Below are 72089 nucleotides of genomic sequence, written 5' to 3'. Positions count from 1 at the left end.
TACTATACTCGAGCCAATTCTGCAAGAGTTATGGATCAGCTAGAACAAGAGAACAGAGAACTGAACGAAGAGGTCGCCAGACTTGGCGCTCTGATGGAGCAACTTCTTGCTGCCCAGAATCAGCCTGCTCAACCGCTTGCTACTCCTGTTCAGAGGACAGTTATTTCTGAGATTGTGGTTCCGACTGTGCCAGCCGCCAGTGCTCATTTCGCGTCTCACGCCATGCCAGCCGGATTCCCTTGGGGTATGCCTCCGGGTTTCATGCCGGATATTCCTGCTCCAACCTTTGCTCACATGCTGGCATCTAGCCCGGTCCCTGTTGCTGCTCCTCCTGTCGTGCATACCATGCCAAGGGTAGACGACACCATCTATCATTCCGAGCTGTCTGAGGGCCCGGACGTTAATGAGAAGATGGACGCTATGAATGACCAATTCCTTGAGCTGAGGAAGGAATTGAAGACCCTCAGAGGTAAAGATCTTTTCGGCAAGTCTGCTGCCGAGTTATGTCTTGTTCCTGGTGTCAAGATACCAATCAAATTCAAAGTACCTGACTTTGAAAAATATAAGGGGAACACCTGTCCACTTGCTCACCTGGTCATGTACGCCAGGAAGATGTCAACCCAAACTGATAATGATCAGCTTCTGATCCACTATTTTCAGGACAACCTGTCCGGTGCTGCGCTCAGATGGTACATGAGTTTGGACAGTGCTAATATCCGATCCTTCAACGATCTTGGCGAAGCCTTCGTCAAGCAGTATAAGTACAACGTTGATATGGCTCCTGACCGTGATCAGCTCAGGGCCATGTCCCAGAAGGAAAAGGAAACATTCATGGAGTACGCCCAGAGGTGGCGAGAGCTGGCTGCTCAAATTACTCCACCGCTAGAGGAGAAAGAGATGACTAAGATCTTCTTAAAGACTCTTAGCTCATTCTATTACGAGCGGATGGTAGCAAGCGCTCCCTCTGATTTCACCGAGATGGTGAACATGGGGATGCGTCTTGAAGAAGGTGTCCGTGAAGGACGATTGGCAAAAGATGAGAGCTCTTCTTCTAAACGGTATGGGGCGTTTAAGAAGAAGGATGGGGAGGCACATGCTGTGCAATCCCATGCCAAATCCAAGAGACCCTCTGTTCAGAGGAAGTCAGCACGGCATAACAACAATCAGCACCAGGTGGCTCATATAGCACCTGTATTCAGAAATAGTGCTCCATATCAGCAACCTCAGCAATATCAACAGCAGCAACACAATCAACAACAGTCTTCTCAACAGTATCGTCAACAACAATCTCGTCCGCAGCAACAGGCTTACCAGCCTCGTGGTAGTACCAGTAATCAAGCCAACATGAACTACGATAGGAAAAAGATCAGTTTCGATCCAATTCCTATGTCGTATGCAGAGTTGTATCCCTCTCTAATAGAGCGGAAGCTGATTACTCCAAGAGATCCTCCGGCTATACCGGTCAACCCTCAGTGGTGGTATAAGCCTGACCTGCACTGTGTCTATCATTCTGGCGCTCCGGGCCATGATGTAGAGAACTGTTTTCAGCTGAAGACCAAAGTGCAAGACCTGATGCGATGTGGCATTCTGAGTTTTGAAGACTCAAGCCCAAATGTCACCAAGAACCCATTGCCCGCGCATGGGAAATCTGTCAATATGGTCCAGGGGTGCCCTGGGAAGTACAAGTTCAAATATGTCAGCCATATTAGACAGTCGCTGGTCGAATTACATCGGTTGCTGTGTCAGTACAGCCACATGGAGCATGACCACGACAAATGCCGCATCTGCTCGGTCAACCGTTCGGGTTGCAATCAGGTACGAAGAGAACTCCAAGAACTGCTAGATGAGGGAACCATTGAGATCCTTCAGAATTGCAACGTTGATGAGGATGAGCCGGAGGTGAACGTTATTTCACCGGTGTTCATATTGCCCGAGCCTGTTGTTATTCGCTATGATAGCAGCAAGCCGAAGGTCTCTCCGTCTTTGGTGATCAAGCCTGCAGGCCCGATGCCTTATGTTTCAGACAAAGTTGTGCCATTCAGATATAACCCTGTTGATGTGCAGGATGGGGTAGAAGTGCCTTTGCCTTCAACGTCTGTAACCAACATCACTGATGTGAGCGGGTTGACCCGTAGTGGTCGCGTGTTTTCTGCACCTCCCAAGGCTCATGTTGCTTCTGATGCTGCTAAGCGTCCGGTAGGAACGGCTGTTAATATTCAGAATCCGGCACTTGATGTTGCTAGACAACCCTCATCCTCTGTACAAAAGGCTCCTACTTCTTCAGTTGGCCCTAGTGGCACTTTGAATGAAGAATCTGATGAGATGCTGAAGCTCATCAAAAAGAGTGAGTACAATGTTGTAGACCAGCTTCTATAAACGCCATCCAAGATTTCTGTGTTATCTCTGCTGTTGAATTCAGAACCCCATAGGGAGGCTCTGTAGAAGGTATTGGATTTGGCGTATGTTGATCACGACGTCACGATCGAGCAGTTTGATAGTATAGTTGCAAACATCACTGCTTGCAACACGTTGAGTTTTTGTGACGCTGATCTCCCTGAGGAGGGAAGAGACCACAACATGGCTTTACACATCTCCCTGAATTGCAAATCTGATGCCATGTCCAGCGTGCTAGTGGACACTGGATCATCCTTGAATGTATTGCCAAAAACCACACTCTCCAAGTTGTCATATCAAGGTCCTCCTATGAGGCAGAGTGGTGTTGTTATGAAGGCATTTGATGGGTCACGCAAGACCGTGATTGGGGAAGTTGATCTCCCAATCAAAATTGGACCAAGTGATTTCCAAGTTACCTTCCAGGTAATGGATATCCACCCATCGTATAGCTGTCTCTTACGCAGACCATGGATTCACGAGGTTGGCGCCGTGACATCCACCCTACACCAGAAGCTGAAATTTGTGAAGAACAAGAAACTGGTTGTGGTAGGGGGAGAAAAGGCTTTCCTAGTTAGCCATCTGTCTTCTTTCTCATATATTGATGCTGAGGATGAAGTTGGAACGTCGTTCCAAGCTTTATCTATTGATGAACCTATTGAGAAGAAGTCTCCTTCATTTTCTTCCTATAAAGATGTGAAGCTGGCCATTGAATGCGGTGCAGTTGCTGGTTTGGGGAAGGTGATTGAGCTTGAAGACAATAGATCCCGGGCTGGCATTGGCTACTGTTCTGGGGCGTATAATGAGCAAGGTTTGTTCACGAGTGGAGGATTCATCCATGCTGATCAACCTGAAGAAGCTGCTGCTATCTTGGAAGAGGATGCAGAGGATTTGAACAATTTCGTCATTCCTGGTGGTGTCTGCCACAATTGGGTCGCTGTAGATGTTCCTACAGTCATCCATAGATCAGAGTAATTGTTCACTTTGTTTAAAACCCTTCTCCCATGCCAAAAGGAGAAGTGATGACATTGTTGGCAACATTTAATACAATGATGTTTCATTCAATTAATGCATTGTTCAACATTTGTTTTTCCATTTGTTTTCACTTTTTGCTTTTTGCATGAAATCATTGATCACAAAAAACCCATAAAAACAAGAATAAAAGCAAACATTTTTCATCTGCATAATGATTTGCTTGTTTAAATTCTAAAGTTTGTCATTAACCAAAATCATTATGCAGGTTGATTCTAAAACCCATTGAACATAATGATCCAACGCCATCTCCCAATTTTGAATTCCCTGTATTCGAGGCAGAGGAAGATGATGTTGAAGGAATTCCTGATGAGATTACCCGTCTCCTTGAGCACGAGAAGAAGATCATTCAGCCGCACCTTGAAGATCTGGAAACAGTCAACTTGGGGTCTGAGGATTGTATTCGTCTGGTGAAGATTGGGGCACTTCTTGAAGAGTCTGTCAAGAAGGGGTTGATCGAATTGCTACGAGAATATTCCGATATCTTCGCTTGGTCGTATGAAGACATGCCGGGTCTAGATACAGATATTGTGCAACATTTCCTGCCTTTGAAGCCTGAGTGCGTGCCAGTGAAGCAGAAGCTCAGAAGAACTCATCCAGATATGGCAGTGAAGATCAAAGAGGAAGTTCAGAAGCAAATTGATGTGGGGTTTCTGTTGACTTCTACATATCCTCAATGGGTGGCCAATATTGTGCCTGTTCCTAAGAAGGACGGAAAAGTCCGTATGTGCGTTGATTACAGAGATTTGAATAAGGCTAGTCCTAAAGATGATTTTCCTCTACCACACATTGATATGTTGGTAGACAATACAGCTAAATTCAAAGTCTTTTCCTTTATGGACGGATTTTCCAGATATAATCAAATCAAAATGGCACCCGAAGATATGGAGAAGACAACATTCATCACACCTTAGGGAACATTCTGTTATCGAGTGATGCCCTTCGGTTTGAAGAACGCCGAAGCCACATATCAACGAGCTATGACTACCTTGTTTCATGATATGATGCACAAGGAGATAGAGGTCTATGTTGATGATATGATTGCTAAGTCCCGAACGGAAGTTGAACATGTTGAGCATTTGTTGAAGCTTTTTCAGCGTCTGAGGAAGTTCAAGCTTCGTCTGAATCCGAACAAATGTACATTTAGAGTCCGTTCCGGCAAGTTGTTGGGTTTTGTGGTAAGCGAAAGAGGTATTGAGGTTGATCCTGCAAAGGTCAAAGCAATACAAGAGATGCCTGCACCCAAAACTGAGAAGCAAGTCTGAGGTTTTCTTGGCCGCTTGAACTATATTTCCAGATTTATATCCCACATGACTGCCACATGTGCGCCGATATTCAAGCTCCTTCGGAAAGATCAGTCTCATGATTGGACCGAGGATTGCCAGAAAGCTTTCGACAGTATCAAAGAGTATCTGTCCGAACCTCCGATCTTGTCTCCGCCTGTGGAAGGAAGACCTCTGATTATGTATTTGACTGTTCTTGAAGACTCGATGGGTTGTGTCCTCGGTCAGCAAGATGAATCAGGGAAGAAAGAATCTGCTATCTACTACCTCAGTAAGAAGTTTACTGATTGTGAGTCCCGGTACTCTATGCTTGAGAAGACGTGATGTGCTTTAGCTTGGGCTGTTAAGCGTTTGCGCCAGTACATGATAAATCATACAACTTGGTTGATATCCCGAATGGATCCAATCAAGTATATTTTCGAGAAGCCTGCTTTAACCGGGAGGATTGCACGTTGGCAGATGTTGTTGTCTGAGTATGATATTGAGTATCGAGCTCAGAAAGCTATCAAAGGTAGTATCTTGGCTGACCATTTAGCGCATCAGCCGATTGAAGATCATCAGTCTGTTCAGTATGACTTCCCGGACGAGGAGATTCTGTATTTGAAAATGAAAGATTGTGATGAGCCTACACTTGATGAAGGTCCGGAACCTGGTTCCAGATGGACGATGGTGTTCGATGGCGCTGTAAATCAGTACGGAAATGGTATTGGGGCAGTAATCATTACTCCTCATGGCACGCATATTCCGCTTACAGCAAGGCTAACTTTCAAATGCACGAATAATATGGCTGAGTATGAGGCCTGTATTATGGGACTTGAAGAATGTATTGATTTGAGAATCAAACATCTTGATGTTTATGGTGATTCGGCCCTGGTTGTCAATCAGATCATGGGTGAATGAAAGACGAATCAACCAAGTCTCATTCCGTATAGAGATTATGCGAGAAGGATTTCAACATTCTTTACAGAAGTTGACTTTCATCATATTCCTCGAGAGGATAATCGGATGGCAGATGCTCTTGCTACACTTGCTTCCATGATGGTTGTCAAGTATTGGAATGAAGTTCCTAATATTGCTGTGATGCGCTTGGACAGACCAGCTCACGTATTTGCAGTCGAAGAAGTGAATGATGACAAGCCTTGGTATTTTGATATCAAGAATTTCCTCCAGAACCAGGTCTACCCGTCTGGGGCATCTGTGAAAGATAGGAAAACTTTGAGAAGGTTGTCAGGCAGTTTCTACCTCAGCGGTGAAGTGCTGTATAAAAGAAATTTTGACATGGTTTTGCTCAGATGCGTGGATAGACACGAAGCAAACCTGTTGATGATTGAGGTCCATGAGGGTTCATTTGGTACTCATTCCAATGGACATGCCATGGCTAGAAAGATGCTGAGAGCAGGCTACTATTGGCTGACAATGGAGTCTGACTGCTGCAAATATGTGAAGAAATGCCACAAGTGTCAGATTTATGCGGATAAGATTCATATTCTTCCGACACTTCTGAATGTGATTTCATCACCATGGCCTTTCTCTATGTGGGGAATCGACATGATCGGCATGATTGAACCGAAGGCGTCCAACGGACACAGGTTTATTCTCGTAGCAATTGACTACTTCACCAAATGGGTTGAGGCCGCTTCGTATGCGAACGTGACCAGACAGGTGGTTGTGAAGTTTATCAAGAACCAGCTGATTTGCCGTTATGGTGTGCCAGATAAGATCATTATTGATAATGGATCTAATCTGAATAACAAGATGATGGATGAGTTGTGCGCTGAATTCAAAATTTCACACCATAATTCCTCTCCTTACAGACCTAAGATGAATGGGGCTGTTGAAGCTGCTAATAAGAATATCAAGAAGATCATCCAGAAGATGACAGTTACATACAAAGATTGGCACGAGATGCTGCCATTTGCTTTGCATGGTTATCGTACATCGGTACGCACTTCAACAGGGGCAACCCCTTTTTCTCTTGTTTACGGCATGGAAGTTATGCTCCCAGTAGAGGTGGAGATCCCATCAATGCGAGTCTTGATGGAAGCCAAGTTGACTGATGCTGAATGGATTCAGAGTCGTTATGACCAGCTGAATTTGATTGAAGAGAAGCGATTAACTGCCATGTGTCATGGTCAGTTATATCAGCAGAGAATGAAGAAATCATTCGATAAAAAGGTCAAGCCTCGTGTGTTCCGAGAAGGTGACCTCGTGCTCAAGAAAGTCTTGTCTTTCGTGCCCGATTCCAGGGGCAAGTGGACTCCAAACTACGAGGGTCCATATGTTGTTAAGAGAGCCTTTTCAGGCGGTGCTTTGATGCTTACAACAATGGATGGGGAGGATTTCACTCGTCCTGTGAATTCAGATGCAGTCAAGAAATACTTTGCCTAAAAAAAAAGTATATGCAAATGAAAAACAGAATGGCTCGCTAAGTTGAAAACCCGAAAGGGCGGCTTAGGCAAAAATGAGCGTCTCGGTGGAGAACCCTCAAGGGTAATCCAGGCAAAAATTAGAGACTTGAAAAAAAATGATATTTGCATCCCGCTAGATTGAGTACCTCACCCTGGGGCAATCTAGGCAAAAATTAGGGATTTGGCAAGTAACTGCATCCTGACAAGATTTTCTGTTACACTGTTGTCTGTTCGTCAGAGATTCTCGATTCGTCGTCAACTGAAGCTTCGAATACATCGAGATTCAAATTGGTAGAGAAAGGATCATTATGTTCAATGTAGCCCTCTTCCAATATATATCACTGATTTCAAATTTGTACAGATCTATGGAGTCTTGCCATTTGCAGGCTACCATTCCATCAAATCAATCTGAGCTTTTATCCAATTATTTGCACTCTTATTTGTTTCAATTCAACAAATGTTTTGCATGTTTTAATTGATAAAATGTCATTGTTTTATACAAATAAATTTTTCAAATTGTTGTTTTAAACAAAGTGAACATTCACAATGATGAAAGGATACTTAAGAATCTCTCAGTGCTCTCCCGAGGGTGGCATGATTTCCAACAGGTAAGACATTGGTTCATATTCCTGGCATCGGTTGTATCCTTTTTATCCTGCTTTTTGTTGGGGTTGTTCCCCAAGCAGAGCTTTTGTTAGGGTTGTTCCCTAAGCAGAGTGTTGTTGAAGACTTCGTTTTCTTCTCCAGCAAGTATTCCCCCCCAGCATGGGTGTTCCCCATTTGGAAGTTTCGGTAGTGGGTGGTTTGAGACCCCGGTACCCTGTCACTCTCCCTAGTGCAATCGCCAGCGGAGTTGTGGTTTTCTATCCTCAGCATGGATGCTTTCCCTTTGAAGATTCAATGGTTGGTGGATTGATATCCCGGTACTTTACCACTTTCCCAGCATTGTCGTAAGCAGGATTGTTGCTATCTTTCCTCAGCACAGCCGATAGCGGGATCTGTGATGTATCCCCAGAGCAGAGTGTTGTGGAAGATTTTGTTTGCTCCAGTAGTACTCTCTTCCCCGGCCACGTCGCCAGCGGAGTTGCTATATCTCCCCGTCAGTGCGCTTATTCCTGCAGCAGGGCAGTGATTGTGTTCCTCCTCAGCAGTTGTGGATTTTCTCCTCAAAAGAGTCAGCATCTGGTGGTTGATCCCCAGCTCTCTTCCATATATTCCTCAGTGGAATTATTGGTAGTTATCCCCCTCAGCATCTCCGCCGGAGTTGAAACCGCTATTCTCCCCTAGTAGGGTTGGTTGGTAACCTATCATCCAGAGATTTGGGTTGGTTCCCTGATTGCTTTTGATCCCCAGTAGAGTGGCTTGTCGCAGAATCTACTTGTGTGATCTTTTCTTCCTCCTCAGTGGGTTGTTCCCCAATGGAATGGATATTTGCATTATCCCCAGGTAGAGTTGCTTGTGCAGCCAGATTCTACGTGGATGATCTGTTCTCCCTTTGTGGGTTATTCCCCAGTGGAGTTATTGCGGAGTTGCCTTCGTGGTAGTTTTCGCCCGTGCAGTGAGTTCTTGTTCCCCTGCAGATATTTTGGGATTTATCCCATTCCCCAACAGATTTGTCTTTGTGGCCGTTATTGCCTGTTGTGACTTTCTGTACTCCAGTTGGGTTGATTGCTGATCCATCACTCAGAGGATTGGTGTTTCCTGATATCTCTGATCTTCTGCTTCCCCGCAGATCTTTGCTTTCCAGCTTGAAGATCTCCAGCAGATTGGCTTTCCAGTTGGATCTTTCCCTGGAAGTATAGTACCGGATGTTTGATTCCTGGTCCTGTTTGTGTTAGAATTGTCTGTTTTGTCAGCATTCATCAAACATAAATCACGCATATTCATGCATACTCATAAACATTCAGATATTCATGTTGCATATTTTGCCATATATCTTTTGTTTGTTGTTTCCTGCTATGGTGATACAGATCTCTTTATAGATCTCCCAAAGCAGATGTCGGGTGTTAATCTCTCAAGATAGAGTCAGCCCTTAAGCAGAAAGTGTATATCCTTTCTTGCCATTTCCCCACTGAGATACATCCTCGTGGATGACGGTTATTTCCGTTCCCTCCCAACACACCTTGGGACGGGTTTACCCTTTTGAGTTATATCCTCATCAGGACGAGTCTTGATTCAGTCCGCCTTTTTGGTTTGATCCTAAATTGGCCCCCCTTTTTCAATTGTCTCTCGCGCTTCCCTGTGGTATAAATGAATAGTTGCTTACAAACCGGCGCTCATTCATCTTATCCTCAGTGGAATGTTTGGCCTCTGCCTACAAACCAGCAGTTGTAAGTCCTATCTTTGCGGTTTTTCTGCCTACTACCCGGTAGTTATAAACCCCGTTTTCTCCCCTAACGGAGTCAACTTTGTTGTTCATCCCAACCGATGACAATTCCCCTTCTATGGTTTTCTATCCAACTTTTGGTAGATGTAATCCCCTCTTTGTGGTTATCTTCATCTAATACTCGATGTTGATTTTTCTTCGCTTGGATGAGTCGCTTGAATAAGCACTTATATCCCCAGCAAGCCTTTTGCGGATAATTGCCGTACGCTAGCAATTTTATCCCCAGCGGGTCCCTTCACCGTGTGGCAGTGATTGTGTTCCCCGGATCATTGATTTTTCATCATTTGTATCCCAGCGAGTCTTCTTTCATTTACCCTCTTGTTGGTAATTGTAAGAACAAAAATTGTGATACAACAGATTCCTTGATTTTGATGATAACAAAGGATGAAACCAAAAATGGCACCCTAACGAAAAGTTTCTAAGTGTGCAGGACTCTGATGACATCATCAGATAGAGTATCAGATCAGAAGCATATTATCAAATGATCAGAAGCTCTGAAGTAGAAACAAGCTCAAGAAAGTCTAACTCTGAACTAAACAACAAGTATCAGAAGCATCTGAACAAGAAGTAAGTCCTAGAACCTCTGACTCTGAACAACGCTATCTGAAGAATCTATTTAGATCAAAATCAGAAGCAAGATTCCAAGGTTCTCCAGAAACACAAATACTCTGATTATGGATTTGCTAATCATGAAAGAGTAACGTTGAAGACAAGTAAAGATTTTCAAATGGATTTCCTAATTGAGAAAGAGACGTTAATCTCCAATCTCAATAAAGAAAATACTACTTGTGGTAAGTAGTCATTTCAAGAAGAAAAAGTCATCCTGCATTAGCTAATTATGTGATGGCGTAACTTCATCTCAATATCCACCAGTTTCAACTACTACTTCAACTGATCTATATAAAGGATTGCAAATCAACTTTCAGCAACACACGAGAGAACAATCAGTAAGCCAACAAGCCAAAATTATACTGAAACACCAAGTCAAGAAAAACACTCTTTCTCTCTAAGATATTCACGAAGCTTTTGCTTATAACGTGAAAAACTCTTGTTCTTAACACTGTAATATTTGCTTTCTTAGAAGCACTCTAGATTACAATTTATCTTTCATCTTTTGTTTGTTGATTTCCTCAAGTGACTTAGTGTAGTCTGTAAACTTGAGAGGACTAAGAGATTTTTCTCTTAGGCGTTGTTTGTAATCTTTCAAGATTAGTGGATTAAGTCCTTGTTGAAGGCGAAATCACCTTGGCCGGGTGGACTGGAGTAGCTTTGTGTTATAAGCGAACCAGTATAAAATCCTTGTGTGATTTTCATTTTGAAAAGCGCTTATTTTCCAAACAATTCAAACCCCCCCTTTCTTGTTTTTCTCACCTTCAATTGGTATCAGAGCTCCGGCTCTGTTATTGATTTTCTAATCAAACACTTAACCGTGTAGAGAGATCCAGTACGAGAAAAACAATGGCCCACTCAAATGAAAGAGATTCTTACAATGCCAAGCCTCCTGTTTTTGATGGAGAGAAATTTGACTACTGGAAAGATAGAATCGAAAGTTTCTTTCTGGGTTATGATGCTGACCTCTGGGACATTGTCACAGATGGATACACACCTCCAGTCTTAAATGGAGCTGAAGTTCCCAGAAGTAAGATGTCAGAAGATCAGAAACGTGTCTTCAAAAATCACCACAAGGCCAGAACAATACTTCTAAATGCTATATCATACAACGAATATGAAAAGATCACCAACAGAGAGACAGCCAAAGATATACTTGACTCTCTGAAGATGACCCATGAAGGAAACTCCCAAGTCAAGGAGACGAAGGCTCTGGCGCTTATCCAGAAATATGAAGCCTTCAAAATGGAAGATGACGAAGCTATAGAGGCTATGTTTTCTAGATTTCAAACTCTTATTGCAGGTCTTAAAGTGCTAGACAAAGGATACACGACTGCAGATCATGTTAAGAAGATAGTCAGAAGTCTGCCAAAGAAATGGAGACCTATGGTTACTGCTCTGAAGCTGTCAAAGGATCTAAACAATATCAGCCTTGAAGAACTTGTTAGTTCTCTCAGAAGTCATGAGATAGAACTAGAGGAGGATGAACCTCAGAAAAGGAACAAGTCCGTAGCGCTAAAGTCCAGATCTGAAAGACGGAAACCTGACAGAACCAAAGCTCTCCAGGCAGAAACTGAAGATACTGACGATTCTGAACTAGAAGACTCTGATGATGAAGAAGAGTTGTCCCTACTAACCAGAAGAGTCAAGCAACTCTGGAAAAAGAGGAACAACAACTTCAGAAGACCAAGACCCAGAGGGGATCGATCAGAGTCAACTTCAAAAGGTAAAGCTAACAAAGATATTACCTGTTATGAATGTAAAGAAACAGGTCATTACAGAAATGAATGCCCCAAGTTGAAGAAAGACAACCCTAGAAAAGAAAGCTTCAAGAAAAACACTTTCAGAACAAAGAAAGGACTGATGGCTACCTGGGATGATAGTGAATCTGGATCATCAGAATTTGACTCTGATGAACAGGCCAACGTAGCACTTATGGCTACCACATCCAGCAGCTCAGATGAAGAATCTGAAGAGGTATTTTCTGAACTTTCTCGATCTGACTTAGAATCATGCTTGTCAGAAACTCTTACCTCTTACCAGAAACTAAAACAAAAGTTTAAAAATATTAAAGGCTGTCTTAAAGCAAAATTTGAAGAGTGTAGTGAACTTGAGATAACAATTCTATCACAAGAAGATACAATCAAATCTTTAATGTTAGAAAGAGATGAGGCAAAAACAAAAAGCTCAGAATTAGAAGAAGCGTTGTCTCAAGCACCACAAACTTCAAATAAAATTATTTATAAATATGAAGAAGCCTTTCAAGAATTTCTGAAGAATGGGATAGATAGGAGTATTATGGCATCCATGATTTATGGAGTAAGTCAGAACAATAAAAGGGGAATTGGGTATGATCCTAAGGAAGATAAAACTTCTACAAGTGATCAAATTAAATCTCCTTTTTCATATCACTACACACACACACAAGAACACAAATTTAAAAATGCTAGAAGACCCAAAGTTATAAGAAACTCTGGGAAAACTAATCTAAAAGGACCCAAGAGATTCTGGGTACCGAAAGATAAGATTATCTATGTTGCAGATATCCTATGCAGCAAAGTTCAGACACCAATCATGGTACCTGGACTCTGGATGCTCGCGACACATGACGGGAAGAAAGTCTATGTTCCAAAGTCTGGAACTTTAAGACGCTGGATTTGTAGGCTTCGGAGGAGATCAGAAAGGAAGGATCAGAGGCTCCGGAACTATTGGTAATGGTACTCTTCCCTCTATATCTGATGTTCTTTATGTAGAAGGATTAATGCATAACTTGTTATCCATAAGTCAATTAAGTGATAACGGTTATGATGTAATCTTCAATCAAAAAACATGTAAAGCCATTAATCAGAACGATGGCTCTGTCCTTTTCACAGGCAAGAGGAAAAACAACATTTACAAAATAAATCTTTCTGATTTAAAAGATCAAAATGTTAAATGTCTAATGTCAGTTCACGAAGAGCAATGGGTATGGCATAGACGCTTAGGCCACATTAGCATGAGGAAACTTTCTCAGCAAACTAAACTCGAGTTAGTCAGAGGCCTACCTAAACTGAAGTTTTCTTCAGATGCTCTGTGTGAAGCTTGTCAGAAAGGAAAATTTTCAAAAACATCTTTTAAAAAGAAAATTGTTGTTTCTACCTCTAAGCCTCTGGAACTTCTTCACATTGACTTATTTGGTCCTGTGAAAACAGCATCAGTTAATGGAAAGAAGTATGGACTAGTCATTGTTGATGATTACAGTCGCTGGACATGGGTAAAATTCCTAAAGCACAAGAGTGAGTCTCACTCTGTATTCACCAGTTTCTGTTCCAAAGTGCAAAAAGAATTTGACTCCAAAATTGTTAGAGTCAGAAGTGATCATGGTGGAGAATTTGAAAATAAAGATTTTGAAGAATTATTTGATTCTAATGGAATATCCCATGATTTCTCCTGCCCTAGAACTCCACAACAAAATGGAGTTGTAGAGAGGAAGAATAGGACACTCCAAGAGATGGCCAGAACCATGATCAATGAAACAAATGTAGCAAAGCACTTTTGGGCAGAAGCTGTAAATACAGCGTGTTATATTCAGAATAGAATCTCTATAAGACCTATTCTAGAAAAGACTCCCTATGAATTGTGTAAAGGAAGAAAACCCAACATCTCATATTTTCATCCTTTTGGATGCTCTTGTTTTATATTAAATACTAAAGAACATCTGAACAAGTTTGATTCCAAAGCACAGAAAGGTATTATGTTAGGATACTCAGAACGCTCTAAAGGCTATAGAGTATACAACACAGAAACCAAAATTGTGGAGGAATCAATTCATGTCAGATTTGATGATAAGCTTGACCCTGAAAAGTCAAAGCTAGTTGAAAAGTTTGCAGATTTGGAAATCACTCTTGTAGAATCTGAGAAAACTCCAGAAGCAACTGTCACTCAAGACTCTGAAGAAATTAAATCTCCAGAAATTCCAAGGAAAGTTAAAAGTCGTATTAACGTATCTGAAGATTTGATTTTGGGAAACAAAGATGAACCTGTTAGAACCAGATCTACCTTCAGAACTTCTGAAGATATTCCTCTGGGACTAGTGTCTCTGATTGAGCCTACGTCCTGTGATGAAGCTCTTCAAGATAACGATTGGGTGGCAGCTATGCAAGAAGAATTAGATCAATTCTCAAAGAATGATGTCTGGGATCTCGTTCCTAAACCCAGAGGCACTCATGTCATTGGAACCAGATGGGTTTTCAGAAACAAGCTGAACGAGAAAGGAGAAGTTGTCAGAAACAAAGCACGACTGGTAGCTCAAGGTTATAGTCAACAAGAAGGTATTGATTATAATGAAACTTTTGCTCCAGTCGCGAGGTTAGAATCTATTCGTCTTCTTGTATCTTTTGCTATTAATCATTCTATCAAATTATACCAAATGGATGTCAAAAGTGCATTTCTTAATGGTTATATTTTAGAAGAAGTGTATGTCAATCAACCTCCAGGTTTTGAAAATTCAAACTTTCCAGAACATGTTTTTAAACTTAAGAAATCCTTATATGGACTTAAACAAGCTCCCAGAGCTTGGTATGAACGCTTAAGCAATTTTCTTTTGGAACAAAATTTTATCAGAGGGAAAGTTGATTCTACACTCTTCTGTAAAAACCTTAATAATGATCTCATGATATGCCAGATTTATGTTGATGATATTATTTTTGGTTCTGCTAATATCTCTGTTTGCCAAGAATTTTCTAAGTTAATGCAGGCAGAATTTGAAATGAGTTTAATGCAAGAACTAAAGTTCTTTTTGGGAATTAAAATCAATCAAACTCCAGAAGTCACGTACATTCATCAAAGCAAGTACATTAAAGACGTTCTGAAGAAGTTTGATATGACTGAATGCAACTCTGCAAAAACTCCTATGCACCCAACTTGCATTCTGGAAAGGGAAGAGGTAAGCAACAAGGTTTGTCAGAAGCTCTATCGAGGTATGATAGGCTCTCTTCTCTATCTGACTGCTACTCGTCCTGATATTCTCTTTAGCGTCTGTCTTTGTGCCAGATTCCAATCAGATCCTAGAGAATCTCATTTAACAGCTGTTAAGAGAATTCTTAAGTATCTGAAAGGAACTCCTAACCTGGGCCTGATGTATGAGAAAACATCAGAGTATAGACTCTCGGGTTATTGTGATGCAGATTATGCAGGAGATAAAATAGAACGAAAAAGCACATCTGGGAATTGCCAGCTTCTGGGAAACAATCTAATCTCCTGGGCTAGCAAAAGACAGTCAACTATTGCTCTATCAACTGCAGAAGCAGAATACATCTCAGCATCACTGTGCACAACTCAGATACTCTGGATGAAGCATCAGCTAGAAGATCTACAAATCTTTGAGAGTAACATTCCTATCTTTTGTGATAATACTGCTGCTATTTGTTTAAGTAAGAATCCCATTCTACATTCCAGAGCCAAACACATAGAAATAAAACATCATTTTATCAGAGACTATGTTCAGAAAGGAATAGTAACATTGAAGTTCATTGATACAGAACATCAATGGGCAGATATCTTTACTAAGCCTCTAGCTGAAGATAGATTTCTTTTTATATTAGAACATCTGAACATTAAAAATTGCCCTGAGTGAAATATGGCTCTGAAAATGTAAAATGTGACTCTGATGTAAACAAATGTACTTCTGCCTCTGACTCTGATACTTCTACCAAGTTAAGAAGATATCTGAGTTAGAAATCTTCAGAAACCAATCCTTTGGTATTCCTGAAGATCAGATACATCAACACGTGGAGCTCTAAACGTCTAACCCTAGAACTTCTAGACAGCTGTCAAAAGAAATCAAAGGTCAGAATGTTTGAAATCTCCTAGAGCAGTGTGCGTACTGTTGGGATTAGACATTCATTTATTAGCTGTAATCATTTTTCCCCCCAAACGTGCTATTTTGATTTTTGTGCTAACGCTGGGATGTGTGTCGTTTTGCATGTGTTTACTTAGAGTATATAAACACTTTCTCTCACTTTTCACACTTATCACTCTCACTCACTCTAAAACCCTAAACCCTCTCTCAAAGCATTCTCTGCAAGTTCTTCATCAATCTTCTTCTTCTTCTTCATGGATGCTCAACAACAAGAAGTTTTTAACTTCTCTCAACAGATGGAATCAAGTTCTAATCCCCAAACCTCAAACACTCAAACTCCAACCGTTACCGGCGTCACCGTCACCCCTGTCTACAAAGAACCTCACGTTCTTGACCGTGAACGCCATATCAACCTTTCAACTCCTTTTGAAGGTTTGGACGTGTTGTGTGAATCGTTGGTTGATTTCGACAATCTAAGAAGAAATGGCGTTGATTTAACTGGAGAACTTCGTCAACAAGGGTGGGAAAACTATTTCCAAAGACTTTATGGTCCTATTTACCCACTTCTTGTCAAGGAGTTCTGGAGACATGCTGATGCAGATGACAACTTCATCGTCTCATATGTTCTGGGGGTGAAGATTGTTATTACTGAAGCGTCTATTGCTTCCTTGTTGAACATGGAGCAAAGTGGAGGAAAAAGGATTTACAACATTCCTCCTAGGTCAAAACGCATCACTGAAGTCATCAACCCAACAATCTTCAAACCCAACGTTGAAGGAAACCCCTCTAAGAACAAGGAGCTGCATCAGAACCTCAGAGTGTGGCTGAAGATTATTCTGGGAACTATCCACCACCGTCCAGCCTCCAACTCTTCTGATTAAATTAATGCAGACCAGAAATGCATTTTGTACTGCATCCAGAAAGGTGTGAAGATCAACCTCCCTGCTCTCCTCTTCAGATATCTGAGAGATTCAGTCAGAGAAACCAGGAATAACATGAAGCCCAGATCCTACATTCCTCTGGGAAGATTGCTATCTGACGTCTTCATTGAGCATGGACTGGTAGATGAGCTGGAAAAGACCAAGTTGATGGATGATCTGGCAATTGATGTGGGGAAGCCTCTGAATGCCAGAAACCTCAAGAGTATGGGGATAATCAAGAAAATTCAAGTCAGGCCAACTCTGGATACAACCTGGGATAGTTTGAAAGATCAGAGGAAGATGCCTCATGGCCTTGCCAGATTCTTCAAGAACGAACCCAGAGACGCTGTTGCTATCTATCTTCAGCGTCTGCTGGATGATGGTGTTGACATCTCTGATTTCAGCCTCGATGACTGTCTGGACTCTGAAGAAGATTTAGTCAGATACAAGAGAGGTATTTCTGAAAAGAAGATAGCACCACCAGCAAAGAAGGCCAGACTTGAAGGAGCTTCTGGAAGCGGATCTTCAGCTCCTCTGCAATTTTCTACTGGTAAGTCTGTTCCTCCTGCTACCTCTGAATTCATGATGGCTTCCTCTAACCCTCTCTCCTCACAACCCATTTATACCACCTCTGACATTACACCCTCAATCACCAGAACCTCCCAACCTACACCAGTTCTAAACATAGCAAGAACTTTCATACCTCCCTCTATACCTGCACAAACTCACCAAAGCACCTCATCTTCATCATCCTCAGCACCAGAATCACCCCCATATGTTTCCCTTTCATCTGACCCTGAATTTTCTGATCCTGAATCACCAACCATAGCCACACTTTACGCTCATAGACTTGCTTCACAACAAACACAAACCACAGAACCTGAAATAACTTCACCACTACAACAAACAACCACCATCCCCTCTGAAACTCAACCCTCTGAAATTCAACCATCTGATCCCCACACCTCTGATATCACCCCACCAAAAATTCCCGCTGCACCTGAAGCAGAATCTGAACCCTTAGACTTAAACCCTCTTTACACTTCATCCCAATCTTCTGAACCTCAACCTGAACCAGAAATTGAACCAGAACCTCTCACTTTAAATCTCAGCCCTCCAAATTCTCCACCTCACACCTCTGAACCAGAACCTGAACCTGGGCTTTCTAAACCTACCCTTAAGGAAGTCATCTTTATGATTGCAGAGGCTTCAGCTCAAAAGGTTGATTCTCTGGTCACTAACTCTGAAATCAGTGATGATCCTGAATCTGTAAGGACACACTGGAACAGAGTCATTGGCTGGATGACATCTGAGTCCTTTAGGCTGAAGAGCATATCTGAACAAGTCAGAAATGACTACATCAGAAATGCTGAGGCAAGACTCCAGGAGAGACTTGCCAGAGAGGCTGAAGCCAGAAGGCTGGAAGAAGAGAGGTTGGCCAAGGAAGCTGAAGAAGAAGCAAAAAGGCTAGAAGAAGAAAGACTTGCTAAGGAAGCTGAACTCCTAAGGCAAAAGGAAGCTGAAGCCAAGGCTCTGGCAGATGCAGAAGCTAAAGCTGCTGCTGAAGCTGAAGCTCAGCAAGCTCTGACTCTGGGAGAGTCATCTTCTGTGATTCCTACGGTTCTTCAGACTCTGAAAGAACTCAAGCAAGATCAGAATGAACTCCGGGCAAGAATGGACAAGCAAGATACTGTCAATGAAAACATCCAGAACATGCTTGCTATGCTGCTTCAGAGAATGCCTCCGCCTCCGAACCCTTAGGCACTTAGGATTTACTTTGCTTGCCTATTGTTTTTGCTTCTGTCTTCTTTTGACTCTGATGTTTTTCTTGTTCTTTTGAACCTGATGTTTTGTTTGTTGCCTTTGTGCTTCTATCTATGAATTTTAAGTTTTTCTCTTTATCTATATTTTTTTTTCTCTTTACTTATTTTTACTATGTCTTTTTGATTCTGACAAAAAGGGGGAGAAAGTAATTATTAGCTCTGATGAAAATATTGTCTAAAACCATCAAGCATTCTGCAACATCTTTTTTATATAAACAAAATTATCTAACTTGGACTTAAGAAATTGCAGAAAATCTCAGAAACCTCTTTACTTAAGAAACTCTGGTAAGAACTTCAGAACCTCTGAACTCCCTAGTACTATCTCAGGGGGAGCTTCTGTCTGTCTGATCTATTTTTATTCATGTTTCATCTGCTAATTAAAGTTGTTTTGTCATCATCAAAAAGGGGGAGATTGTAAGAACAAAAATCGTGATACAACAGATTCCTTGATTTTGATGATAACAAAGGATGAAACCAAAAATGGCACCCTAACGAAAAGTTTCTAAGTGTGCAGGACTCTGATGACATCATCAGATAGAGTATCAGATCAGAAGCATATTATCAAATGATCAGAAGCTCTGAAGTAGAAACAAGCTCAAGAAAGTCTAACTCTGAACTAAACAACAAGTATCAGAAGCATCTGAACAAGAAGTAAGTCCTAGAACCTCTGACTCTGAACAACGCTATCTGAAGAATCTATTTAGATCAAAATCAGAAGCAAGATTCCAAGGTTCTCCAGAAACACAAATACTCTGATTATGGATTTGCTAATCATGAAAGAGTAACGTTGAAGACAAGTAAAGATTTTCAAATGGATTTCCTAATTGAGAAAGAGACGTTAATCTCCAATCTCAATAAAGAAAATACTACTTGTGGTAAGTAGTCATTTCAAGAAGAAAAAGTCATCCTGCATTAGCTAATTATGTGATGGCGTAACTTCATCTCAATATCCACCAGTTTCAACTACTACTTCAACTGATCTATATAAAGGATTGCAAATCAACTTTCAGCAACACACGAGAGAACAATCAGTAAGCCAACAAGCCAAAATTATACTGAAACACCAAGTCAAGAAAAACACTCTTTCTCTCTAAGATATTCACGAAGCTTTTGCTTATAACGTGAAAAACTCTTGTTCTTAACACTGTAATATTTGCTTTCTTAGAAGCACTCTAGATTACAATTTATCTTTCATCTTTTGTTTGTTGATTTCCTCAAGTGACTTAGTGTAGTCTGTAAACTTGAGAGGACTAAGAGATTTTTCTCTTAGGCGTTGTTTGTAATCTTTCAAGATTAGTGGATTAAGTCCTTGTTGAAGGCGAAATCACCTTGGCCGGGTGGACTGGAGTAGCTTTGTGTTATAAGCGAACCAGTATAAAATCCTTGTGTGATTTTCATTTTGAAAAGCGCTTATTTTCCAAACAATTCAAACCCCCCCCCCTTTCTTGTTTTTCTCACCTTCAGTAATGTCCGTTGCTCCCTTTGATTGGCCATCTTTATATACCTAGTTTGGTATCCCGATGCCTTTCTTTTCGGATTTTTATCCTACAAACAACCTACAACCCGGTTCAGGATAATCTTCCGCTCGAGGTTATTATTCACGTTTTGACGGCAATGAATAATATATCTCATTCACTCTTCAGTTGAAACCTTTTGTGTTTCCCTAGTCGAGTAAGATTCGTTATTTCCCTTTTGCGGAATCGAATATTTGTTATCGGATAATTGCCGGATGCTTGCAATTTATCCCTTTGAGTTGTCTTTCGTTTACCCGGATGCTTGGTATCGATTGTCTCTCTTTTTTGGTTAGTCACCTAGTATATACTTCGGTATCTCTGGTGTCTTTTCCTTTCGAGTATATTGTTCACGGTCTGCCGGTAATGAATAATATGTCTCATGCGCTCTTTGGTTGGAATCCTTTGTTGATCTTCCCCCAATAGAGTAAGATTCGTATTCTTTGTAGAATCGAATATCCATCCTATAAACAAGTTTGCTTTCGCTTTCTTCAGGATGATGAGTGTCTGGGAACACAAACCAATTCACATTTTCGGATTTTTATCCTATAAACAACCTACAACCCGGTTCAGGATAATCTTCCATGTGAGTATTCTATCCACGTTCTGACGGTAATGGATATTATGTCTCTTTCGATTGTTTTCTCCACAGAGTAAGATTCGTGTTCCTTGTGGAATCGAATGTCCATCCTATAAACAAGTCTGCTTTTCTAGCTTTCTTCAGGATGATGAGTGTCTTGGAACACAAACCAATTCACGTTTCCGGATCTTTATCCTATAAACAACCTACAACCCGGTTCAGGATAATTTTCCGTGCGAGTATATTATCTACGTTTTGACGGCTATAGATAATATGTCTCATGCGCTCTTTTGTCGGATCCTTTGTTTGTTTCCCCAACTGAGTAAGATTTACATTCTTTACAGAATCAAATGTCCATCCTATAAACAAGTCTGCTTTTCTAGCTGTCTTCAGGATGATGAGTGTTTTGGAACACACACCAATTCACGCCTTGGTCGGTCACCTATTACATACCTACAACCCGGTTATCCTTGGTGTTCCTTCCTGTCTGCTCCCTATTATGACCTTGGTCCCCTGAGGAGTCAGATTTCCCTGAGTTTATGTACCTTTTTCAGGTCTTTCTCAGATGATTGGTTGATTGATATCTCTCACCCGTATACCGGTCTTAGATATTCATTCCTCCTGAGTTTGTTACTCACTAACCGGTAACATCTCATCCTTTGGTTTCCCCTGGAAAGTCTTTTCTAGATTTCCCCAGCGGATTTGTATTGCTATTTGTGTTGCGGTATTGGTGTTATCCCCAGTACATGCATATTGTGAGTCAGCTCAAGTCTTTCCAAGGGAAGTGTTTTCCTTTGGAATTTCTTTCTCTCCCCAGTTCGAGTCCTTTACTTCCCCAGTAAAGTCTCCAGTCCGATGTTTCGTTATCCCCTAAATCAGAGTCGTGACCTGCTCACGCTTTCTTTTTCTTTTTCTTATCCTCAATAAGAATCCCCATGAGAGTCTTGTTAATGTCTCTGTTCCTGGCGAGGGTATTACTCCGATGGATCATCTTTTCTTCTGTGTGAACATATCCCCACAGAATTTGTGTCTTTTACATGCATACATCCGCATCATGAGGTCTCTTAGGGACCAAAATTTGTCTCATTACTGTTATTTAAGCCCATTCTACCGCGCCAAGATGAAGATTTCTAAACTTCACTCCTCCGGCTAGAATGACCTTAAATAGGGGCATCTGTAAGACCCCAATTTTTGCCCTAAGGTCCCTCATGGCATCATATCATATCATAACATTGCCTCAAGGATCTTTGTGCACCTTGCCTCCCTCCTAGTGGGTGGGTTATCATTGTGAGTGTGGTTCTTGATCACCAAGCATGTCTAGCATTTGTATATCATTGCTTTTCATTTGTTTACTAACCAAAAGTACAAAAATATTGTCATCTAACCATGTTACTTGCAGATGAAGCAAACTAGGTCAAAACAGTCAAATCCTTCATGAAGCCATGGATGGTGGCCATGCTTGAAGAATTTGCGCACCATGATCATTCATAAGAGGTTCATATGAGTTGTGACACCATTTGGTATCAAGATTTCAAGTGGTAGAGGCTTGAAATTCATCAAAGCATGGCTCAGTCAACCAAAACCCTAGCAAAGTCAACTATAGTCAACTGTGCATTTAATCAAGGATTTGAAGGTGTGAAATGGTTTGAGAGGTCTCAGTCATGTCCATACAAGCCTCATATAATATGTCAAACATCATCATTGAGGAATTGGAGGTCAGACAAAAAGTTTCCCAAAATAGCAAGGACCTGTAATTTTCAACTGCCAAAAATGGAAAGTCCTTCTCCTCAAATTTACATGTCCAAGAAAGCTTCAAATCAAAATTTGTCCAACATGAAAGTTGAAGATCTTGCTCTTGCCTTTCCAAAAAGTCAAAGAACACTCATTTCTCATTTATGGTTGGCAAGTTATGATCAAATCATTTTCAAGAATTTTGGAATTTCAAGGAGGCATAACTTTCAAACCATTTGGCCAATTTGGGTGATTCTTTTTTGAGCAAATCCCATTTGACATGTACTATCATAATGCATCATCACATTTCATCAAAAATCATCACATAAAAAGGTCATTTTTCAAGTGAACCATTTTGCATTTTTGGTGGGAAAAATAGTGAATTTGAAAAATACACATGATTTTCATGCCAAATCAATTCCAATAGCTTTTAAACAGAAAATTGGGTTTGCTTAAACTGGTTGTGCACTGTTCCATTGGTTCTAATTGAGAAAGGGCAATTTTGCCAAATTGCATAGCAAGCTTCATCCACTAATCCATTTGCATTTGTTGCTAATCATGTTTAACAGGTGATTAACAAGGACTATATAGTCCTAATCATAACAGAAAATTGGAATCCACAATCACAATCTCAGATCCAAATCACAAATCACCAAAATTCTCTCAAATTCTTCCAAACTTTTTTTCACTTTTTCTATCGAAATTCATCACTCTTCTTGCTTGTTCTTGGATTGTTCATCACTTGCAGGTACTATTGAACATCTGTTGAAGAGGCATTGAGGAAGAAGCTTGAAGAATTGGAACTGTTGGAACCTTGCTCATCCATGGCATTTTCGAATTTCTTCACCATCGAGCATTGTTGAGCTGCATACCTGACTTCATTCACCTCCTGCATCATCATAGGAGATCTGTTTGCACGATCCAAGCCTCGAAACACACGAATTAGCTGCTGCATCATCATTAAGGTTGGAATTCGACCACTCCATTTCTTGCAATTATCATGTGGCTTGTGTAGATCTTGGCGTGTAGATTATTCTGCAACTTGAATCGTGCATTTTCATTAGAAATTAAGGAAGTTATACTGATTTGAACATTTGGATGTTAGAACTTCTTTTGCTCGATCCGGTTGATATGGTTAGAATTAGAACAAATGCTTGCTGAATTGTTGTTGTACGTGATGAGACGAGTTGAACGGTATATCATTTGTTGATTTTGGTAACAACTTGTTCATCATCTGGAAATCCTGAAGAACATGATGGAGAACTTTTGAAATCCATTCCAGATCCGTGTTTGATTTGTTTCTTGTGGCTTTGCATGTGTTTTCGGTGTTTTTGCGCCATGAAGCGAATCACGGCGCGCCACGCATGCTAAGTGAAACGCGGCGTTTCACTTAGTGATTCCATAATTACGGATTTGCCATTGCGCTATATTATTTCATGATAGTTGTTAAATGTTTATTTCATTTTATCATGAAACTTCAAAAAATCATAAATAATTCATGGAGCATCCAAACTGGTTGGGAATTTTTGCATTCATCTCCATTTTTCATCTAGTTTTTTATAGGCATGATAACAAAAGTTGTGCACGGCTAGTTTTTATTTTGGTCTAATGTCTTTGTTCATGTATGCTTTTTGCCTATGTTTTGCCATTTCATTCATGAAATCTTGATGCTTGCTCCAAAATGCTTGAAATTTTATATGCATGATCTAGACTTACTCCTGGTCATTTTGGTATATGGTTTGCTAATTTTGCATTTCTGGATTAGGAGATATGATATGATCTTTAGAGGTGTGCCAATGTATGTCACACCATGTCTTATTCATGTTCCTGATTTTATTTTCCATGCTTATGGTATGCTAATTGCCCTGGATTTTTGCATGATAATACTTATGGATGTCTAGTTTGCTGGTGATTTTTCCTGGGATTTTTGAATGCATTTTCTATTTGTTTGAGAATTTTCCCTCTGTTTGGTCAATTGTGAATATTTTGAGAGTCATGATATCATATGTGTTGTGAAATTCTCATGCATTATTGGATGGATTTGAAATTTGGCATGTGCATTATAGACATCTTAAAGTTTGCCATGGCTTTGATTGCATTCATTTATCATGTTTGGTCTCTGTTTTATGATTGCTTGAAGTTAATGCATGATTTGGTGCTTTGTATGAGCTTGCTTGAATATGATTTGACTTAGGGATTTTAATTTCCTTACTTCCACTTGTCCAAATGACATGAAATTTGATGTGCTGCTCATTCCATGTGTTCTGGTTAAGCATGATTTTTCCTGGAATTTATTGAGCCATTTCGGTATGGATATGCTGGTGTTCATTCTGTTTACACCATTGAGTTATCATCTTGCCTAGTTTGACATGTTTTGCTTATGAAATGCAATTGATGAATGCTTTTGACATGAGACCAACTGGAATTTGTTCTTATTTGATTAATCTTGATTTTGATCAAGTTTCATGTTCTGTTTTAAATATTTTCTCCTCCTTTGACCCTAGGCTTTGGCCTAAGGGTTCACTTCTCATGTTTGAGTTGTTTTTCAGGTTAAGGAGCAATTGCTTTAAGGAGATTAATTCAAGTTGATTGAGTTTGGTTTGCTTGATTGTGATGAACTAACTTGGTTTGTTTTGTAGGATGCTAACTCATTTGATTTGAGTTTGTGCTTTGCACATGTGATTGATTGTGTTGACTGTTGGTTCATAACTTGTCTGTTTTGACTTTGTGATTGGTATACTGATTATATTTGATTGATTTCAGGTACCATAGTTGCTTTAGTTCCTTTGAGAAATTGCTATTGCTTTGCTTTGCTTAAGCATTGAGGTAGACTCTCTTATCTCCATGTAGTCTGGAAGACCTGGCTTGTTATTTAGCCAGGCAACTGTCTGAAGTCCTCCTTAAGAGGCAATGTTTGTGATCGTTTAACTTTGTCCCCAAGCAGGAAAAGACCTCATGTGAGGCAATTGGTAGACAAAAGAAATATGCAGCCTATCTCCTACTATTCTGTGAGTCACTCACCTTGCTCACACCACATGTGTTGATGCATAGTGAGTAAAAATCCAAGATCTATCGAGTCTAACTTGTGGAGAGAGTTCCATCTTTCTGAACTCCCACACCTTCTGATATTCAATGCTCTCCCTGACCAGGGATAAGAGTGATGAGGCACACCCCTCATATCCTTTCATCTGCTTCACCTTGGCTCTCAATGTCAAGGTTAAGAGCACCATTTACCCTATTCCAGTTGACTTTTAAGTCTAACCCTTTGATTGAGCCTAATTGTTTGGTTATAGTGTGTGCTAAATGACTTTGTCTGATTGATTGCTTGTTGTATTTGTACATGTTTGCTTGCATGCCTTTATGCACTTATCATCATAAATTGTTCATTATTGCATGATCATCATTTCACATCCTTGTAGTTTGTTTGGTTTACCCATTGAGGACAACTGTAAGTCCACTCATTGGGCATTGTTCCTATGATTTGGAAGGGATAGAGTGTAAGACCATCTCACTTGGCTACTCATGTCTGTTGCTTAAATGCTTGTTTGTTTGTTGTATGTAAGGATGCAAGTGTAAGACCATGTTGTTGGCGTTTGTTATTCCTATGATCATCCTTTGGAGGTTGGTATAAGTCCAGACAGATTGGCATCTAACATCCAAGTTTTGTTTTACCTTAGGAGATTGGAGTAAGTCCATTTATTGGCATCTGATATCCGCTTTTGCTTCGAGAGATTGGTATAAGTCCATTGATGGCATCCGGTATCATTGTTTTGTTTTAGGAGATTGGTGTAAACCCATTTATTGGTATCCGGTATCCGCTTTTGTTTGTGAGATTGGTATAAGTCCATTGATGGCATCCGGTATCACCTTGCTTTTATTTGCTTGCTTGTTTGTTGCTCATTCCTAAGGACACACTTGAATCATCTTCTATATGATCTCAAGAGGTGAACCTTTCTAAGAAGTTTTACATTCCACTATCCATACCCTCATTGTCCTAAACTTTTTCACACTTTGCTCTCAAAAACTTTTGACTTGTTGTGCAAACATCTTCATGTCTTTTCAAATTAGAAACCTGGACCATAAGTCCTTGACTTTTCAAACTCCATTTCATAACACTTCTTTGAATCAATCTTAATCATACCTTGACCATATTTTGTGAATACTCATAATCAATTAACTTCACACATTCAATTGTTTTGTGGCTTTGTCCATTGTTAATATGTTTTCATACATTAGCCATAGGTTTCAATTACCATAGCGGTTGATGTAAATCTTACCTTGTCCTTAGTGAGTCGATTGTAAGACTTCCGTACTGAAAACAGAGTTAACCCCTCTAGTACGTCGAAGCCGTCCTCGCATGGTGGATTGTTGATTCGGGTTGAGTTTTCTCCCATTGGTAATGAAAAGCCTTAATGCTTGTGTTTTAAAATGAACTCACTAATTTTTGGAAATCTTTTAGCCGAACTACGGCGTTTTGATCCTTACCTTTGATGGAAGGTACGTAGGCAACGGGTTCATCCATTCAAACACAAAAATAACTAAAATTGTACATTCTTTTCTCATCATCCCATTCATGTTTGCACAATATGTCAAAACAAATAAATATTTTTATACAACAAGTGTGAAAAGGGCTCCCTAGGAGTACCTAGGACGTGATGGGTGCCTAACACCTTCCCATTGCGTAATTTACCCCTTACCCAGATTCTCTGATCTTTTATTGGTTTTCCACGTGTAAAACTTCTTAGGTTTTTGTTCGCTTTTTAACCAGTCCTTAGGATAAATAAAAGTGTGGTGGCGACTCGATTCATTGTATGCTTTGCTTATGGTTTAATCAATAAATCATATAGCGACGAATACACCGCTACAGTACCCATCAACTGTCTTTATGGTTATCCAGTTACGGATAACGTTGGATCAGAAATAAAGCACTCGACTCTACATCTAGGATCCATAGTGGTTTCAGGTCGAAGAGTGGTATACACTATTATCACCATGAGAATAACTTATGACACTTTGCATAACTTTCTATATAGTATTCTCATTGCGGGTCAATCTGGTATAAATATTACTCCTAATATTCATACCTATGTTTAAGACTTGATAACTCTTTATCCATGATCCATGAGATGTGATCATCAGTCTACAAACATAATAGTCTTAATGCTTTAATGTTATCCCACTTCACACTAAAGCTCGACTACGGATACTTTAAGAATAGTGTCCTTATGTTTAATGTGCTCTCATGATTAAGTCACACATAATACATTAAATGGACTATCTATTCCAGGGACTTTATTAATCAACCATAATAAAGAAAATGCCTTTTATTATTAATAAATAATTCGATACAAGTACCAAAAGTATTGGCCTCTAGGGCTTACACCAACAGCATATGCATAGAGTTGTATAGACGAGTTGCATTGCATAACGAGTCATATGTGCATCTGTTGAGGTATATTTGTTGAGATGTGATTGATTTGATGAGTTGGGTGTGGGAATATAATTGATATACTGTGATTGAGATTATGTAGAACATGCTATGTGTTTAATATCCTACCTTGCAGTATATATTTGTTATTATTAATTATGATTTTTCAATCCTTCTATTTGAATGTTGCCTTTACATGGGCATCATTCAAATACTCGAGAATAGAGACGTTGTTGTGAGTGGAAGCTAGCTCTTGGAGCTATTTCTTTTAGTTTCGTTGTTTTAGTTTTGGTTATTCTCTAATATGTAACACTATGGAGCGATTTTCTTTGTTTTATGTTGAGATTTTCTGAGAGACAGTGTATGCTCTCGTATGTTTATGTTTTCGGTGATAAGCATTTGGAGAAGACGTACGAGTCGATGCTTTTAATTATAATATGAAGTTTTATTATAGTATTTAAATTGGTGTGTGTGCTAATTACGATTATGCTGCCATGACATCATATGAGTTGGGTGTCGTGCAAGCATCCCAAGTACATATCAGATGAATTGATATGGTGCAAACATCATAAGTGCAAATGTGTGTATTAAATTATTCTATTGTAACCCGTGTTACAAAACAAATTATGTGTTTGTTGTGCGTGACACCCTGAGTGGTTGTATTATGTTTAGTCAAATTCTATGACGATTTTATGTGTGGGGTTTAGGGTGTTACAGAGAGGATTATCTATAAGTTCCCATTAACTAATTTCTTGATAAGGAAATAAGGATCCTTCAACGAAGGTCTAATAAGGTGGAAAGGATCATTTAGTTAAGGTCCAGTAGTTAATTGTGTGATAACACAACAATGATCCTTAAGTGAAGGCCCACCAATTAATTGCTTGATAAGTTGTCAAGGATCCTTCATTGAAGATCCAATAGTTAATTTCCTAATAAGGCAACAATTATCCTTCAAAATGCATGAAAAATTTAAAAGCATTCTTATGACTTCTAATATAGCTACAAGAGCTTCTAATCTAAAAGCATTCTTATGCAATGGATCCTTCTAGTTGAGTGTATCATTTTGCAACAATCCTGATTTATTTCTTAAAACATATCATCTAGTTTTTTTGCGAAAAATCCATTTGATTTCAATCACTAAATTAGGAATCTTAAACCAATATGCATTGATTAGTTATGCCAAATGCTTCTTCTCATTCTTCTTATTCTTATTATTCACCCCTTTCTCGAAATATTTTACATGATATTATTATATGTGCTTGCGTCCTTTTCCCCCTTTTTGATTATGCCAAAGGGGAAAACTATACTCTATTTGTAAGGGGGAGTTTAACCACTCCAATCTTTTATCCATCTATTTTCTATTTTTCCACCTCCCTGAGAGATGTGTTGTCATAAAAAAAGGGGTAGAATATAGATCTATATGCTTGCAGGTACAATTATTTGCAATCCTTAGATGGTCTTGGTGGTTTTGATGATATTAACAGGTAAGGTCAAACCCTGTTTCGGTGAAGTCTGTGGTGCACCTATCAAGCAATCTCTAATGATGACATTTGATCAAATAGGTTGTCTCAAGCCTTAAAAGTTAGAAGAGTTGAGTTTCATTTGAAGTGATAAATAAATATTGAATTAAGCAAGGGAACTTAAAACTTCAAATTTGTGAAAGAGGGAAAGTGTGAAAGCTCGCTAGGTCTTGCGCTTAACGCATCTCTGAGTGATCAATTTAATGTAAATGTATAAGATTAACTCTCAAGATACTAAGGAAGCTCACACAGGCACACAAAGATGTGTTTAAGCCTATCTTATTTGATAAAACATCTAATAATACTCTTATATGCATCCTTAATTGATTGCTTACTTTTTGGTCAATTATGAGGACTTTTTAGACTAGTTAATCAATTACTAGATTAGGATTAACCAGTTAACAAAAATTTGATGCATCCAACCAATTAGAGAAACCTTTAATCGATTAATGACTTGATTTAAAAACTTTCCATATTAGGGTTGTCTAATTGATTGACAACTAGGGTTAATAAGTTAAGACATTAAAAATGCCCATGAATCACTTCCTTTTTAAGGAAATTATTTTACTATAAATATATGGTTACTCCTCATTCCATTTTACACCAGTTTTTGAGATTAAAACTTTGCTATCTCATTTTATACCCTCTTCTTCTCTATTTTCTAATTCTTCATCAAAATTTCCTTAGTGCCAAGAGAGTGAAAAATACTTGTGAGATTTTGGTTGTATTGGTGTTGTGATGCATTTGTTCTTATTCAAGAGTGTGATTCTCTACAGGTCAACAAGTGATCTTTCTACAGGTCCAAACCACTCCTTAGGGGGGACACTGGAAAGAGGGACACATGTCATGGTTTTTTGAGTCTTTTGAGGAACTCCCCTCTTGTTGAAGAAAAACTCTTTTTGTTTGTCTTGTCGGACACCTTTCCTTGATTGATAAGGGTTGATGTTTTCCAACTTCTTTATATTCTCCTTATCAAAAACATAGTTGGAACGTTGGCACAACGTGATGTTAGAGTCCTTTAGCTCACACCTGTTTAGAAAATCAATAAGTTCTTCCTCAACTTTAGGAAAAGTCACCTTCACGTGAACTTCATAACTGGCTTCAACCTCCTTCGTGTCGATGTCATCGATGATATCAACCATCAACACATCTACAGGCTCGACAAGGAGAGCCTCTTCAACATTGGGATCAACCTCTTCCTCCACTTGAGGCTTTTGCTTGACTACAAATTTTAGCCTCTCGTCTTTCAATGCATTTTGCATTAGGTCCCTAAAAAGAACACATTGCGAAGTTTTATGACCCATGAAGTTGTGAAATTTACAAAAACCCTTTTTCTTTCTTTTCTCTAATGGTATAGTCTTAGGACCTTAAGGGATTAAGATTTGGACATCAGAGACTAGAAGATAAAAAATTTCGTCACACTTAGTTACATTAAACATATAAGTTTTCGTGATAAATTTATCATTTTTGGGTTCGACAAGCTTTTTCCCATTCGAAGGGTTTTAGCAATTTACATGCATAAGGAAGACATAACTTCAATTATGCCATATTAACCTCACTTTCCTCAACAAAATCACCATCTATGTCAGAAATTTTTTATATTTCGTCTATTTCGACATATGCTACTTTCTATTTTTTATGATACTTACCCGACCTGGATTTTCCAGTCTTGAGACGTTCGACCTGTTGAACTCTATATGCTAATTGGGTCATATATCTTGAGTGTCAGGTGTCTAGGTTTTTTCTAATGGAACAATCAAGATCCATTACAGCCAATTCGACTAACTCATGCTCATGCACTTGAGTGAAACACCTCAATTTCATTATCCTAAACCTATTTAGGTAATCGTTTATGGTTTCATCCACCTTTCACCTTACACTGGCTAATTTCTTAAGGCTAATTTTAGTTGGCTTGTGTAAAACTGCTCATTGAAAACCCTTTCTAGTTGGTTCCGATTAAATATGGAATGTAGAGGCAATGTGATGAACCACATAAAGGCATTCTTTGTCAAGGAATTTGGGAAGTATTCCATATTCAGATTTTCGTTGTTGGCTATATCACCAGCCTCAATCTGATACATATTAACATGCTCGAATATTGACTCATTGATGTCACCAGCAAATTTGGTGAATTTAGGGACCTTTCATCCCCTTGGAAGTTCATTCTTCCGCATATATTCTGACAGCGAGGATACATAATTAGGCCCATAAAAGTCATCGTTAAGGTCATTTTGGGCCAAAATTTCTTTGACCATGTTAGTTATATTGTTTTACCCCCCTAAACTTTCTTTGTTTGACGTTCTAAGCACTTGGTCGAGATCCTGGTCTCTTTGCACCATAACTACCTCTGGGCCATTTTGGCCTTGGTTGCCTTTAACTACCCTTGATGGAAGTTCTTCGACAAGCATCTGATTATCAAGTAATGGTATAACTAGTGCTTGAGCGCACAAAAAAAGTCAATAGTTCTACCCGTCCAGTGGGCCAATTAATGGTAACTCTGGATTGTGTTCTGAATTAATGGATGAAAAACAATACATATATATTGTGTTAACATGTTCACCATCTCGTGGTTACTTTCGTTCATCTGTTGCCTTGTGGATACAAGAGAACTTATAGTTAAGGCTAGTATTCCTTGAGGAACATATCAAAATCCTCCTTGTGGTTGCGCCATTCAACTAAGGTTGCTTATGGCAGATCCTGACACAAAATGTAGGTTTAAGGGTGATGTTATTGCCACAAATTTTCCATAAATGTCGAAGCGTGATTTTGCAAACATGCCATCATGGCATTTGGCATACCATATGGGTAATCTCTAGTGACTAGAGGTAGCATAAAACCTGGGACATAAGGGGGCATAAGGTCCCATACCACAACCAAAGTAGCCCTAGGGGTAGTTGGGATATTCGCTACCGGTGGTAACGAGGCTACTACACCCGGTATTGATGTCAGAGTTGTCATTGGGGTCAAGATTGGGCCTGTGACTCCGACGTGGTTTGATGTCCCTGCACTACCAACCGTCGATGTGAACGGTGGTTCTATATCTGGAGTATCATTTTGTGGATGAGAAGTACTTTTTGGAGAAACCATTTTAGCCAAAGTCCTACTGCTTCTCAGACGCATAAACTTCCAAACATTTAAGACATTTCATGTAAAAACAAAAATAACAAAGTAACGTAGAACTTTATTGTAAAGTAAAAAATTTTACACAAAAAAAAGTCTCACTGGGTGTGCCAATTTATTTGCAGGTGTTTTTTTAGCAAACAATCACGAGTTTAGTTCACTTGTGAGATAAACTTGAAAAAATACCAGGAGTAATCTGTGAAAAGTAAATGTACAGGAAAATGTGTGTGAAGTGAATGTGAATGTATGTATGCAGGATCGTCCCCGAGATTTTGAGTGTCATGTCGAAATTCTGAATTTGGTACCCTTTTTCTTAATTCAGAATTTTTTACCAGTTTTATAAGTCATATAATTATAAATATATAATTGTAAAAAAAGTAAAAAATACAATAATATTGAAAAGTTTACACCGAATCAAAACTACAATAAAATTATGACAAAAGTAGTTATAATGTATCTATCAGTCTGAACATGTATTAGTCACATTCCAATTCTCACACTAGCTGCAACCTCCGACTATTAATCTTCGAATATCATTCTCCTAGCATCTTTAGTTGCAAAATCACCAATAATATGATCGATAATAAAGTATGGATTAATAAAGAAACTAACTAACTAACTAAACTATAAAATGTGTACAATAGCAAAATGTAACAAATTGATAAAACTACAACCAACATGATCGATAAAGAAAATATACTCACATAATCGATAAGGTATTTCCTCAAATGTAAATAGAAAAAAGAGAACAGAAAGAGGCAGGTAGTGCAAGGTTTTTTTTCTCTAGAAGAATGTTAAAAGTTTAAATGTCATTTTCATTAATTTTAGATTTTCTATTTTTATAGTGAATCACATTTATGTGAGATTATTTTTTACACAATTCATCCGAATACTTTTTTTACAAAATGAGAATGATTTTAATATACTAATAATTATTTTATTATTATTATTATATGATATATCATACGTGATTCAATCTAAGGTTAATTTGTTTATTAAATTTTAAGCTTATAAAAAACATTAATATTAAAAAATATTTGGTGCCCTAAAAACTGGTGTTCTATGCCGCCGCTATTTCTGAACACTCTCTGAGACCCCCTGTCTGTATGAAGATAAAATGAACACAAACTTTAATACTCCATTTGTCTCATAAGAACGGTCTTATTTGAGCTATGCATTATTCTTAAGAAAATGATTAGATGTCTTGATTATAATGATAAATTTAGTATCATTTACTATATCACCCTTATTAATTGTAGTTAATAAAATTGTTGGGGAAAGTAAAAACTACCTAATAGGGGTATAGTAAGGAAAAAGAATAATAAATATTGCATTGATATTATAAAAGGATAATTATTTTGAGATAAAAAAAAATTGCAAATGAAACATTTTTCATGAGACGGAGAGAGTAACGAAAAAGCTTCAATTAACATAATAAATAAAAAGTACAATAAATGACATTAAACAAGAAATGCACACAAACTTTAATACTCCATTTGTCTCATAAGAACGGTCTTATTTGAGCTATGCATTATTCTTAAGAAAATGATTAGATGTCTTAATTTTAATGATAAATTTAGTATCATTTACTATATCACCCTTATTAATTGTAGTTAATAAAATTGTTGGGGAAAGTAAAAACTACCTAATAGGGGTATAGTAAGGAAAAAGAATAATAAATATTGCATTGATATTATAAAAGAATAATTATTTTGAGATAAAAAAAAATTACAAATGAAACATTTTTCATGAGACGGAGAGAGTAACGAAAAAGCTTCAATTAACATAATAAATAAAAAGTACAATAAATGACATTAAACAAGAAATGCAGTACATGACAATTAAAGTAGAATGTTTCAGTTAAGGAAACATAAAGACAATGAAAGAAAAGGACGCAGACTCATACATGTTACTCACAAACTATTTCACTCTTTGACTTGAGTACTTCAGTTCTATAGAGAAGTATATAAATTTTGCGACCTTATTTACAATGTATGAGCATATTATTTATATTGAACTAAAGATAACCGTCACTGACAATTTACACATAAGAAGTGAACACGTATTAAGAACATGCACTTTAGTCTTATAATTTGTATTATAATTTCACAACCAGCATTGCTATGTTTACACCATAATTTACACTTACACAATATGCATTGTTCACAAATACGGTGAACAGTAAATCCGTACATAAAGTGTTGTGTGAACAGTTCATGAACAATATCGTGTGAACAGTGTGTGCACATGAACAATGTCCATGTGAACAATGTCCGTGTGAACAATGTCCGTGTACTGTTCATGAACAATGATTTTATATTAAAATAAATTTCGTTAATGAAATGTAAAAAATTGGTTAACGAAGTTATGAAGTTGGTTAATTAACATCCAGATATAAAAATAATTTTTAGTAGTAAAACAAAATTGATTAATAAAATATTAAATATTCGTTAATGAAATTATAAAGTTGGTTAATCACACAATACTCTTAAATAATATATATATATATATATATATATATATATATATATATATATATATATATATATATATATATATATTTATATTTATATATATATATTTATATATATATATATATATATATATATTTATAAAATAATATTTTTCTTTCACAATAAAAGTTTAATCATTTGAAAATACATCACAACCATTCATGAATATACTTTTATATACTAACAATATGTATAAATTAAATTATTGACTATGATATTATTTTAGTAAAAATTATTTTAAAATGATTATTATTTTTAACACTATATAAATTATATTCTTTACTAGTAAAAAACATTATTATTTTCAAGATAACTCTATTTTTTTCTCGATATATTATACTCAAAATATTATATTTAACTTTTTTTATATTATATCTTTCTCTAGAACTTAATGGTAATAATAGTTAGTAATAATAATTTAATCAAATCACACTTTAATTAAAACTTAGTATTGTTTACTCAATTACCAAATCCCTTTTGTATTCCCAGAGCGGTAAACAAACACATCGAGGTAGAGAGAGATATAGAGTATTGATCTTCACTCCTTCTTCTTCAACGTTCTCACTGTCACCATCATCAACTTTCATTTTCGATTCGTAATAGTTCTCAACACAGTTCAACTTCTGTTTCGTTTTATCATCATTATTATAATCTTTTCTCGTTCCATTTTTTACTCTCTGCTTTTATCACAGGGTTTAGGGTTTTGCAACATATATATCTGAAACCATTTTTCTACCAAATTGAGGTTTAATCAAGGATTATCAATGCCAGAAAAAAAGTCTAAGCAGCTTACTTTCTCCCAAATTGACGCCGTTACTGTCTCACAACGGTATCTTCTCTATCGATTTGTTTGTTTGTTTGTTTGTGTTTTGATTATACTCAATGGGTTTTTGTGTGTGTTGTGCAGGTATGATCCAACTACTGTGTTTACTGTGCTTCAGGAATTATCACATTATCCTGCCTGGAAGAAATTTGATTGGGATGAATTGGTGAAGAAAACCTCATCTGGTATTTCTAATGCCAGAGAATATCAGATGCTATGGCGTCATTTGGCGTATCGTTATTCCTTGCATGATGATTTTGAAGCGGATGATCCTATGGTTTGTGTTATTCTACTTTGTTTTCTATATTGATATATTTAATCATGGCACTGTCTATTTTGTGACATCTTGTGATCTTGTTTTCCTTGGATGGCTTTTGATTTTTGTGTCTGCGATTGTTGGATCAATAAGTAGCGATGTTGCAATAGTTAATTGATGTTGCAATAGTTAATTGATGTTTCTGAATATTTTCAATTGTGAATAGGATGATTCTTATTACAATCATTTATACAACTACTAACTTTCATGAGATTAGACCCTAACCCAAGCCCTTCGTATCTGTCTCCGAAACAATTACAGTCGACAGTGCTTATGTGGGGCATTTTACAGTCCAACTCTTTACTAACACACGTACTTATGAGGCACTCTACTACCTATCAAAAAATCTACTACTACTTGCACTCCCTCATTGAGCTTGTCTTAGTTTTCAAGGAACCTTGTAGAGGACAAGGGTTTGACTAGAGTGTCAGCCTTTTGAACAAACCCACGGATACTCATAATTCCAATTGCTTTCCGAATACCTTTTCATGAATATAAAATAGATCAATCTCCATGTAGGACACGTTTTATTGACACAAGATTCTAAATCCCCAATTTGTTTTGTTGTGGTTTGAGCTTTTGATACTTCGCTTCAATAGTTGATAGAGCAACTACTAACTGTACTCTTGTCCATCATGAAACCAAGTTAGGACCAACATATATTGCCACGTTAGAAATGGCCTTGCGATCAACAAGCCAATTTGAATTTCAAAACCTGGTTCAGGATATGGGCTAATGCAGAGGTTCAGTCAATAATCGAAGGACATGGGCTAATGCAGAGGTTCAGTCACTAATCGAAGCCTACACTGTAGTGTACACTTGAGATCTCTTAATTTACGTTAAACAACCTACCAACAAGAGTCATATAAATAGGGGTGGGAATATGTCAGACCAACTAACTGGGGCCTATGGCCTAGACTACACAGGCCGTCATGACAAACTTTTCTTTTAAATACAAAAGACTTAGGCTTTTTGAAAAGCCTACAACAACAACAACCCAGCCTTATCCCAATTAGTGGGGTCGACTACATGAGTCAACTTTTGCCATAATGCTCAATCCATAACCATGCTTCTATCTTCCTTTAGTTCTCAAAAACAAATAGTCTCACAAAATCTATGCTATTACGTAAGCTCGAATAAGTCAATGCAAGCAAACATTTAGTCTTACTTTTTTTGTTTTTAATTTGTTAGTCTATTTAAACATTAGATGAATTGTTTATTTATATATGTTCAAATGAAATAAGCTTTTAAGTAGACTAATAGGCCAACTAAGTCTTCGAAAAGGATGAGCTCAAGCCTAAAAGTAAGCCTTTGACATGCTACTGACTGCATGAATGGGAGAAAAGGAGGCAATACAACCATATTTGAAACACATTTGACATTGAATGTTAGCAAAGCGACGCGGCGACTGCGACCTATCATCCAACATTGCCACAACTAGATCCACAATAACCAGAAGAGCTGTAACAAATAAGTTGGTTTTTGGAGGAGGCGCCGATGAGAGATTGACCTAATTTAGAGTGGAATTGAGGTGGAACCAACATGCATTTTGGACTGAGTAAGTTTGATAGAAGCAAATTCTGCTTAAAGTTGATTCTTGAACTTCTAAAGTTGCATTTCATGCACAAGACTACCTCAACTTCCTCAAGCTGAATCGATTCAAACTTGCCTTCAATGACTTCAATAACACAACGAAGTACTCACCTCACAGTAGAGGAAGACAACACAGATTGATGCCATGGGAGTAACCACTTGTCTTATTTGAGCCACACATAGTTAGCATCCCGACACTTGCTCAAAACTCATAAAAGATCTATTGTTGGAGATTGTTTGCATTCATGAGTGAATCAATTTGTTGGTGTTAAATGAAATAGTTGTGTTGGAGAATGTGTTTGCAGCGGTTCATCATGAATCATTTCCTTTATGTGCGGTAGAGTTGGTATGAAGCACGAACACCTCTAGGAGTAGGCATGTTACAGTGTTCGACACTTGTATGACACCTGTACGATACGTGTTGGAAAATTCAGATAAGTGTCAGAAAAGTCAAACAAGTGTCTCAAAAAAATAGGTTTTTTCTTTACTTCAACACTTTTTAAAATAAATTCTGACACCCGTATGACACTTATACAATACGCGTTGGACAATTCAACAAGTGTTTCAAGAAAAAAATTGTTTTTTCTTTGCTTATCACACCTTATACATTTTTTTTAGGGAAATGCTATTTCTACCCTTAATGGTGCCTCCCACACCTTTGAAAATCTAAAAATGCCCTCATGTGTCCGGAGATGCATCTTCGGACGCATCCAAGATCACACTAAAATGCGTTTTTATGAGATTCATCCCATTTTAAAATAGTTCAGAGATGCATCTTCATATCTTGTTTGGGTATTCCGGAGATGCATCTTCAGAAATGCCCAACCTAATTTGATAAAACACCACCTTGCATGAGCTTCTACTTCATACTAAAAAAGAAATTTCATTCCAAAACCCTTAAAAAAAATTCTCTCATTCTCAATTAACTTTTCAACACCAAAACATCATTCTTGTATTTCATCACTTCAAAGGGAGCTAAACAAATTAGAATTGCAGGTAAAGATCATTTATTTCATCCCTTTCCTTGCATTAATCTTGAACATGTGCTGAAAAATGGACTTTGAATCCGGATATGCATCTTCAGACGAAGTTTAATAAGATCCGGATGTGCATCTCCGGATTGTCCAATTAGTATGAATTTTAACATTGTTTTTCTGTTATTGGTTGTAATAGATATGGTGCACCCGAATATGTTTGTCAAAACTATTGTGAGTGTGGATGTTAAACCGATCGAAGTGAAGCATGATGTTAAACCGGATGAAGTGAATGATGATGTTCAAGCAGATAAAGTGAATGATGATGTTCAACCAGATGAAGTGAATGACAATGTTAAACTGGGCGCCGACTGATTGTTGTTGAGGTAGATGTTCGTGCACAATTTACAAATAAAGAAGTGTTTATTGTTCGTGAACATATCCTACAATGGGTCCGTAGGGAGGCTAGAAAGTTGGGGTTTGACGTTGTAATTGGAAGGTCCGCCAATGGGTCCATAGGGAGGCTGGAGAATTGGGGTTTGTCGTTGTAATTGGAAGGTCCGACAATCAAATTCATTGAAGAGATGCCGTTTTTTATGCTCAAATACATCGAGTGGATTGTAAATGTTGATAGTGACGACAACTGTGGTTTCCTAGCTATTTTGGATTTACTCGGTAAAGGAGAGGAGGACCACCAATTTCTCCGCCGTCATCATACACAAAGATAAACGGGAACAAGCAAATTACGATACAATTCTCAATGCTCTTATTCCCTGTTTTAGTGGTTCGGCTCCGCTTGACAAATGGATGCACTTTTCGAAAATGTGACATCTTATAGCCAGTGCTTATGATAGGGTGTGCATTGATTTAACACGATATGGTTTCTCGAAAATATTCTTTCCACTTCGGAGTAAGCCACCTCAAAATCCATCCGAACACATCATGTGTATTGGTTGGCTATCAAAAAAAATATTTTGTTCAGGTTTATTTGAAACCCGAATGTCCTATACCAAAGACATCACTCGAGTGGACGACACATTTCACACAAGATGCTGAAACATGGCCGAATCACTTTCTTGAAAGGATATAAGAGTTCACCAAGTTGAGTGGCATTGAACGAGAAGCAAATAAGAAAAGGTCGAAGAATGAGCCACCAATAGCTTTAGGTAGTGACATACGTTTTGATGCGTTTTAGTTGTAATCTAATATAACACGTTTTTTTTGTATGTAACACACTGCATAATGTTATAAAATTGGGTGGTATTTTTTGGACAATTTTTGTTTTTGAAATTCTACTCTGCATAATCAATTTTGCACTGCATTGGTTCTGTTCTGCATAATTTTTGGGTAGTTTCGGAGATGCATCTCCGGACACACCTTCTAATTATTTAAAAAAACAAAACTGGGAATCATCTAGAGATACATCTCCGAATAAACCCTTAATTTTTGAAAAAAAAAAAGGATCCGGATATGTATCTCCGTAGTCTTTTCTTTACACAAAGCAGAATGACTACATATCTCCATCTTGCATTTGTGTATTTCAATGGCGCAAAATTCCCATTTTAATTTCGGATTTGCGAGGACGTACTTCTTGTTGATCTGAAAACCAAACTGAATACTCTCCTGCGATATCTAGAAAATCGGAGAATTGTCAAGCTTGAGTACCGTTCACCCTTGATAGACGGATGATGGTTTGAAGGTTATGTGGAGTACCTTTTTGCCGTTACTCAACAAAGGGTCCGATTGAAGTGGATGCGACGATTCAATGATCAACCGAAGATATTATAAGAATGTTGCAACGTCCTGAACTACCTGATTTTAATGACATGTAAAGTTAAATTTATGTAATGTTTATTTTGATGTTAATTTAGGTTGGTTTTCCATTCTGGCATTGTTCATGCCGGTTTCTGTTTTGAACTAGCATATTTCAGAGATGCATCTCCGCAACAATGCTCACAGACTAATGAACTAAGGGGAATTACTGAGATGCATCTCCGAATCAATCTTTTGTGCATACGGATATGCATCTTCGGATTACATTTTAACAGAATTAAGGGTTTCTCACCATTTTCGTCATAATTGTGTGTGAAAAAGATGTGTCCAAAGATGCATATCCTGACGCTGAAGACATTTTTGTCTTTTCACGGTGGTGGGGAAGAACCTCTAACGATGAAAAGAGCAATTCCCTTTTTTATAGACAATTCTCATACACATCTTAAATCTAAAAGGATTAATTATGTATTGAAATTTGAAACAATGTTATCATTGAAGACACTAATTTTTATTAGAATATTTTTCACTTTCTTAATTATAGGTGGATAAATAAAGGTCAAATTCTATCACTTATATAGCAGTGTCGGTGTCCTAGATTTTTGAAATTATCGGTGTGGGGTCGGAGTGTCTGTGTCGTATTCCGGTGTCTGTGTCGGAATCCGTGCTTCACTAGTGCCGAAAGGGGAGAAATTTGCTGGTGTTAGATGGAATAGTTTTCAGAGTGAAAGTGAGTAAAGAAGACGAAACATCTGATTGTTATGCTGGAGAATCTGTTTGCAGCAGTGCAGCATGAATTGCTTCCTCTGTGTGTGGTAGGGCTGAAAAAGGAGAAATTTCGGCTATGGTTTTTGAGAAGCTTCTATGATACAATAATAGAGTGAAAACTTAAGAAAACAAACTTTTATTTTTTGAATATGAAGATCCAAATTACAATCATTTATACAACTACTAATCATCAACCATTTGGTTACAAGTGACGGTGCTTATGTGGCACTTTACAAACTATCTTTACAATCATTTCTACAGCTACTAATCCTCAGCCACTTGGTTACAAGTGATGATGCTTATGTGGCACTTTACAAACTAAATCTATACTGACAGTGTCTGTTAAAAACAACTATACCCGCCAAAACTGGTATACCTGATCTGAGATCATTCAATTGTGCATAGTTTTGAATTATTGCAACGTGCTCGAAAGTGCCTTAATTGTGGTCTGCACCTAGCACCGCCTTACTTGTGGCAACTTTTAGCTGTCTTTATTTGAACATTTAGCTCCGTCATTGAGCTGGGTGTGAGGGTGTGTGTTTAGTCTCTCATCCAATAGAGACATGGCATAAGTAGCGCTTATAAGGCTTGAGCAGTTCTTACCTTACAAACCTGTTTTGTGGGGATAAATTAGACTTTAAGTCCATATTCTGACTAATCAGTTATAGTTAATTCCACAATACATTGATTCAAGGCATCATACTGGTTGTATTTTTATGTGATTTAAGATTCTCCTCATGCTTAAGATAAACATATTGTCATTATTCTCTATATTATTTTAGTCACAACCATCGTTCTACATGTGCTGCTTTCGCCACTCTTCCAATTGCCATTCCCATTTCCAACTAGGTTTGCTAAATCAGCAGTCCTCTTGTTTTTAATTGAATTTTTGTTTCATAAATTCTTGGATATATATTGTACTTGTATTATTCATGCCTTTTTGGATTCATATTTTCAGGATGATGACAGTGACCTCGATTATGAGCTGGAGCCATTACCTTCTATAAGTGCGGAATCTACACCAGAGTGCTCAGCTTGTGTGAAGGTTGATATTCTAATATTACATTCTATCTCAATATTTTAAAATCGTGTTCATGACTAGCTAGTTACATTTTACTTATCCGATTATCATATTATTAGACTCTATTAAATGAAACAGTATTTGTGGCACATTTCTCAAATTTTCTCTTATTTTTAGAAAGAGCCCTTAATGAAATCACACATTTAAAGGACTTAGTAGTTACATTTTACTTATCTGATTATCATATTATTAGACTCTATTAAATGAAACAGTATTTGTGGCACATTTCTCAAATTGTCTTATTTTTCAGAAAGAGCCCTTAATGAAATCACACATTTAAAATTTGCAAATTTCTTTCTGATTGTGGGAAGCTTTATAATTATAATTCTAGCAAAAAAGAGGACTCTATCAGATTAATATCTGACAGTGATAGGACCAGTAGTGTTTTCTGCTTTGGAAGAACCAGCAAAAGCAAAAAAAGAAGTGTAGCGAAAACGAGAATGCTGAAAAGGATAAGTATACAAGAAAATGATTAGATTTTTGATGAATATATGAGAGAAAGTTGATGTAGAACCTATCAAGGAGAAGATAACAGAAACTTGCCTAAGGTGGTTTGGTCACATTAGAAGAGTAGTGGAGGTTTCATTGTCCAGTTACATATGGTCCGTCTAAAATGGGCCAAAGTCCTAAAAAAGTATAGAAAACTTCAACTAAAATTTGCTGATTGTTTTACTAAAAAAAACATGATTTTTGATCAAATCCATTTCTGTTGGTTGATCCAAGTAGATAGTCCCATTTAGTTTGGAATACCTAAGAGCCTTTATGATTTCTATGCTTTTACATCCTGTTTGTGCTATTTGTTGTTCTTCAAATTTGACTATCACGTTTCTTGGTGTTGTTTAATCATTAGGTGATGATGGCTTCCCGTACGCTAAGTGAATCTACCCCTAGTAGCTCAACAATTGAGGCTCCATTGACCGTAAATTTTCCAGTTTGTCATTCATTTAGAACTTCAAGGGAAATTTCAGATCCCTCTAATTTGATGGAACAGACAAGCATTACGTTTCCAGTTACTGTTCAGAGACAGACACTTCCAACTGTATCATCTTCAGATGCTTTAGAAACCAAAGGAACAGTTGGTGGTTCCATGGCTTCCAAAAGGAAAAGAAAAGCATGGTCAGAGGAAGAGGACAATCAGTTACGGGCTGCTGTTCAGAAATGGGGTGAAGGGAATTGGGCAAACATGGCAAAAGGAGACAACTTTCCTATTAAGAGAAGTGCAACACAATTGTCACAGGTGGTTTTCTACCCCAAACGTTTGTGAATTACATGTCATTCTTCACTCCCATCTCATTATATCATTTATCAGCATGCACATGCATATTTCATGTAAGGCAACAATTTTGTCATTATATCTTTTGATTAATAGCTTCTGCCACGAGGAATCCAGGAGCCTTCCTTTAGATATACAAGAGGTCTATTTGATGACGTCAACCAGTGACTTTTTCGTCACAACGCAGCAACTCCAGTTGTTGCGTCAAATCCATTTTCTCTTCAAAATCATCCCTCCTTTATTTAAAAACCAGTAACAAAATTTTCCCTTTATATTACTTTGGTTGCTTAATGGTTGTAGTCTATAATAGTACCCTTTGACAATTAGAATGATGAACTATAAATATCCTCACATCCTGCATTATATAACCATATGTAGTTGATTTAATCTCTGGCCTAGAATTCAGTTAAAATTGTTGAATGCTCATTCTCTTTGTGGTTGATCCTTTTAAACTATTCAATTTGCCAACCATGAATTTTTGGTTTATCTTATAATGCTGATTAATAAGGTAGATAATGGTGGCAAGCATTATTTAAAGTTAATTATTGATAGGAGGTCACAACCCATGGTTTCCTATAGATCGGTTGCTTTTGTTGACTTGGATGCTAAAAAGCTGTCTTATTATGCAATTTTTCTCTTCTAACACGGCCTTCTTGACAGATCTATACCAGCCCGATCTATTATTGGGATAGTTTACTCTAGCTTGTGCTACTATTATAGTTGTGCCTGTTGAGGCTGACCATTTATAGTGTGTATCTGTACGCTGTGTAATCTCTTCCTCGATTCCCTGTCTTTCTGTGAATATTATATTTTAATGGAATCTGGTGACTGATGGCACTAAATTTATTTTAAACCGTTGTCATCTAGTCAGGTCAGGATGTCTGGGTATCGCCCAGTTCTCCCGGGTTCAAATCCCGGCAACGGAGCTTTATATGTACTGCTCTTTAATCAACTTCTGACATGTATAAGATGTGCATTTGTAATCAGTGATGGTTTAGGTCATAGTAAAATGAATATTTGCTTCGGGTTTATAGTTGATATACATGCGAGTACAGTTTTTTGTACCAATTGTTTTGTTTTCATTTCACCTTTATTGTTAATTGAGTATTAATACTACTACGCGTTTTCATGGTCTATCCAAATACCCACAGAGGTGGACCACTTTACGAAAGAAAGACGGCAGTGGAACTTCAGGAACCGTCAATTCAGGAGCCACTGTGACCACCACCAACACACAGTATACTGCTGAACAGTTGGCAACTCGTCACTCCTTAAATTTAGCCCTTGACATGCCATTCAAAAAGTTAACTGCTCCTGGAATGACTGATCCTGGTAATTGTCATTTTACTCTTTATTTTTATTTGTTTCCATATTAATCCAAGTCCAGAATTTGCTAGTTGTATTTGTTTATTGTTTCCTTTTTTTCTTGTTTACTTTAAGCATCTAACTTTTATCGAGGGTTGACCAAATGTAGAATATTCCAAGAGTCCAATCCGACATTACATGTGATAACACCCGACCCTTTAAACTCCAGTGATTCCGTTTCTGAATTTTCTCATTCACAGGAACGAGGATCTAGCTCAACTTTACACAGGAAACCAGAAACCAACTCAATACCACCATTACAGTATAAAAGTTTACATCTTTCAATTGCCCTTGCTAAAGATGCCATAAAACCTGTACCAAAAAAATCTCTTTACAGGATCCAACTGCCTATGCTCTGAACAACTTTTATCCATCCATAAAACCTTCCTCACAAACAAGCCTAAACAGTAAACACTATAATAGTACCTTTGTTGTCTACTATTCTTATCACATGATTGTTTTCACAATTATTTATGTCACAAATATTTTTATATTAAATAATAGTAATAATAAATAAATAATTATAATTCTTTTAAAATCAGCGTAATTGATTTAGCAATGGGTAATGAACTTCAAATTCAGTCTTTTTTTCTCCATTATATCTTTATGATATTTTATTATGGCTGTTTGATATATTATTGCTATATAATTAATTTGAAGGTAAATTCTTAGGTACCCATGAGTTTTAGTTGAGTACCAATACCTATAGTGTAAATTGATTGAAATTTTTAATTTTTAAAAAAATAAAGTAAAAGAAAAAGGTGATGTTGCATTGATACCATTATTTAATTGGATAAGGATACCGGTACCTAATTAAATTTAAAGGTACCGGAGTGTTCACCTAATTTGAAACTTAAAATTATTAGTACATTTATATGGTATTATGGTGGTTATATTTTTGCTATATAATTAATTTGAAACTTTAAACTATTGGTACATTTATGGTATTATGGTGGTTTGATATATTTCTCTAAACTTAGTGCATTGTAGAGAATTATGGCATTGTCTTATCCATATAGCTTACTCCAGTAGTGGTAAAAGGCTAAGTTGTTGTTGTTGCCATTGAATGTACCTAAGGATTTTGTTATCGGTAATATGAAAGCACAATTATAGGAGAACATTGAAAGAGCACATTGCCGTCATCATCCTGCAGGTGGACTTCTTGCAGTTCAGTGCTTTCCCTTTTCTCGATCCCATCAAATAGTATTACTTTTCCACTATAATTTGTGTACCTTGCCACAATATTAAACGTTCACTCATAAATCTTTTAAAAAATGTGTTGTTTTTAGGTCATTTATTATAGTAAGGGTATTGCTTTAGTGTGGGTATCTGAATAACTTGAACGGTTGCAGGTAGGACATCCATGTCAATTAATAATCAAGTGCAGTCTCGTAATACGACGCAAGTCTCCACAGTTCGTAGTTCTGTACCGCTTCAGCGTCCATCTCAACAAGCTTGTGGTTCCCCTGTGAAACCCACAGCCACCTCTGACAATCCAGTCTCAAGATGTATTGCAAGTTCAGCTCGCGAGATAAAACCTGCCAATATTCACTCTGGAGCACAAACTGTTTCACGATCAAATGCAGTACCAAATGCTGCAAGTTCAGCTCGCGAGATAAAACCTGCCAATATTCACTCTGGAGCACAAACTGTTTTGCGATCAAATGCAGTACCAAATGCTGTAATTGTAGCTCGTGAGTTAAAACCTGCCATTATTCACTCTGGAGCACAAACTGTTTCACGATCAAATGCAGTACCAAATGCTGCAATTTCAGCTCGCGAGTTAAAACCTGCCATTACTCACTCTGGAGCACAAACTGTTTCACGATCAAATGGAATACCAAATGCTGCAATTTCAGCTCGCGAGATAAGACCTGCCAATATTCACTCTGGAGCACAAACTGTTTCACGATCAAATGCAGTACCAAATGCTGCAATTTCGGCCCGCGAGTCAAAACCCGCCATTGTTCACTCTGGAGCACAAACTGTTTCTCGATCAAATGCAGTACCAAATGCTGCAATTTCAGCCCGTGAGTTAAAACCTGCCATTGTTCACTCTGGAGCACAAACAGTTTCACGATCAAATGCAGTCCCAAATGCTGCAATTTCGGCCCGCGAGTTAAAACCTGCCATTATTCACTCTGGAGCACAAACTGTTTCTCGATCAAATGCAGTACCAAATGTATCGCCACAATTTAAGGTTTCTCAAACGAAAAATGTGGCACATTTGGTTCCTGCTGGTAGTTCTATGGCAAAGACATCCATTTCTGCTGGTTTGCATTCTAACCAAAAGGTTCATTCAAATGTTACCTCTGTGAAAGAACAGGAAAAAAGAGTTTCTGATTCTGGCTCCACACCAAAAGAGAAGGTGACGGAGAAAAATGTGGTACACGCTGTGCCTGCTGGTAGTTCTTTGACAAAGACATCCATTTCTGCTGGTTTGCCTTCTGACCAAAAGGTTCATTCAATTGTTTCTTATCTATTTTTTGTTTCATGCAATTCATATATTTATAAAATCTGTTTCCCTAAAAATGGAGAGTTCTTTGCTTAATTGTTAAGTATATGTTGTCTCAACAGGATAAACATGTCACCTCTATGAAAGATCATGAAAAAATAGTTTCTGATCCTGGCTCCACGCCAAAAGAGAAGGTGAAAGAAGCCGGAGCTTCTGCATTAATTACTCAGAGCCAGATAGATAACAAACAGAATAAAGTGGGGCTAGATTTAGATAAAGCCAAAAGCACGCCTAGCATGAAAGTTTTGGAACACAAAGCAGTGCCACAAAATCCAGGAAGGTGTGAAGAGCAAGGAAGTGTTAAGAATTCAATATTTATCCCCAAGCCCACTGGGAATGGAAATAGCAATTTGAATGAGGAAAGTCAAGTTCAAAATCAAGACAAGAAGGCAAGTTCTGTTAATGGAAGCTCTAACCAACCATCAAAACAGGAATGAGAAACTCGGAAGTTTGCCAAAACAAGATGAATGCCGGCAAGGTTAGGAAGTGCTTAGTAAAATTGAAAACTGGTAGTGGTATGTAGTGATTTTAGGCAAAATATATACATGCTGCTTGCATTATTGTTTTGCAATTTTTGTAATTTTTTAATTATGGATTTGTGACTTGCAGATTTTTACAGTAGGAGTGATAAAGGATTTGTATAAATGTGTGTTTTTAGAAGGTACTATAAACTGTCCTTTTGACGGTTAGCTAATAAACGGTTAAACTGTCCTTTTATTTTATTTTTTATGTTTAAAGAAGTGGAAATAATCATTAGAAATTCAGTTCGATTTCAAATTAGGGTGATGTCAAATTATGTTTTTCTCTTTTTTCTATTAAAAGTAATTAAAAGTAATAAAATTTTCAAAAGTTAATCAAAATATCTATTTCATTTTCAACATAAAAATCATTTTTCAAGAAAAGGAATTTTGAGAATAGCTTACTCATAAACATCAAGTTTGTATCCATCTACTATTAGAAAATTGAAGCATCTACTATTAGAAAATTGAAGCATTACAAGAATCAGTAGTGTTTGTACCTATCCACTGTTAGAAGAACCAGAAGTTTTTCAAAAGGAAGAATAAATCAAAACGTTTGAAGAATCATAAGCGTTTTTAGAAAGAAAAAAAAACTTCTTTATTTTCTGAATAAGTACATACACACATGTAAATGCTGACATGCTTTATACATAGGAGAACTCTCTATATCCTAACACTCTCACTATTTGAAGCATAACATAAATAATCTCAAAAGAAGAAGAAATAATCAAATTCAGAATCAGAATATAAAGTTGAAAACATGTCTCTATATTGGTGCATCATTAGCTGCTGTAAGATCACTGTATTGTCTCTGCAGTGTTGGATTAACACATGCAAACATTGATTGTTTTTGTTTCTTCAACTTCATTCCAAACAAGAAAGACTTCAAAGGTAATTTAGTGCGACTCGACGACTGTTTTATGTGATCAGGATTGTTAACTCCCATTATTTGACTCAACTCTTCAAGTATTTTCTCAACTTCAAATTTAAGTCCTTGTACATAAGTCAAACCTTCTTGTAGTTCACTAGAAACCTTGTTGCTCTCTTGTTTCACGTTGAGAACTTCGCCTTGAAACTTTGCAGCTTGATACTCGCTTAGTTCAACTGTCTTCGCCGATGTATCTGGATTTGCCGCACTTGCTATTTCATCCTGTAAGCTGCACAATGACGGATGTCTAGCCTGTAAATCATCCTGCAACACTTCATTGTGTTCTAGCCACAGCGATAACTCGGTTCTTATTTCTCTCAGATGCATAAATATTGGTTTTATTTCTGATTGTATAATTTTTGATGAGTTCTTGTTTTCTGAAAAAAGGTTATTATGCTTTGCTCTTCTCACTTCTGCTTTTAAGTCTAGTAAAGATTTTTGGAACTGTTGAACCTGATGAACCGAAGTGCTGAACCTTAACCAAAACTCTAAATTCTCCTCGAGTAAATCATCGATTTCCAAACGTAGTTTCCTTTCTAAAGGTGAAAGAGAATGTGGCTTGTCAATGTGTTTTTCTCTCACCACAATTAATCTTGTTCTTCCAATAGACGACTCGTTGAAGTTTCCCGTGTTTTCATCAGGTTGCTGCTGCTCTTCAACAGAAGTGCTAACTATATCTGAAGATAGAGTTTCGGAGCCCTGCGTGTTATCTCCTTGTTCCGCGTTTCCACAAGGCGCTTCTTCGGATAGAGTGGTGCGAGGACTTTCATCCGAGTTTGGTTCTGAAGATGTCAGCTTCTTATTTAAAATGTGTATCTCTTCGTCCTTTGTGGCAACTACATTCTTCAATTCCCTCACCTGCAGATAACTTATTAACTTATTTTCAAAAGTCATTCTAAAAAGTATATCTATATATGTAAAGCAAGATATTTATTCACCTGAAGTGCCAATTCGAAAATGCTGTTCCGATTTTTGTTTTCCACATTGTTGAGCTTGTCCGATACATCGTTATAGTTCTTCAAAACCGACGTGTACTCTTCCAACATAATCTTTTCTCTGTTATCTGATCCATTTATAAGCATCTGATTCAAGTTAGTTTGATCTTTTCCCTCCGCAGGTTCCAAATCAAGTGGTTCGACTTCAACGTTACTTGTCATCTCAGACAAACCATCCTTATCCTGCCGATCATCTTCGTTTACGACTTCATCAATATTTGCATCATGATCTTCCTTCTCCGCATTTGTTATCTTGACATCATTCACGATTTCTAAATTATCACTTAAAAATTCATGTAAATGCTTTTTGAAATCCTCACTCAGTTTTCCATCGGAAAAACTTGTGTTCTTGCTAAGTACCGAATTCTCTTCTTCCTCATCTAGCTTCACATTTTTCAATCTTCCTGAAAGATGCTCGAGATTAAAACTAGCTTCATGAAAATATGTTTGGAGATTATTATCTTGGCTTTTGACACTTTGGTTGAGAGTTTTAACTCTGTTCAATTCATCTTCCAATTCTTTCATCCTCTTTTTACTGTTATCCGAATCCTCAATAAGCACTTCCTTATCCTCTTCTAAGCTTTGTACATTTGTTTGAAGTTCATCAGCTTCTGATATCAATCTCTTTACCAATCCATTATGAGAATTAACTTTTGTTTCGAAACTTACTACCTTACTCACAAGCTCATCGATCATCTTTGCAATTTCCTTCATCGTAAGTGAGTTTCCGGAATCTTCCCCGAGCTTTTCCTTAATCCGTTCTTGCAACATCTCTATATCATGCTCAAGTGTATCTTCTTCATCTTTGCTTTCTGAATCTGTTTTTTCATCTTGATTTGGTTGCTTGGAACTGAAGTTACCTCTAAGGTTTTCAAATTTGTAATGGGCTTCCTTAACTTTTTGGTATGCTTCTCTAGCTTCTTCGGATGATTGCGATTGTACTTCTTTCAACTTATTTAGAGTTTCTTTACACGAATTTAAAGCTGTGGCGGCCATTAAAGCTCTAGCTTCGTTATCTTCAATGACCGTACTAATTCTGAATTCGTCTTGCAAGGTGTAAACTCTTTTTTGCATTACGGTAATTTTGTCTTCGATTTCCCAATACTTTTCATAGGAATGTTCATACGAACTCCTTACAAACTCTTTCTCGGTCTGCATAGCCAAAATATCTTTCTGAAGCTTGTCTATTTCGGCTAATGCTTCAACCTCACTCAAACCTGAACATTGAACTGTTGAATTCGAAACAGATTTTGCTGTGCTTAAACTCCTTTTAATTGTTCCTTTTCTTGAGAGCAACATAGACGGACTTCGAAAAACCTTCTTCGGGATACTCGGAGGTTTAGGGATGTTACATTGTTTTTCTGTTTGGTTATTAATGTTAGGAGATGGTGAATTGGTTTCACGGAAACCGCTTTCCCCGTCCTCAAATTCTTCTTCGTCGTCTATTCTGTAATGGACTTGTTCCGGGAAGACAGTGGCAATTGTGCGATTCGCGCTTTGGAGTTCCTTTGACAGATGATCATATTTCTCTGCTAATGCTCTATATGCTCTAAAGGCTTCTTCCACAAAATTGATCAGTTCTGGTCTTTTTCTGTAGTACATTTCAGCCCTTTGGGCAAACGAGTCGCCGCTATCATCGATGATTTTGAGCGTCTCACCTACTATCTCCTCCATATCTGTCAAATATTTTGGTAGTATGTCATTGGGATTGAATTTTTCTTCCAAAACAAATGATTGATTAAAATTGTTAAGGTCGGATATTTAGATTTCGATCAGATGCATTGGAAATACCATACAGTTACTGCATGCAGTTGATTTCGGCCGTTTAATCTAACGGCCGAAATCTCTGATTGCAGTAACTGTATAATATTTGACACCGGAGACAATCCGGATAGGGAATTAGAATGTGATTCATGTTATTCGAAGAACACGACGACATGACAAACCACATTTAGTGAAATTTCTCCCTTCAATGTTTTTAATTGTTTCAACATCTAAGCAAACATAGCTAAGAAATCGAAATCATGACGAAATTTTGCGTAGAAAAAGACATAAACATACAAACCTTGGAGACTTTGTTCGAGCCATTTTGATTGTTTTGTTCTAATGTGGCTAGCCCACCACCATGAATATGCATTGGTTGCAGCTCTTCGCAACATCTTTATCTTTATATTAGATTACAATCAAACACATTCAACCCATGAAGGTAAAACCATGATCAATGTTGAAGATAAATAAAACCAACAAGATGAGAAAGATGAATATGAAAAAACAAAAAATGTGAAATTTTAATGATGTGGTTGTTGAAAACAAAAACAAATCTTTAACAAAAATGGTTTGTTGTGGGGTAGATATGAAGAGGAGTATACTTCGCCACAATCATAGGTATCTGTTTCATTAGATCCTTACACAGCCAAATAATTTTGTTACACAACCCTCCAAAATTAGATTAATTATTAATCATTAATTTTCATGAAATTTTGTTTTAAATTAATTATAAAATTTAAACACGAATACATTATAAATTATATAATTTTATTTACACATCAAATTTCATATGTACACATATATCTACAACAACTGTTCATTGCTAAAAATAATAAATAAGCTTTTTAACAAATCAACACTTGCAGAGTGAGTCTCTCTATACTGCAGAAACATAGCCATAAATGCTTTTGCATCAGGTATTAGGAAGTGAAGATATCCAATTTTCCACATATTTCTTGCTCTCTGCACACAACAAAGGAACCATAAACATTAACATTAACATTTTATTCAAAAATAAATAAATTTCACTGTCTTATTTATAAGAATTTTTTTACTATTTAGATTCATTGAATAATCAATGTATCTGGTCTTTTTTTCTTATAAATATGATCGGAAAGAGTATAATATCTGATTGGAGAAGTAGTCTTACCATCTGAGAAGTATCCAACATTGATTAATAAGTTCTTTTTAGGACTCTTCTCCAACATGGCGCCGTAGTTGCTTCCATAGCAAGGAACAAGCACAGCGAAACTGTTATCTGATTCATGACTTTCATCATCGTCGCGAGAGAATCCGGTTCCGTGAGGCTCCAACCAGCCAATCGACCAATCAGAATCAACGGATTCAACGTCAGAAATGCATCCTCCGTCAGATGGAACGATAACAAATTCACATTCCTTATCAACTTTCCCCTCTTCCTTACTATGCCATTTTGGCTTCAACCTTCTCGAAGAGGAAGGCACGGTTTCCTCTGGAAATCTCAAAACATCGAGTTCCCTTATAACAGAATAAACTTTTGATATTTGTTTTCGATGTTTTCTACTCGACAACCACCACGAAAGATGGGAAAAAGCCATGTCCGTTCATTCACGTCGAATCGAACTTTCCCAAAGAACAAATTTGCACAGACTTTTCTCTCAAATCAGCAGTAATCTGTTGTTAGATGAACCTATCAAAACAATTGCTCATCAAGTACAAATCAAAAAAGGGAAAAAAAATGTCTGGAAAAATGTCTAAAAAAAACTCAAATCTTGACAACTAAAAAGTGATTCTGTGGCAAACAACTAAAAATTAACAATCAAAATAGAAGATAAAATCATTAGCATTGGATTTCAAGCAAAACAAGAAACACAGTTCATTGTTACCTGTTATCTATTTTCTACCATCAAAATAGATTAACATTATTACAGATCATAGTCAGCACAAATTCTTAAATAAACCCCTATTCTAAAAATAGTATATACACTGAATAAACACATTAATTTTCATAAAAAAACAGAATCAAAAAAATGAATCAAATGCTAATAATACCTATAGTTATAAAATATAAGCATATAATAATATTAGTAATAAAAGAATACTCAATTGAATCCAATCCTATTTTGACACATGCTTAATTTGATTATCCAATCTAACAAACAAAAATGAATTTTGATGTTTCGCTGTAGAAACAAAAAATAAATTGAAAGCTGTAACAAGAATTGGAATTTAGGACGAAAAAGGAAGAAAAAAGGTAGATAATTGGTACCTTATAGAAATGGAATAAGTGTGTGTGTGTTTTGAAAGTTTGTATAACAAGAATGGAATTGAAAGTTGAAACCCTAACTTGTATCACAAGGAACAATGTAATGTAGCTTTCTTTTAATTGATGATTATTCAAATCAAAGTTGATAGATGGCTATCCTACCAAAACTATGAAAGAAAAGTTTCTATCATAAAAAGGTGAACAACATTATAAAATATAAAGTAAATTAAAATATTATATTCACTCATTAATATCTTTAAATATGTTAAAGAAACTATATTATTATAATATGTTAATGGATAATAGGATAATAATGAAGGTCCAATTAAGATAAAGTATTCTTCTAACTAAAATATTTAAATGGATTGTTCAATACATCATATGTGGTGCTCTTAAGTTTTATTAAAATTCGAAAATATTCTTTGTTGTTGTCTAAAGATTGAAATTCAGACTCTCCGTAATACAACAATTCAACAAATCTTTTCATTAGAAACGCACCTTATTCAGACAAAAATCTTTGAATTTTGGAATTGGATACATTTTTTGAATTTCGGAAATTTAGATACATCTTTCGAATTTTGAAATTTGGATATATCAAGCGACAAAACGTATTTTGCATTATCTTGCATGGGTAGTACTCTTCATGATCACAAAAAAAAAATTAACCTTCCAAAATCTTCGTACATAATAGAAAGGGGGTTTATCCGGATTTCAATCTTTAGAAAAACCTTGAAACATGATTACTTTTATATGATCCATAATGATCTAAAAGTTATATAAATATGCCCCATATGTTTACTCGAAAATGAATCAGTTATTATTATATTGCATTTGTTTACTTCAACGACATGGGACATTCTTTTTAATTTAGGATCACAGAGGACATCCCTCTTGCATATCTAATTCAAATCAATTCAAATAGAGCCAAAGAAAAAATATGGAAAAACTATCTGATTTTAATCAGGTGTAAAGTCTAATTCGAATCAATTGAAGCAGAGGTGACCCATATAAGTCTTATTCAAATCAAGTGCAACATGTGATTTAAATCACAAGTCTGTCTGATTCGAATCAAGTTAAAAGTCTTATTAGAGTCAGAGAGTTTGATTTTTTTTTTGATTTGCCTCTGTTTAATTTGATTCGAGTCAAGGAATGTATATGATTCGAATCAAGTATACAAAATCTAAAAAGTTTTCATGGTTTTCAAAATACTTTGAGATTTTTTTTCACCTAACATGACCCAATAACGCACATGATTCTTATTCCACTGACTCATACAATTGATTAAAAGCATCATGATAAAGTTTAAACTTAACTATTGGTTTATGAATGCTAAAAACGATTCGTTTCAAAAACTTGATTTAGAGAGGATGTGCAATTATGAAGGAGACTCAATAAACAAAGGTAAATAAAAACAAAAGTGATAAGACAAACAACAAAACTATAGTATTAGGGCACTCCCTTAATGTATTAGGGACATGCAACTACATATACACGTTTTAGATTCATATGGACCTTAGAAACGCAATCCCGTCTCAGAGAACATTTCAAAGATGCACTTCCGGATACACCATGCTTCGTTTAGTGAAATTAATGAGAATTTAGAAATTCATTTATGAGTAAACCACAACTATCATTTTGTTTAACAATATGGGGTAGGTTCAAATGCATATTTTTGAATTCAGCTAGTATTGTTCACACAAATCTTATTTTAGAGACATAACCTATTATAACACATAAAAATGTTGAAATTTTTAAAAAATTGAAACATACATTAAAATCTATGAAAATTTATATATTTGATATCATTAATATTAATCCAACATTACATACAAAACATGTTTAACCATATAAATGAATTGTTAGAGAAAAGCTAAAATGAATCAAAATATGCATCACAACCTAAATCTATATCTATGGGTGATTCCGTCTTTGACTTTTATTTATTTGCATCTTATCCATAAAATGATCTGACCAAGTTTCAGCTTTCTTTGTTAAATGAATTGTATAGTCTGGTGATGTCAGTGGTACAGGACATCTCAGTTTCAAATAAACTTGAACACAATGTAGTGACTTAGAAAACCACCTAATACACGTAATTCAATCAATTAGATTTTAAGGTGGGACACTCAGCAGCGAAAAAAATATTTTTGAGTACTTGTATCTTGTCAAATCAATACACACCTTATCATATTCACTTGTTATAAGATGACTCATTTCAAGAAAGCACTTATATTTTTTCTCTAGTGACGGGCCGCTAACACTAGGATTAAGAGATTCATGAATTGAATCAAATTGTTCTTTTGTCTAGTATAATATTGTGTATGATTCCTTATGCGCCTTCAACTTTTTGATAAGTTGTTGGTGGAAATGTATTATTTTCCCCTTCTTTACCGATTAAAGCAGAAAATTCAATCCTGCTCGAGATATCTTGTCGACCAACTGTGAATAGATATTGTTGTCTCTGAATCGATGTTCCAACACTATAATGTTGCGACTAGATGATATTTGTTGCTCATTATGTTAATTTTGGATCATTTGGCTCATAGAGTATCAATCTCTACACAAATCTTCTTTAATATTTCCTAACTAACTCTTTAATGTATCATGGGTAGATTCAAATAAGTTAGTTGTTGTATTTCTAAAGTGTTTAATCTTATCGATCCAAACACAAATAATTTTTTCCTTCAGCTGATATAGAATTGTACTTTCAACATATTTTAAGAAATTCGTATATTTCTCGCATACCTTCTTGAAAAGTATAAAAAAATCAGCATATAACTCTTCCGTATAAGAATTTATTATAACATTCCAGACATTCATTATTCTTTCTAGTATCAAGCTAGCTTTGACCATTTTTACATCTTTATCCTTTATCTGTTTGGTCCCTACCACAGACTTAAGTCTACTTCTTACATTCTTTGTGATGTGATGTGATGTCTACAAAGTAATGCGTATGAAGTAGGAAATACCTTTGCAATTGAATTCATTAATGCAATATCGTGATCGGTGACAATGATCATCGACATGCTTTATTTGTCCTTCACATAATCTTGCAAACTTTCAATGCCCATGTAACATTGTCCTTTTTTTCGCTTTCCAAAATGAAAAACCCACTCAAAAAGTCATCTCTGTCGAAGTAACACCAACAATTTCTAATAGTGGAAGCATGTACTTATTGGTCGTATACATTGAATCAAGAATGAGCACATATGTTGAACAACTTTATGAATCACGATGGGTCCAAAATATATCTCGAACGATTTCTCCATCCTCGCACACTTGGTACCTATATACATAATGATTATCATTCAAAAGTTGCAATAATTGTTGCATTTCAGTTCTATCCTCTCTTATCTCCTTGTTGTCTTGGACACTAATATTGTATATCTGCTCGATATTTGAGATATTTACGGATCTTTTACATTTCGAAGTTACAAGTATGTTTTTCAACTGCACCATATTCAATGTCATGTCATAAATGATTTCCTTATCTTCAAGCATAAGGTGACATGTAATGGGGTGCCCGACTAACTTATGACACATGTCATGATTATGTGTACCACAAATCACATTAAATATCCATTTATTATTTGCCAAAATATATCCACGCAACTTATAAGGACACCCACATTTCCTCAAACTGGTGTCATCTTGTTTCAAATTCCGGATAAGAGTTGTGTACTTTCCACTTCTTTTATATCCCAGTGTCATAAATGCAAGTCTTCTATCTAAACAATTACCCGACTTCCAATTATAATTCCAAACCCCAATTTGACAGCCTCTGTGTGGATCTATTAGAGCATCTGATCACGAATAACAAACTCTTGTTCATTTGTAAATTGGTTGCTAACATTTATGTTGACATTAATTGGTTTGACATCTGTATACACAATAGATTTCAGGACAACATCAGGGTGCACCATATTTAAGACAAATAATAACATAAAATATTCAAAAATCATCCAAATTAAACTCTGAACTAAATCAAAAATACATTTTCGTAGGATATTAACCGAAATTCAAATATGTATTTCTGGACGCAACATTCATTTTTTCAGAGAAAAATCATATTAATGTAGAGAATGAGGAAGAAAATATCTTAAAGTACATCTTCTTTTATTCCTTTTAATGTGAAAAAAAAAATACAAGAATGATGTTTTAGAATACAAAACTTTATTGAAAACGAAAGGATATTTTTTTTAAGATTTTGAGAGAAATTACGTGTTTTGGTCATGAAAAAGAAAAACATGCAAAATATTGTTTTATTAAATTTCCTTCTTAAAAAATTCAGAAATGCACTTTTGAAAATGATATTATTTTCTCCGAAACAAACAAACGATTAAACTGCAACATAGCCCAATTAAAAAAATATATATATATATAACACGTTTTCCTTTATTAGAAAAAAGACATTACAAGGTTGGCTATTTTCTTTGTGTGAAAAAAATCAATTTAAACAAAAATAGTAATTAATTTAAAGATTTTTGAGTTAACAAATATAGATTTGCTTTAAAGAAAATCTAAAAACTATTTTAAATAAGAATATGATTTGAGTAGTTTAGCTCAAACATAATTATTTATAATAATTGATTATTTTAAAAAGCGCTTTTATCTATCAATCAGAACTAGTTATAATAATTGAAAGCAAAAGAAAGTGGCACACACTCAAAACCCACTCACCCAAAACCCTGAAATTGGTCATGGTGTCCTCAGCTGCGCTTTCTTCTTCAACCTTCACTCTTCCATCTCCACTTCGATTCCACTCCCTAACACCTCGATCCACCGCATTCCCTAACCGCAAATTCTTCAAAACCCGAATGGAAGCCCAAACCAACACCACCGACCATGCAGCAAACCCCAAAGAAGCTAAACTCTGGGGTGGAAGATTCCAAGAATCCGTTACCGACACCGTTGAACGGTTCACCGAATCCGTCTCTTACGATAAACAGTTATACAAACATGACATTCTCGGAAGCACAGCGCATGCAACCATGCTCGCTAAACAGGTAGTAATAATTAGTAATTTTAATTATTTAATTCAATGCATGCTTTTTTTTATAATCACTTATTGATTTTTATAAGAAAAATGTGTTTTTTTAGGGTTTGATCACTGAGAGTGATAGGGATTCTATAATTGAAGGTTTGAGAGAGATTGAAAAGAGAATTGAGAATGGTGAGTTTAGTTGGAGAACTGATAGAGAAGATGTTTATATGAATATTGAAGCTGCACTTACTGATTTGATCGGTGAACCTGCTAAGAAGCTACATACTTCCCGGAGTAGAAATGATCAAGCTGTTACTGATACCAGACTTTGGTGTCGCGATGCTATTGATACGATTGTTGCGAGTATGAGACAGTTTCAGGTTGCGCTTCTTAGGCTGGCTTTGAATAATCAGGATGTTATTGTTCCTGGTTATACTCATCTGCAGCGCGCGCAGCCGGTTTTAGTTCAGCACCTTCTGCTTGCTTATGTTGAAGAGGTTTGCTCTGAAATTTAATTGATGCTTTGATCCGAAGTTGTTGTTTTGCAAGGTTTAGATTATTGTTGATGGAAACTTTGTTTTGCTACATGTCATTTATGGAAACATTTGTTTTAGCTTTATGGATTTACCTTCTACATGGTGTTTGCTATGTAAAATTAGTAATCTCAAGTGTTGATGCCCCAATACATCGTTGATTTGTTGTTCATGTGCATGCAAAATCAATTGTTGACTTGATGTAAAAAAGGTTCATACTTTCTGGTTCATTTATTCATTTGTGGAGTAAGCAGTTTGGATTTGGGGAATAGTTATTTAGCTCATTTGTTTTTATTGATCCTTTTTGCTATTGCAGATTGAACGTGATGCTGGTCGTTTGATTGATTGTAGAGCTAGGATGAATTTCAGTCCTTTAGGGGCTTGTGCACTGGCCGGTACAGGGCTCCCCATTGACCGGTTCATGACATCAGATGCATTGGGATTTACAGCTCCGATGAGGAATAGGTATCTTACTTTTTACTTGCTTGAAATCAATCCATTTAGTTGTACTTGACATATGATTAATGTTAACTATGTGAATGTTCAAATGCATCTTTTTTACCTAAATAACTGACTATTGTTATATTGAATAGTATTGATGCAGTTTCTGACCGAGATTTTCTACTGGAGTTTCTTTCTGCTAATGCCATCACAGCAGTGCATCTTTCTCGACTTGGTGAAGAATGGGTATTGTGGGCTTCAGAAGAATTTGGATTTATCACTCCAAGCGACTCTGTTTCAACAGGAAGCAGCATAATGCCTCAGAAAAAGAATCCAGACCCAATGGAACTTGTTCGTGGTAAGTCTGGCAGAGTCATAGGGAGTTTGGTCACTCTTCTAACAGTGTGCAAAGGACTTCCACATGCTTACAATCGCGATTTGCAGGTAGTTAGATAATCAAAGTATATTTTATTGCTGTGCATGTTTTATGTTCTGTTATTGCATTCGTTTGTTTTGTCTAAGCACTATTTATTTGAGATTCATTAAAGAAAGTTGCTTTCTGTTGTAAGTAGGAAGACAAAGAACCAGTGTTTGACAGTGTTAGAGCTATTTTGGGAATGCTTGAAGTCTCAGCAGAATTTGCAATGAACATTACTTTCAATCGGGAAAGAATAAAAAAGTCTTTACCTGCCGGTTTTCTTGATGCAACAACACTTGCTGACTATCTTGTTAAGAAGGTAAGCCACATTAATTTAGCCTTCTCTCAATAAGCATCCCGTTTGTAATCAAGTTTATGAAGTGAAAGCATGATAATATCAGCTGCATGCCGATGTCCAAGTTCAAATTTGAACCGGTCTCAAATCCCAGTCAATGTCACCCATTACTGGTTGTCTTCATAAATATTTCTCTCATTCTTTCAAGAAAACAAATCAAACTCCTTCCCCCTCTCATTCTTTAGAACCATTAGAATGAAAAAATAGAAGCATATAAAGTTTTTATCTTATAAAGTCTCCTGCACCAAATGCAAAAAGCTACTGATCTATAAGTTTTCCATGTTGATTATGATCCGTAATCAGCAGTTGTCAAATTACATGTGTCTATTATTACCAATCTGTCCATTTTCAGCATTAGATGTCTAAACAATGATGGCCTTTCTTCTCTCGTAAACTTTAAATTAAATCCCCTCTGCCCAACCAAAAATATGACATGTCCTTGCAATCCTGGGTCCTTGTTTGTGTCTCTTTTTCTCTATATGAGCTGTAAGGCCAACGGGCATGGAACAATTTGGTCTTCTCCTTTCCTTTTAGTAAGAAATGTGTATGTTTTAGTTTTGACAGACATTGAGTGGTGAGAGCAAACATAGATATGCTGCATATTTTTACAGCTGTATTTGGTCATGATAGTATAACATTTCCTGGACTTATTACTCACTGTTGTTGGCATGTTGTATCATTACATTTCTGGAATTAGTTATGACTTATGAATTGTGTTCACTTTTCTTCACATTCAGGGTGTGCCATTCAGAACATCTCATGAAATAGCTGGAAAATCTGTTGCCTTGTGTACTTTGAGGAATTGTCAACTGCTGGACTTGAGCCTTGATGAGCTGAGAAGTATAAATCCTATCTTTGACAATGATGTGTATGAATTTCTTGGGGTAGAAAACTCGGTCAAGAAATTTGTTTCGTATGGTTCCACCGGGTCTGCTTGTGTTGCCGAGCAACTTGACTATTGGGTTAAAAAGCTTGAAGTTAAGTGAAGATTGTCGTAGCTGTCAGCCTACCACCAGGGAAGCCGTTTATCGACTTGTAATAATAAACTTGTGCTTACCATATAACCTGCTGCATATTTGAGTATCAAATGTAGTGAGGGGTTATGAATCAAAAATATTAGTCTGGGTTACTGAGTGGGTAGTTTTAGAATTTTAACGGGCTTCTTTCTTGCATCATGAGCTGCTGGACAATAATTTCATCATGCAGTGTGAATCTATGTATCTTTAAATGGAATAAAGTTTTGTTTTGTGGCCATGTGTTGAATGAGTTAACAAACATAAGTAAAATGATGTGTTGAATGAAACAACAAACAAATAAATGATAATTGATGAAAAATATGCAAATTGCATAATTAATTTAATAAACAACATATTTTAATATAAACTAAATATTCCCTTCATTTTTATATTATAAGAGTTTTCCCTACTAGTGCGTTGACATGCATTATTTATATTAAATTCACTTGCCTGCATTTAGGTACTCATGCGTATATAATATATCCATGCAATTATTTAAAAAATTAGTTACAACGTTAGATTAATAAAAAAAGGTAAAAAAAGTGTAAAATTTGAAATTAGCATCTCATCATAATATATACTTCCTCCGATCGTTTCTTTTTAAGCGTGGATCTTTGACTTTTTATACTTACTAAAAAATTAATAATTGTTATTTTTTATATAATAATTTTTTTTACACTTCTTCTAATATTTTAGTAATTTATTTTATTTTTTCTATATAATAAATAATTAAAAATAATTTTGATAATATCATAATTAATACTACATTAAATTTTAAAATAACATTTAAAAAGAAACAATTCTTTAATATTTAAAAAGAAACCAAAGGAATATCAATCTATACGCGATTTCTGAACAACTCATTTTATTGGTGTCTCATCAAAACAAATAATGAGACAGTCCCCTTTAGTAATACATTATTTGCATTATCATCATATTAGTCAGCAATCTCGAGTTCCCATTACTACATTATTTGCATGATGTTCATCTCATCATTAAATTATTCAAAATATAAAAAGAATACGGATTATGGGAAACTCTCAAAGAAATATACAAAATGATTCACTGAATATTAAATTTATGAGGAGATCATCAAACCATTTAAAATATAAGTGCTATCGAAAAAATGTGGATTATGAGAGATTCAAGAAAATATTAAAAATGATCGAAGCATGATGATTAAATTTATGGGGATGTTTTTTTTTAAATTTATCTTATGTTTTTTTTAATTTTATTTGTGTTTGCAAACACAAATTATGAAGTAACTAAGATGTCTAGAATATGTTTGATTGACGTGTCTTAGTTTAGTTTATTAATTGAGCGAATGTAATGAGATTTTTCTTGTGCAATTCTGAGGCATATAATCATGAGATGATGAGACGAATAATAGGGTAAAAAATGTCATTAGATCGTTGAAAAGATAAGACTAACGAGGTGATGTGGATTATAAGTGACTCAAAGAAAAATAAAGAATGAAGATGAAGATTAAATTTAGATATAATTAACCATTAAATCCCTTAACTTAAATTAATGTTTGTTTTAGTCGCTTAATAAAAAAATGTTACACTTTAATTCTTTAAAATTAATTTCATTGGTATTTTTTGTCATTTCCGTTAATTTTTATGAAAAAATGTTAAATGTTACAAACCTAACATAACAACTACGAAATTTGCAAAATACTGACTCACCAAAATTATGAGATTTTTTTATCATTTTTTTATTACGATCATCTTTAACATTAATTATGATATTTTTCATTATTTTTCTATCAAAATATCTCCCATAATTGAATTTTATCATCATCTCCTACCCATAATTTTGTTTATAAAATTTGATTTGGTCACATCCTTAGATTTTCTCCTATCTATAATATTTATTAACATTTTTCTTCATCCATCAAAATAATCTATTGAATTCAACCAAGAACCACAATAAATCCAAAATTTATCATTGTTCTTCGTAAACATAATATTTCTTCCACAGTTAGACCATCACCACAAAATTCATACCCAACAACACCAAACATAACCCATAAACAATATCAATTCAGCAATAGAAAATAAAAAACAACGATAGAGAACAAAAAGCGACACCATTATCGGACCAATACGACCTCCAAGTTTCACCACAACACACCAAATCACAATTCAAGAAATGAAAACATCACAAATCTAAAAAATAAAAAAAAAGAGAAGAATTTTTTTCAGACCCAATAATCACTTTCAGTGCCTTCTCTGCCACGCGAAACTGTATCAGCGCCATAAATAGAGATCCACCCCGCCGTACGTTTTTCGCCCACCCTCAACACCTCTCGATCGCATCTTCGTCTTCTATACTCGGATCATTTCACATTCCAACAGTTGTTATGTTTTTCTAAAAATCAAAAATAAAAAATAATTGTAGATCTGTTGCACTCCGTTGGAGAGAGAAGAAGAAAGAGAAAGAGAAGAAAGAAGGAGAAAGAGAAAGAAGGCGGCGACTGCAAATTTCATTAGAGTCAGCTGGGGTTTGTTCCAAATAATGAAATGTGAAACATATTTTAAATAAAAATAAGTGTAGAAAATATGAAATATATTAAGAAAATATAAAATATATTAAAACTGAAAATAAGTGCATTAATAAATTTAAAAATGTCAAACAAAAAAACTTGTAAGATTTTAAAAAGACAAAAGTACTGCCACATAAGTAGTAATTAATGTTTTTTTAAAAAAATTTAATGGAATGAATTACTTAGGCTAACGACACCGTTTTAAATCACTACATTGTAATATTTTTTAAATAAGTGATTAAAATAAAATAATAAATTAAATTAATAGACCAAAAGATAAATTAAATCTTAAATTTATGAAAAGGGTAAGGCTAACTTGTGCCCGAGGGGCACAAGTTAAGAAAGTCACTTATAGAAAGTTTGTATTAGAAAAGGGATTTAATTGAAATACACTGACAGTGTAAAAAGATTTTATACCGTCAGTTAATCATGACCATTGGATATTAAAATAAATTTGACTTTTATTTTAAAAATCCATAAAGTAATGCAGACGGATGATGGTGATAAATCGACCGTGTAAAACTTTTTACACGGACAGTGCATAGTAATTAATCTCTTAGAAAAATAATTAAAAAATTAATTTTATATTTTTATTAAAATCAATATACAATTTTCAAGATAACATTTTTTCATTTAGTTCTTAATTTGTGCCCCTAAGACACAAATTAACATTACAAAGTCATTACAAAAGATCAAAATGCTCAACGTATGGTTCATTACAAAGCAACACTTACCATCAAAACATGTTCTAATTCTCAAAGCAAGAAGAAAATCAATATGTGAGTCATTACAAAATAAAATAAAAACACTATCAACCTAAACTTATAACCGAGTCTCTATGCCTAGAGTTTGTGTTCATACTATTGCTTACGACCCTCCTTCTATCAATGTAGGTCTATCATCATTCTTTTTCTTCTTTGACTTATTTTTTTTTGTTCTCATTTGCTTTTGCTTTCTTATTTCTACCTTTGGGAATTGTTGTGTCTGCAACTCTTTTTTCTTTATAAGTCCTCGTGTTGTGTCTCGTGCTCCCACATTTGTGACACTTCACTATTTGAAGATTTATGGGCATAATGTTTGTTTTTCTTTATATATATGAGACATAATAACAACTATTATGAATTTCAATATTTGAAATATCATGATGCAATAAGTATAATATGATGATACATAATCTTCTTGCTCCTTTTTATTATACCAAATGCATGCAATAGCATGATAACATAATACTCTAATTAATATGACCCCATGCAAACACATTTCTTTTAAAGCATATTAAAATGTGTTTCTACACTCTTTTATACTCGAATACTGAAAAGTCGTCATTTGAATGTCATGTTGGATTCCATCCTTCATCTGTTTTCTCTGTCTTTTACATCATTTTTTGTATCTTAGGACAAAGGGTACCTTTATACTTACCTAAACCATATTTTTTTCATCTGAATCCTCATTGTTAAATAATACTTAATTATTTCATTAGTGAAGTTAACATGTTGTCAAATTTAATTTGCACTTCTCATAGTAAACCTTACACGAAAATGACAATCTTCCATATAATTAAAAACTAGTCTCTTGTCATTTTTCTTGATGAGAACATTCTTCTTATTCTTCGTTGCATATTCTTTAATGATGTCTCTAATTTGAAACTTATCCTTGAATCTCATTCAAAGCTCAAATTTATTACTTTCTTTAAATATTGGGAACATTTCCATTGCATATTCACCATCACTTTGGTGGAGTTTGCAGCTAATCTAAATTACAATTCTCGATATCAAAATAGATTGATGTTTGGATTGTTCTGTAGTTTCATTGTTGTCACTTCCATTTAGAAGTATTGTGGTACAATCAAATCAACATCATCACCAAAATCACATTCATCAAGATAATTGTCATCATTATTGTTTTTCTTACTGCTCATATCTTCATAAGGATCAGATTCATTATCCTCATTAACCTTATTAATCTCCTCATCAATCCCATTAGACTCCTCATGAACAACTTCATTAACATCATAAACCTTCTCAACGTGCACTTCTACTACAAGCTCATTTTTCACATTATGGTATATCAACAATGTGTTCCACATAGAGATCAATTAGCCCGGGTCCTTTAATATCATTAACAAACTTTAATACATCATGATAGTTATTCAATGACCTAAGTTCACGAGCAGACAAAAATCTAGGGCTTCAATATCATAGACACTAGGGGTGTACCCAGGTTGGGTTGAACTTGAACTGAGTTTATCTAATCTATTACCTAATTCATTCAAACTTCATTGAGTTATGTTCTTTGTCCAACCCGCAATTTCATTTTCAAAACCGACCCGAAACCAACTTGTTAATTTATGAGTTGGGTTGGGTTCGTGAGTTGTGTTTCAAATAAAAAAATTTTTTTTAACACAACTCAATACAATCATACTCATCTATAACACTCAAATTTGACGAAACATATCATATAATATCTAATAAAATTCATTAATACGACATAACACTGAATGATAGTATAAAATTCAAAATACATGTTATTTTCATAAAATACATAAGTTGGAAATGATTGAAGAAAAAAAATAAAAAATAAAATTTAATTTTAGAATTATGTAAATCCATTGCTCTAATAGTATTATTGGTGGAGAATAAAAGTTTTTTTTAAATTATGACTATTAGTGAGATATTAATTATAGATTTTTATTTGTAATAATAAAAATAATAAAAAATGATTAGAAAATCATATCAATGGATGGATTGAGTTGTTGGTGCAAAGGTAGAATATATGATGAATGGAAATATTCTTATTCAGAGAATGATGGCTACAAAAAGGATTAAAAGTTACAATGATTGACACCCTATTTATAAGCCTCTAACAAACTTAAATATGAATCAAATCTAATATTTAAATCTAATATTTAACAAACTTAAATATGAATCAAATCTAATATTTAAATCTAATATCTAACAAACTTAAATATGAATTAAATCTAATAATTAAATCTAATACCATCCCTTAATTCATATTCCATCAAAACTTGTAACACCAATTCCATCCCTTAATCTGAGAAATTGATCAGTCTTGATAGTTTTCGTCAGAACATCTGCCAACTGCTTCTGAGTGCTGCAGTGTACAACTTCTAACACTCCCCTCTGAACTTGATGTCTCAGAAAATGATACTTGGTCTCAATGTGCTTGCTTCTCCCATGCAACACTGGGTTTCTGGCAAGATTGATTGCAGACTTGTTGTCAATCATCAGCTTCAGAGGTTTGTTTACTTTAATCTTCAGATCCTGCAATAGATTCAGAATCCACACAGCTTGGCATGCAGTAACAGCACCTGCAATATATTCAGCTTCACAAGTTGACAATGCCACAACAGGTTGCTTCTTGGAACACCAAGAAATGGGACCTCCCAGAAATTTGAATAAGTACCCAGACGTACTTCTTCTGTCAACTCTGTCTCCACACCAATCAGAATCTGAATAACTCTGAAGTTCTGACTCATCCTTTCTTCCAGAAGGAAATAATACTCCATACTTCAGAGTTCCCTTGATATACCTCAGAATCCTGACTGCAGCTTGGTAATGGGACCACTTAGGTTTACTCATGAACCTACTAACCATCCCAACTGAATAGCAAATATTAGGTCTGGTATTGCACAAATACCTCAGAGAACCAACCAACTGTTTGAAGGTTGTAGCGTCCACATCCTTTCCATCAGAGTCAGAATCCAGTTTCTGATTTGTATCAGAAGGTGTGACAGCAATCTTACAATTCTCCAGTTCAAATCTCTTCAGAAGTTCTAATTCATACTTGAGCTGATGCAAAATAATACCTTTCTCAGAGTATCTGAATTCCATCCCTAGAAAGTATGTCATTTTGCCTAGATCAGTCATTTCGAATTCATTCATCAGAACTTTCTTGAACTTGGTTATCTCCTGTTCAGAACTTCCAGTCAGCAGTATATCATCAACATATAAACATACCAGAGTCATATTTCCTTCAGAAGTATGCTGAACATAGACACCGTACTCCATCTCACATTTCTGAAAGCCTTGCTTCTTGAAAAATGAATCAATCTTCTTATTCCAAGCTCTGGGCGCTTGTTTCAATCCATATAGAGCTTTGTATAATCTGTACACCATCCCTTCCTGATTCTTTTTCACAAATCCAGGAGGTTGTGACACGTAAACTTCTTCTTCTAATGGACCGTTCAGAAATGCAGATTTTACATCTAAATGCATCAGAGGCCAATTCCTGTTAGCAGCTATTGCAATCACCATTCTGATTGTTTCATGTCTTGCTACAGGTGCAAACACTTCAGAGTAATCTAGCCCAGGTTTCTGTAGAAATCCTCTGGCTACCAACCTTGCTTTATGTTTGCCAATTGAACCATCTGGCTTTAACTTCTGCTTGAAAACCCATCTGACGCTGATGACTTTCTTGTCTTTTGGAAGTTCTGTCAGCTTCCAAGTCTTGTTCCTCTCTATAGCATCAAGTTCTTCTTTCATGGCCTTCAGCCAGAGCTTCTGCTTAAGAGCCTCTTCTGTACTTATGAGTTTAGAGTCTACTAACATGGCACACTGAATAACTTCTCCTTCAGAGTCTACTTCAGTGTCTTGCAGCATGTCAAATTCTGCATATCTTCTGGGGATGTTTCTGACTCTTTGTGGTCTCTGAACTTGTTCAGAGTCTTCAACTTCAGAGTTTCTACCTTCAGATGGTTGACTTCCTCCAGAACTTTGACCATCTGAAGGTTCTGGCATATTTCCAAAGTCTGAATTGCCACCAGAATCTGGATTACCATCAGAGTCTGGGTCATCAGAGTCAGGATCATCAGAGTCTGAAACATCAGAGTCTGCAACATCAGAGTCTGGAACATCAGAGTCTGGAACATCAGATTCTGGATCACTATCAGAGTCAGAATCAACGTCAGAATTTACTCCAACCTCAGAAATTCTGAACTCTGACCTTTCTTCAGAAGTTCTAACATCAGAATCAGATTGAGACTTATCCCAATTCCAAACTTCTGATTCCTTCACAATCACATCTCTGCTGAATTCAATTTTATTGGTTTCAGGACAATAGAGCTTGTATGCACCTGTACTGTGGTACCCTATCAGAATCATCACTTTGCTTCTATCATCCAGCTTCTGTCTTCTGGCTTCTGGAACATATTTATAGCAAACAGAACCAAACACCTTCAGATGACTAACACTTTGCTTATCTCCAGTCCACTTCTGTATTGGAACTATTTCCTTCAACTTCTTCGTAGGACATCGGTTGAGTACATACGTTGCAGTGGCAACAGCTTCTCCCCAGAGCTTCTGAGGAAGTTTCTTCTCCTTTAGCATGCTTCTCACCATATCAAGCAAAGTGCGGTTTCTTCTTTCAGCAAGACCATTGTGTTGAGGGGTATAAGGAGCAGTAACCTCATGCTCAATTCCATTCTCCTCACAGAACTTCTGGAACTCTTTGGAGTTATACTCACCTCCACCGTCAGTTCTAAGAATCTTCAGCTTTTGACCACTCTGATTCTCAGCCTTCATTCTGAACTTCTTGAATTCATCAAACACCTCGTGTTTAAACTTAATAAGGGATACCCATGTCATTCTTGTGAATTCATCAACAAATAACACAAAGTATTTATTCCCTCCAATCGATGCTACTGGAAATGGACCACACACATCAGAATGTACAACTCCCAAGGCATGTTTTGCTCTTGGAGCATTTTCTGACGCAAATGGCAATCGTGGTTGTTTTCCTTCCATGCAAACTTTGCATGACTTTTCAGGCTTCTTAATTGCAGGAATTCCATGTACCAACTTCTTTGAATTCAGATGTTTTAAGCTTCTGAAATTCAAATGACCAAATCTTCTGTGCCACGGCTCACTCTCCTTCTCAGCACTTGTTGCACTAAGACATTCTGAGTCTGCAGTTCTGACATTCACCTTGAATGTTCTATTCCTTCCCTGTTCTGACTCCATAATCAACTTCTGATTGCAGTCATACAACTTCAGAAGATTGTCTTTCATGGTAACTGAAAAACCTTTCTCAATTAATTGTCCCACACTCATCAGATTGCTTCTGATGCCAGGTACATACCACACGTTCTGAATCAATGCTGTTTTCCCATTGTTCAGAATCACTCTGACATTTCCCATACCTTCTGCATTAAGATATTTGTCATCAGCACATCTGATCTTTGTCCTCTTTTCAGAGTCAAAGTCAACCAGCCATTTCTTGTTTCCAGTAAGATGATTTGAACAGCCAGTGTCCATATACCACCAGTCTATCAGATCCATATCATCAGATTCAGAGGCCATCAATAGCACAGATTCGTCATCAGAACTTCTGGCTATATTTGCTTCTTCTGATTTTCTCTCCTTGTTTGACCAACAGTCTCTAGCAAAGTGACCAAACTTCTTACAACAGTAATATTTGATCTTCTTCTTGTCATACTTCTCTTTTCCCTTCTGAGCATTCTTTTGTCTATCAGAGGTTGAGCTTTCTGACTTCTGACCACCATCAGATCTTCTCCTGGCTTCTGACTGCTTCTGATACCTCATATCAGAAGTTGCTTTCAGAGCCTGCTGCTCTACTTCCCTTTCAGAAGTTCTCTCAGTCAAACGCAACTCTTGCGCTTCTAGACTGCTCTGCAGCTCTTCAATTCTCATGGTGCTCAGATCTTTGGAATGTTCTATTGCTACCACAATGTAATCAAATTGACAGGTAAGGGATCTCAATACCTTCTCCATGATTGTTTCTTCAGAAAGAGTTTCTCCACACGCTTTCATCTCATTAGTGATCAGAATCACTCTGGAGATGTATTCAGAAACTTTCTCATTATTCTTCATGTTGAGATTCTCATATTGCTTTCTCAAGGACTGAAGCTTCACCTTCTTCACTGATGCGTCACCACCATAACATCTAACCAGTGTGTCCCACGCAGCCTTTGCTGTCGTTGAATCTGCAATCTTCTCAAACACATTTACATCAACACATTGATGAATGAAGAACAATGCTTTCTGATCCTTCTTCCTTACTTCCTTCTGCGTGTTTTTCTGTTCATCCGTCGCATCTGCTGCTACCGGAACATAACCATCAGTGACAAGATCTAGAACATCTTGAGCACCGAACAGTACACGCATTTGGATCATCCAACGATTCCAGTTTTTACCGTCAAATACTGGAAGTTTGGTGTTCATGTTGCCGTTTCCGTTCATCTTTCTACCTTGCACAATACACTCAGATTTCTCACACAGTGTTTCCCAACCCACAGAATTAAAATTCTGATCAGATTTTGTTCAAGATTCAACACGAATCTAAGAATCAAAACCAAACACACAAGACCTCACGTTCACTCGTGTTTCCCGTGTTTCCCAATGAATCCGAACCGGAGCTCTAGATACCAATTGTTGGTGCAAAGGTAGAATATATGATGAATGGAAATATTCTTATTCAGAGAATGATGGCTACAAAAAGGATTAAAAGTTACAATGATTGACACCCTATTTATAAGCCTCTAACAAACTTAAATATGAATCAAATCTAATATTTAAATCTAATATCTAACAAACTTAAATATGAATCAAATCTAATATTTAAATCTAATATCTAACAAACTTAAATATGAATTAAATCTAATAATTAAATCTAATATGAGTCAACGGATCCGTGAGTTGCAATATTCAAACTCGATATCCAAACCAAAATTATAAGGATTGTTATGGGTTGGGTTGGGTACATCCGTAAATGAATGAATTCAAATAATTTAT

At 36.3% G+C, this 72089-nt stretch overlaps 4 protein-coding genes across 12 annotated transcripts; 2 read left to right on the top strand and 2 right to left on the bottom strand.

Moving 5' to 3' along the window:
• Nucleotides 1–35552: 35552 nt before the first annotated feature.
• Nucleotides 35553–48294, top strand: LOC127088272 (uncharacterized). 7 transcript variants are annotated; one of them, XM_051029196.1, is made up of 10 exons: nt 35553–35690; nt 35787–35923; nt 36002–36194; nt 42297–42383; nt 43270–43656; nt 44844–45024; nt 46410–46595; nt 46764–46847; nt 46932–47515; nt 47635–48294. In XM_051029196.1, exons 2-10 carry the CDS (start codon nt 35859–35861, stop codon nt 48007–48009), a joined length of 2142 nt encoding a protein of 713 aa, XP_050885153.1. In that variant the 5' UTR covers nt 35553–35690; nt 35787–35858; the 3' UTR covers nt 48010–48294. The 7 variants fall into 7 exon arrangements, with proteins under 7 accessions (XP_050885153.1, XP_050885151.1, XP_050885150.1 ...); XM_051029194.1 differs by having other exon boundaries at nt 46410–46679; XM_051029193.1 differs by having other exon boundaries at nt 46764–47515.
• A 447-nt stretch (nt 48295–48741) lies between these two features.
• LOC127088271 (protein NETWORKED 2A) lies at nt 48742–52280 on the bottom strand. Its single transcript, XM_051029188.1, has 3 exons — nt 52079–52280; nt 49957–51689; nt 48742–49876 (listed from the first exon to the last, which is right to left on the bottom strand). The coding sequence occupies exons 1-3, from the start codon at nt 52170–52172 to the stop codon at nt 48857–48859; spliced, it is 2847 nt and encodes a 948-aa protein (XP_050885145.1). The 5' UTR covers nt 52173–52280; the 3' UTR covers nt 48742–48856.
• A 235-nt stretch (nt 52281–52515) lies between these two features.
• On the bottom strand, nt 52516–54174 carry LOC127088270 (uncharacterized). Of its 3 annotated transcripts, none has more exons than XM_051029186.1 (3): nt 54029–54174; nt 52931–53449; nt 52516–52743 (listed from the first exon to the last, which is right to left on the bottom strand). In XM_051029186.1, exons 2-3 carry the CDS (start codon nt 53355–53357, stop codon nt 52694–52696), a joined length of 477 nt encoding a protein of 158 aa, XP_050885143.1. In that variant the 5' UTR covers nt 53358–53449; nt 54029–54174; the 3' UTR covers nt 52516–52693. The 3 variants fall into 3 exon arrangements, with proteins under 3 accessions (XP_050885143.1, XP_050885144.1, XP_050885142.1); XM_051029187.1 differs by lacking the exon at nt 54029–54174 and adding an exon at nt 53812–53965; XM_051029185.1 differs by lacking the exon at nt 54029–54174 and adding an exon at nt 53646–53786.
• Nucleotides 54175–58651: 4477 nt separating this feature from the next.
• Nucleotides 58652–62010, top strand: LOC127088268 (argininosuccinate lyase, chloroplastic). Its single transcript, XM_051029184.1, has 6 exons — nt 58652–59031; nt 59126–59506; nt 59859–60007; nt 60136–60427; nt 60556–60720; nt 61494–62010. Exons 1-6 carry the CDS (start codon nt 58726–58728, stop codon nt 61740–61742), a joined length of 1542 nt encoding a protein of 513 aa, XP_050885141.1. The 5' UTR covers nt 58652–58725; the 3' UTR covers nt 61743–62010.
• The last annotated feature ends 10079 nt before the right edge of the window (nt 62011–72089 follow it).

This window comes from Lathyrus oleraceus, chromosome 5 (genome assembly GCF_024323335.1).
Source record: "Lathyrus oleraceus cultivar Zhongwan6 chromosome 5, CAAS_Psat_ZW6_1.0, whole genome shotgun sequence".
NCBI lineage: Eukaryota > Viridiplantae > Streptophyta > Magnoliopsida > Fabales > Fabaceae > Lathyrus > Lathyrus oleraceus.
Note: the sequence above shows the minus strand (reverse complement) of the source record. Positions and strands in the feature narration are given on the sequence as shown.

Excerpts from the sequence above, each read along its gene's own strand:
- LOC127088268 (XM_051029184.1), top strand. The coding sequence starts at position 58,726 with ATGGTGTCCTCAGCTGCGCTTTCTTCTTCAACCTTCACTCTTCCATCT. Across the intron at positions 59,507-59,858 it reads TGCTTGCTTATGTTGAAGAG|ATTGAACGTGATGCTGGTCG; the intron begins GTTTGCTCTGAA and ends TTGCTATTGCAG. Across the intron at positions 60,008-60,135 it reads ACAGCTCCGATGAGGAATAG|TATTGATGCAGTTTCTGACC; the intron begins GTATCTTACTTT and ends TATATTGAATAG.
- LOC127088271 (XM_051029188.1), bottom strand. The coding sequence starts at position 52,172 with ATGTTGCGAAGAGCTGCAACCAATGCATATTCATGGTGGTGGGCTAGC. Across the intron at positions 51,690-52,078 it reads GCTCGAACAAAGTCTCCAAG|ATATGGAGGAGATAGTAGGT; the intron begins GTTTGTATGTTT and ends AATATTTGACAG. Across the intron at positions 49,877-49,956 it reads TTTTCGAATTGGCACTTCAG|GTGAGGGAATTGAAGAATGT; the intron begins GTGAATAAATAT and ends AGTTATCTGCAG.
- LOC127088272 (XM_051029190.1), top strand. The coding sequence starts at position 35,859 with ATGCCAGAAAAAAAGTCTAAGCAGCTTACTTTCTCCCAAATTGACGCC. Across the intron at positions 42,384-43,269 it reads AGTGCTCAGCTTGTGTGAAG|GTGATGATGGCTTCCCGTAC; the intron begins GTTGATATTCTA and ends TTTAATCATTAG. Across the intron at positions 45,025-46,409 it reads TCCTGGAATGACTGATCCTG|GTAGGACATCCATGTCAATT; the intron begins GTAATTGTCATT and ends GAACGGTTGCAG.
- LOC127088270 (XM_051029186.1), bottom strand. The coding sequence starts at position 53,357 with ATGGCTTTTTCCCATCTTTCGTGGTGGTTGTCGAGTAGAAAACATCGA. Across the intron at positions 52,744-52,930 it reads TGTTGGATACTTCTCAGATG|AGAGCAAGAAATATGTGGAA; the intron begins GTAAGACTACTT and ends TGTTGTGTGCAG.